The sequence below is a fragment of the Taudactylus pleione genome, unplaced genomic scaffold (genome assembly GCF_031769625.1).
Source record: "Taudactylus pleione unplaced genomic scaffold, aTauple2 ptg000925l, whole genome shotgun sequence".
Taxonomy (NCBI): Eukaryota; Metazoa; Chordata; class Amphibia; order Anura; family Myobatrachidae; genus Taudactylus; species Taudactylus pleione.
Window position 1 is genome coordinate 370,724 of NW_028285326.1, and position 72,089 is coordinate 442,812.

Consider the following 72,089-nt stretch of genomic DNA (forward strand, 5'->3'; position numbering starts at 1 on the left):
ATCGAATATTAGTAAATTTGTCAAAATCACTGGAAGTGCTAACTCACTCCTCAAATCGACCTGAAATCGACCAATAGTAAATTTACTCCCATGTAACTGAAATTGGTAATAAATAACAACTACCTTTCTATGCATGTTTAGTTTTGTGACACACTTTTGTGAATTCCCCCAGTGAGAATCAGGGAAAAGCCGCCATTTCTGTATCCGTTATCAGTAGACCTCACACATTCCCACCTGAGATTCTGTAACCTATGTTGTGCTCCAGTCCTTCCCAGTGATTCACTGGTGTGTCAGATCTCACAATACAGGAAACAAGGCTGGGATCCAGGAATGAACAGTTGGTGGTAATGGATATGGGCTCAGTACCTCCTCCTAAAATCAATTTGCTTTACATCTGTTGCAGTGAGAGCCAGCATGATGCCTGAGGTTATGCACATAGCAGTAAGGGTCAGTGTTGGTGGGGGCTATCTCTCTGCTGAACTCTGACCCCCCCCCTCCCAGTCTCGCAACTCGCACATATTACAAGAGCAACTTCACAAGCCCAGCACAGGAACTTGCAATCTGTGCGACACAGAGCTTGCCTGAGATTGACGCAGGTCATGTGACTGATATCCCCGGCACTTGGCAGAGTTCTGAGTGATTGATGTACAAACCCGCACCCATTATATCATATACCCTCACCCATTATATCATATACCTGCGCAATAATTTCAAATAACTTCAAGGGACACTTTTGACAGGTTGAGTAAATGCATTGCTGCATGTCTCACAGAACAGTGTCTCAACACACAACGGGGCACTATAAATCCCATCATGCCATGTCACGCAGAACAGTGTCTCAACACACAATGGAGAACTACAAATCCCATCATGCCATGTCACACAGAACAGTGTCTCAACACACAAAGGAGTACTACAAATCTCATCATGCCATGTCACGCAGAACAGTGTCTAAACACACAATGGAGAACTACAAATCCCATCATGCCATGTCACACAGAACAGTGCCTCAAAACACAATGGAGAACTACAAATCCCATCATGCCATGTCACGCAGAAGTGTCTCAACACACAATGGAGTACTACAATTCCCATCATGCCATGTCTACAGATATTGATTGCAATGTTCTTTATGAATTTTATGCATTCTTCTACAGTTAGTGTAAAATTCTAAAGCCTAGAGTCTGAGATTAGAGCGTAAATTATGATGGTACTACGGCACAGTGTTTAGTATTGCTGCTTCACAGAATTTAGAGGTGTACAATTCCACACCATTCACTTAAGTAGTGCCATGCACCGGCATCCCCAATATACATATATATATATATATATATATATATATATATACAGTATATGTCAGTGGCGTAACTAGGGTATTTGGAGCCCAGGGCAAAATGAAAACTGAAGCCCCCCCCAAAACACTATTTGTGCGCGGTGAAGGTGCACGGCAAAAAATGGGCCTGTGGGTGTGGCTACTAGAAAATGGGCGTGTCAACATGACACTCCTCCATTTCTCCTCACTCTGGGAACATTCCTTTCCATTCCATATGCACCTTATCTATGTGGTGGTTTCTCATAATGCGGAACTTCTGAAGAAATGTTTCCTCCCTGGGCAGTCGGCGTCTTCAGTCAGTATTCACTATTTATGTAGGATATCATGGTCCAGAAGATGCCTGTTTATGTAGGAATATTATCAAGGTCATCATCATACAACAGCGGTTCAACTAGACTTGTGCCCCCTTTGCCACTTCCTGCCCCCTGCATCATCTCTCAGCCACACCATCATGTCCACCCTGCATCCTCTTAGTCAGGGTAGACAGGGGAGGCAGAGCCTCCCCTGTCCTACTCCCTCCTCTATCATACTCTGTGTCATGCTCCAGAGTTTTGATATAAAAACTGTTTTTTCATGCATGTGTGCCTCCTCAGCCATTGACCTCACCGCACATCACTGCTCTTAGAACACCATCATCTCCTCCATGCATCATCTCTGAGCACACCATCATGTCCTCCCTGCATCATCTCTCAGTGCACCATCATCTCACCCTGCATCATCTCTCAGCACACCATCATCTCCTCCCTGCATCATCTCTCAGCATACCATCATCTCCTCCATGCATCATCTCTGAGCACACCATCATCTCCTCCTGCATCATCTCTCAGCGCACTATAATCTCCTCCCTGCATCATCTCTCAGCACACCATCATCTCCTCCCTGCATCATCTCTCATCACACTATCATCTCCTCCCTGCATCATCTCTCAGCACACCATCATCTCTCAGCACACCATCATCTCCTCCCTGCATCATCTCTCAGCGCACTATAATCTCCTCCCTGCATCATCTCTCAGCACACCATCATCTCCTCCCTGCATCATCTCTCAGCACACCATCATCTCCTCCCTGCATCATCTCTCATCACACTATCATCTCCTCCCTGCATCATCTCTCAGCACACCATCATCTCTGAGCACACCATCATCTCCTCCCTGCATCATCTCTCAGCACACCATCATCTCACCCTGCATCATCTCTCAGCACACCATCATCTCCTCCCTGCATCATCTCTCAGCGCACCATCATTTCACCCTGCATCATCTCTCAGCACACTATCATCTCCTCCCTGCATCATCTCTCAGCATACCATCATCTCCTCCCTGCATCATTTCTGAGCACACCATCATCTCTTCCCTGCATCATCTCTGAGCACACCATCATCTCCTCCCTGCATCATCTCTCAGCACACCATCATCTCACCTTCCATCATCTCTCAGTGCACTATAATCTCCCTGCATCATCTCTCAGCACACCATCATCTCCTCCCTGCATCATCTCTCAGCACACCATCATCTCCTCACTGCATCATCTCTCATCACACTATCATCTCGTCCCTGCATCATCTCTCAGCACACCATCATCTCTGAGCACACCATAATCTCCTCCCTGCATCATCTCTCAGCACACCATCATCTCACCCTGCATCATCTCTCAGCACACCATCATCTCACTGCATCATCTCACAGCGCACCATCATCTCACTGCATCATCTCTCAGCGCACCATCATTTCACCCTGCATCATCTCTCAGCACACTATCATCTCCTCCCTGCATCATCTCTCAGCATACCATCATCTCCTCCCTGCATCATTTCTGAGCACACCATCATCTCCTCCCTGCATCATCTCTGAGCACACCATCATCTCCTCCCTGCATCATCTCTCAGCACACTATCATCTCCTCCCTGCATCATCTCTCAGCACACCATCATCTCCTCCCTGCATCATCTCTCAGCACACTATCATCTCCTCCCTGCATCATCTCTCAGCACACCATCATCTCACCCTGCATCTCTCACCATCCCCCATGTATATATATTATACCTTTATACCATAAAAGTGCTTAATTCAATAATAGAACATGATTTAAATTTTTTTTATTTTCAGGGACTTTTTCGTTGGTAGGGCAAAATGCAAAAAACTCTGAATGATCCTTGTTTTCCAGCTTTTACCCTTTGATATATCTTCACTTAGGGGTCTATTCATCAACACTTCATTTATACAAAAGTATGTGACAATGAACACTTTCCCATACTTTTGTATAAATTAAGTGTCAGGGTTATTCATCAAGTTCTGAAAAAACTTTTTTTCGGAACTTGGTGTTACTATTCGCCATCCTCAGATAGTGTACAGCCCCCGGTAATGTTCACAGGCTGCTGTTTTACACAGCAGCATGTGAAGCTTTACATGTCAGACACTAGATCCCTCCCTGCTGTAACTGCACTGCAGAGCCCCAGCAGCTGAGAGCTTCGGGGCACTGCAATAGTGTCTGTGCAGCCCACACTGTCTTCTGCTTCTACTCACTGGCAGAGACAGAAGGCTCAGGTCCAAGCTCCTGTCAGCGGCAGCAAGTCTGCAAGCTTGTGGCGGCTGCAGCGGTTGTGCAGACTCCCGGCGACAGCATGTGACAGCGGTGGCAGGTGAGAGGGATCGGCGGGGGACATTGATCCAGTGCAGGCTCCCGGCGGCAGTAGCTGAGAGGGAGGGAAGGAGGGGGGAGAGAATGCTTCCGACGGCAGCGGTGGCAGGTGAAAGGGAGTGGGTGGAGATGGCTCCCGGCAGCGCAGGCAGGTGAGAGAGTGCAGGGAGAGAGAGGATGTGGGGGAGGGGGGCCAGGGGTAAGTGAGACAGCATCAGCGGTAGGAGAGAGGACACTGGGGGAGACATAGCAGTGTGGTTGGGGGGAGTGGCTGTGAAGAAATCCATAGGACATGGCAGGTGTAGGGGGGGAAAGTATCGCTTTTCCGAAAAGCTGACTCGGAAATGATACTTTTGTTAGTGAGGCATGATGAATGAGGCATGATGAATGAGGCATGATGAATGCCCCCAAAACATTTTTTAAACTCGCAGCGAGTTTAAAACATAATTATCACTAGTGATAATGATGTATGAATAGGCCCCTTAGACTGTAAGGTGTAATGAGACAGATGTTAATGCTTAAACCCTCTGTAAAGCATATTTGCCTACTTTTGATATAGCATTTCCGGGAGATTGTGAAAACAACACCTATGAGGGCGCGTTAAAGTGGGCGTGTACCGCTACTTCTGAGGGGCGTGTCCTAAAATGTATAAATATCCAAATGTAAACGAGACCCAAAGCAGTTAGTAAGATCTATTTGTTGATGAAAACACACTGATACTTTTCAGAAAATGCCTATAGCCATAGGGATCATTGTGCCTTATACCCAATGCAGGGAAATGATACTAATACATGTAGCCATAGGGATCATTGTGCCTTATACCCAATGCAGGGAATGATACTAATACATGTAGCCATAGGGATCATTGTGCCTTATACCCAATGCAGGGAAATGATACTAATGCATGTAGCCATAGGGATCATTGTGCCTTATACCCAATGCAGGGAAATGATACTAATGCATGTAGCCATAGGGATCATTGTGCCTTATACCCAATGCAGGGAAATGATACTAATACATGTAGCCATAGGGATCATTGTGCCTTATACCCAATGCAGGGAAATGATACTAATACATGTAGCCATAGGGATCATTGTGCCTTATACCCAATGCAGGGAAATTATACTAATACATGTAGCCATAGGGATCATTGTGCCTTATATCCAATGCAGGGAATGATACTAATACATGTAGCCATAGGGATCACTGTGCCTTATACCCAATGCAGGGAAATGATACTAATACATGTAGCCATAGGGATCATTGTGCCTTATACCCAATGCAGGGAAATGATACTAATACATGTAGCCATAGGGATCATTGTGCCTTATACCCAATGCAGGGAAATTATACTAATACATGTAGCCATAGGGATCATTGTGCCTTATACCCAATGCAGGGAAATTATACTAATACATGTAGCCATAGGGATCATTGTGCCTTATAGCCAATGCAGGGAAATTATACTAATACATGTAGCCATAGGGATCATTGTGCCTTATAGCCAATGCAGGGAAATGATACTAATACATGTAGCCATAGGGATCATTGTGCCTTATACCCAATGCAGGGAAATGATACTAATACATGTAGCCATAGGGATCATTGTGCCTTATACCCAATGCAGGGAAATGATACTAATACATGTAACCATAGGGATCACTGTGCCTTATACCCAATGCAGGGAAATGATACTAATACATGTAGCCATAGGGATCACTGTGCCTTATACCTAATGCAGGGAAATGATACTAATAATCCCATTTGAATGTATTAATCTCTTGTGGGGGGGGGGGGGTTATACCAGCTACATAATGGGGGTAGGGTGCAATCAGGGAGACAGGAAGATTGTTACTATTTCAGGGAGTCTCCCTGACAATGAGGGGGATTTGGCAAGTACTGTATGCTGTTAAGCGATGTGTATTATGTTCACTCCACATTTAGGGGCCAATCCAATTAGCCATGAGGGGTACAAGTTGCCTTTGCAACGGAGTTCAAACGCCGGTGCAACTGCACCTCTTCTCGCACCCCTCGAGGCCCTCTCTCAGTCCAAATCCGCACAAAGTTGTTCGTAGTCCTGAGGGGCTGCGAGCAGTTTTGTGCTAATTCAGGCTGCCGCCGTGTGGCTACCGTAAAGTTCTGCTGATGCCGCGATGACTCACACCCAAGAATACATTGTGGCTAATTGGATTGACCCCATAGGTTAATAATAATAATAATAATAAAAATAATTATAATTTATTTTATTATGCTATACTGAAAAATAAGATAAATCTTTACAATTTGTGACTGTCCCTGAAAATGACTGTTATCAGCTATGTTCCTGTACTGAACATTTTTTTTCCAATCTTCCAGCTTCAGTGCATCAGTGAAAATTATATTTCAGAAACAGTGAAATATTTTGCCAGGGGGCAGTGACCTTAAATGCTAGACTGGCCCAAAATCTCCTGGTTACACCTCTGGGTGCAGTTACTCATTCTTTTGTAAACTCTTGAATATAACCTGGCAAATTATCACCCAACTGAAACTGAAATAGAACGTGATCTTAGTCAGTGTTGCAAAGAGTAGTTGAAATCTCCCCTCTCCTTTGTGATAACGCTCGCTGTATTGTCCCTGTATTGTCCCTGTATTGTCCCTGTATTGTTCCACTTGCCGTTACACTAAATTTTATGAGAATCAATCACATTTTCTGAGAAATTGGCTCTGTAACTGTTCCTGAAACTGCATTTTTATTACAGACTTGCTTTCAAATCAGTTCCTTGTAACCATTGATTGGTTTTATGTTCTCCTATGTTAGTTTGATCCCTTAAAGAAAGGGGAACAAGAAAACAGAACATTTATCATATTTATTTTAATTGTGTGTATTTATAGTTTTAAAGTTTACACCCACAATAAGCAGAATAATCGGGAGACATGGTCAGTGCACAATGACAAAAATAGATGGGATTTTAAAACATATGAAGCAAATCAGAATAGAGGAAGAACAAAATACAAAATGAACAACTCAGTGAGAAACAATATTTCAAAACAGGATAAATTGAAGATGAGGGGAGAAAGAGACAAGGACAACAATGTCACAAAGAAATAAAAAAATCTGCTGGTAGCAACTCATCCAATAAAGAAAACATACAAATATTACACCTAAACAGTAAAAAACCAAGCAGAAAAACAAATAATAATAATATGACAGATCACATCCCAGAGGTGAATAAGCACGATTGGGGGTAAAAAAAAAAAGGAATTGTCGTTTTTTTTAATAAAGTATTTTTAGCATAAAGACCAACAAAGCAGATATACAAGAACAAAGGGCATCACAGGACCCGGAACATTCAAGTAAAAGAAACATAAAATCTCAACAGTGCAGATCAATATTCATTAGATTATACAGAATTGATGAGCATCAGTACAAAATACAATTAGCCTCATATATACATTAAGATGGTCAAAAACAATAACAACAGGTCCTGAAGCAGTGAAACCCAGTATAAATAGCAAATGCACTGCTGGTACATTACAGAAACAAAAAACTATTTACATATTATATAAAAAGGAAAACAATACTAAACAAAACAGAAAAATAAAATAAAACATAGTATACAATAGAATTATGGAATAAATAAATAAATAAGTAAATGAGGGCCCCACAGAGAATACCTCCTGACTACAGACATAAAAACAAGGAAAAACAACACACAACTATACATAGTGTGTTATATAGATGGGGTGAGGACGCATAAGTGGTCTCCAACCATCTGTTCCATATACGGTCAAATTAAGAAATTGTTTTGCGAACTAAATACATATAGTGCTCGTGCTCCACTGTAATATTTACTAATGCAATTCGCGCTGTGAAGTCCGGGCCAGGGGAAGCCATCCAAGAACAGGCCAGACAGACTTTAGTCAGTGCACATAAATTAGTAGCATATTGAACGCTGTATCGGTCCAATTCATCATCCTCCCTCGCTCCTAGAGTACAGAATTTTAGTATAAGAACTGTGAGGGGAACACCAGTATTAGACATCGCAGATTTCACCTGAGACCAGAATAACTTAACCACCGAACACTCCCAAAGTAAATGCCAAAAAGTCCCTTGGATAGTACCACACTTGGGACAAAGGTCATTTTGTCGGCCTCCAAAGTGCGCCAGGTGAATGGGAGTCAAAGGAAAATGGAGTTTACTAGGTATAACAGTTACAAACATTGAAGCAGGATTTAAAAGCATAATTTACACAGCAGTGACATAAAAGATTAAGGAAAAACAAATGGTAACGATACATGATCAAATACTCAAGTAAAACAGGACCGAAAGACATAAATAAATACCCACAGAACATTAATTCAAGGAGGGTCATTCCACCCTGAGGCCTATGAGCCAACCCATGTCAGAGCCCCCTGAGTATCAGCAGAAGAGTACTTGAAGACCCCCCCCCTGAACTCCAAACCCCAACAGTTCTTTAATCCTGCAAAAGCAAAGAACAATATCAGGATTCACAGCATAGGGAACGGTTCCATAAATTGGTCCCACAGGGTCCAATACAGGGTCCAATACAGTGGGTTCGTCCAGTAGCAAACTGAGGAGATGAGTCTGTAACAAGCAGCGGCGTCACTAACATTGGTGACACCCGATGCGATTGTGGTATGAATCTGTGCACGTGCAAGGGGGCGTAGCCACACCCCTTATGTGTGCAAAACTTGGGGGCGTGAACGCATGTCATGCCCCCTGTTCTCAGCACTCAGTGGGCTTACAGCTTCTCCTTGCCTGTGTGGCTGCTCTGCTATATTGGTGTCACCCCCTCGGATGGTGTCACCCAGCTCACTCCCCGCACCCCCCTACTGACTCCACTGGTAACAAAACATCTGTCGGTGGCAGCAAGGTGTTGTAAGTATGCCACCTTCCGAGATTCCATGGGAATCAGCCAGGCAACGACAAGAGCACAACAACTCAGCATGTAGTTCCAGAAGTCACTTCTCCTTCCGGAGACTTTCCATGGTGTGTATAAAAGGAACTGCGCTTATTCATTTCAATATACCACCCAAAGCGTCGATTTTTCAGAAAGTAATGAACAAAAGAAGCTAGTTTGTGATGAATAAATATTTATTTTGGCAAATTAACGTGTTTTGTTCTCCTATACATTGTTTACAAATAATCTGAGTTTTGATTTCCTTAAATTTTTCTCTTATGAAAGTATTCACCCTAATGCCGCGTATCCACTATGCGACATTACTGAGCGATTGCACGATTACGACATCATAATCATGCAATCGCTCAGTAATCGGGCACAAATCGCACACATTAATGTCGGAAATGACCAGCGATGCAACATTTGACATCAGTCATCGCCGAACATGCCAGTCAATCTGCTGATGTTCGGGGATGATTGATGTGCCTACACTGAACGACTGAACATTCAGTGTAGGCACAGCACAGACTATGAAATGACGGCACGATTACAATATCTGCTAGTGGAAACGCACTTTTAGAGGCAATCAAAGCAGACCAAACGCTGGGCATTCTGCCGGTCAACTGAACGTCTAAGGATCACACAGGCGATTATAACAGGGAGCTCCCAATCACACAGCAACTACAGTCTACCACCTAAGGATTCACAGGACAAGTATGAACATTGGGCCTGATTCAGAGCCGCTCGTAAGCGGCTGCTCGTTCACTCCGAGCGATGTTTGCCCAACTGCGCATGCGTACGGATCGTTATACGCATGGGCGAATCAGTCAGTGCGGTCGAAATTCATGTGCTCGCAAAATAGCGAATGCTAGATAATTTGAGTGACAGAAAGAGGCGTATGTGGATGGTAACGGGGGAAGGTGCTTGAAAACGGGGAGTGGAGATCCGAACGCAGGCGTGCTTAAAGGTCAAAACGGGCGTTTTATGGGTGTGCATAATTAAAACTGCAGCGTCATTGACCACGTCACTGGGTTATTTTATAGTCAGAACTGCTCGCAAGATTGTGGTAGGAAAAACCAACCCCAAGAATAGCGAGCAGTTCATACCCTGGTCGATGTACTCGATTAATCTAATAAATAGCGGACATGACGTAGGATGCGAGCGGCCAGGGGGCGTATTTTTTCAAAAAACGGCCGCAAGTTTGGTTCGCTCGTTCAGACCTAGAGGCGTGAACAGACCGCAAAGAGCAAACGGTTGATTTGAATAGCCACCCCTATTTTCTGGACGAGCGAGCGCTAATTGTGTCCGGCTCTGAATCAGGCCCATTGAACGGTCACTAAACAGAGGAGACCAGACCAACTAATTACCCCATACATTTCCAGTAATACCAGGACATTTCTTCCCACCCAACTGCATCTCTCCCAACTCCTTTTACCCTCGCTACGATTCACAACTGTCCTTGTCTTCACTCATCCAAACACACACTCCCAACCTCTGTTCTGTATATTTGGCACATTATTCCTGTCCTGTTATGCGGTGATTCACATAAACAACTAAAAGCCGGCTGGTAATAGGGAGCACGCACTATAATACAGTAAACCTACAATTACTGCAAGGTTCAATATATTTAAAAAAAACGTATATATTAAAATTTTAATAAAGTGCACTATTATATGTCGAAAATATTGATCACATAAAATTATTTTAAAGGGAGCTGCAAATCATCGGTTGAGCGCTGTGGTACGACAACATTTCTAAACAATATATATAATATGGAACCCCCCATAAAAATCCTGCATTTGCCCCTACTGCACACCACCAATAGAAACCTTCTCCAGGCGAGCGATTTCACACACACTGTGCCCTGCATTTCTTAAAGCCACTATGGCAGATCGCTTTTCCATTAGTATCTCCTTCCAGGGAGCCTTTACACCTTTTCACAAATGCTCACAGTATCACAATACAAGGTGAACACTGGAATTCTTCCACTGTATAGGTGTTGACGAATTGGCTTCAAAACAGCATTGGGCATTTATCTGCTATCATAAGAAGCACCTCGTGCCCTTGCAGGCGTAATTAGTTTATTTTCAGGGATCAGACATTTTCCAGCTGTTAGCATACCTCCTGACTTTTTTACCTCAGGATGAGGGACCTTTATGCACGGCAGGGCCATGCGCCTGAAATTGGAAGGAGTGGCCCAACACTTAGGGGGCATGGCCTCGCAGATTGGGGGAGTGGCTTTGCGGGGAATGCCACACTCGCGAGTCACAGCAGGTTGCCTCTTTTCTGTGAAAAACACGTTTCAAGTTCATCCTTTACAAAGAAATTGACGAATTTGGGGATATATTGAAATGAAAGAGCTGTAGTGTAAGCATCAGCATGCGAATAAAAATTCCAGAGGGTAGCACTGAACAGGAGACCAACAAGCAGCAATGTAACAGTTGAAACAGGATCCTGTGCTGGAGCGTCAGCAAAACAACAGCAGACAGAAATCAGCAGTAAACTTCCATTGGGTAGCCCTGAACAGAAGAGCAAAGACAACGGAATAGCAGGCAATGAGAAACCTTGATCACAGGAAGCATGGAATAGTACAGGAGATCCACCACCTCAGTAGCAGCCAGGAGAAGTTTCAGTCTCAACTGTAAAGACAGCCACAGGGAGTAGGCAGAGATGAACACCAGCACAGAAAACAGAGGAGACAGGAGACCACCGCAATACCACGGACTGCAGTGCCAGGGAGCAACTTCAGCAGCAGAAACTGGAGCGACACAGGGACCAGCAGAAGGTTTCCAAGATGGCGGTGAACTGGGGAGCACAACAGAGGGTCAGCACTGCAGGGCCAGTCAACAGAAGTGAGTGATCAGGAACCAGGAGCTGCCAGGTACCAGTAAAAGCACCACAAAACAGAGGGACAGCAGAAAAGAGAGTAGCGTAATGGCAGTCCGGTGGCCCCAATGCAGTATGGAGGGACAAAGGAGTACACAGAGGTCAGAGCTTGAAAAAAAAACACCCCAGGGCAGCAGGAGGACATCTGACGTTGGATACAGGTAAGTAGGAGCTTCAGGGTTGTGTCAGGCTGAATAGTCAGGATTATTAGGCTGGAGAGCTGCAGGACTTGCATCCTACACCATGCCCTTCCACGCCACGTCCCGACTCATTATCGTATATAAAGGCACTGGAAGTATATAAAACTGCCTGGACAGTCACAATTACCTGAAGGTGGAGTTCCTTTTCACTCTTTTTTATTAACTTGTTGAGCATACAGTTTGGTCATGTGTAACCCCCCTTTTACCTCTAAGGGGACCCTAGGTTACCAACTATAGTGGTTGTGAGGAAATGAGATGTGTGATAAAATTTTATTTGCAGCATCTCAGTCCTTGCAGCGATTAATTAACTTTTTAGCCCTTTGTCTTCCCCTACCCGTCACCTAGTGTATGTGTGTTCATTCATAGGACTTACACATTTCCATTAGCAATTATATTATTTACTGTAATAATGTCAGGAAATGTAATGTTAGTACTGTCTAGCCCTTGATGTTTAGCCTTTGTTTAGCCCTTGTCCATATGCCTGTTTTATTCATAACCAGTAGAGCAATGTAACACCTCACAGAACAAAAGATCTCCTGAATTAATTCCCACCTCCGCAGGGGACGCTCAGATTTACACCTCCTTCCATTTGCCTGCTTTTGTGCCTCACTGGAGCCTGGCAGACTACATGGAGCCAACCCAGCAGGTGTTAGTCAGGGAAGTAATATCTTGGGGAGGTAGGAGATAAGGGATGCGCACCAATCAAGAAACAGTGCAACTACCCTGGGTGGTCACAAAATTGTGAGAAATTTGAAGGTTTCAAAAGAGGTCACCGAAGGCAGCTCTTCATGTTAGTCACTAACCTTGGCTAAGAGGTAATCTCTGCCAAGGTGCTTAGTGGAACACATCGCCAGTTCTGTGTGGATTTATACTTCGGAAATTCTGTGGGAATAAATACTCTATCACTGCTGTGTGAGCTGTGATAGTTTCTACTGTGTGGGACCTTGGAAATGCTTGAGGGGACTTATACACTATTCACTGCTGTGTGATCTGTGTTAGTCTCTCCTGTAGGACTGTGCATCTCTAGCTACTTCGTGGAATTGTTCTGGGACTCTATACACTGCTGATACTGGCCCTATCTGGACTGCTACCTGCAAATTGTCTGTTCACTGCATTTACCGCTTGTCCATACATATTATCTGTTGCTATGTGCTGTGGAAAAATAACCCATCACTTTGGTTTCATCTGCTCGGTGTCTGGGTGATTGAGAGAACCCCGTATCCTCACAGTGGTGTTTAAAATGTACCCACCCTTAACTTCCTATTAAGTGGGGAACCTTTTTATATGCAAATGTAACCCCTTTTTACCTCTAAAAGGGACCAATACCCCTATTTTCCTTAAGTTTATAGTACAATGCCTCCACCCATGCTATAATAGTATGAATATAGGTAGTGTGGCAGTATCACCAAAGGGGGCATGTGAGCAGCAGATTCTGTGTGGGGCAGGGGAGATCCACCCACACAGACTAGAAAAGCATTATGGGAAGATGCCTAATTGCTGCCTTGTGGATAGAGGTCAGGTGTGGGCTGATGTGAAGGCAGACCAGTCAGGCTGCCGTGGGAGACAGTCTATATGGGATTGTGGCATCCAGAGAGCCCAGTGAAGCTGAGCAAGCCATTGGGGCAAGGAGGCCTGGGCCTGTACCTGCAGGAGGCAGGGGGGACCACAAAACTCTCAGACTGTGTGACATTAAAGCAGTGAAGCTGCAGGCTGAGGAAGCCAGGGCCTATATCTGTATGATACAGGGAAGACCACCAGGACTGTGTTTGTGTAACTGTGGCAGGCAAGCCAAGCCAGGCAGGAGCCGGTGATAGACCTGCAAGAAGCAGGCAGAGACTTTGTTGGCATACTAGCTGCCCCACGATAGAGAGGGCTCAAGAAGTGAGTTGGACACCCTAAACAGGGGCTAGGTTGTTTATTGTTTTCTGTTCCTTTGTGTTGTACCTGTTTTCCCTGCTGGAAGTAAAGCACCATCTCATTTGTTTTACTTGAAAGCTGTGTGTGGACTCTCATTAAGCACCTAAACACTGCACCAATCCATCCTCTGCCAAGCTAATTACCTCCAAGAAATCACAGTAGCAATATGGCTTGCTTGGGTAAGCCTAATATTCATATTGTATTGTCGAAGCTGGATATTTGGCTGAACCAAGATCAGCTTAGAATTAGATCGACACGACACCATCTTGCGAATGGCTGCAAGACACCATCTTGAAAATGAGATCTGCGAGACACCACTTTGCGAATGGCCGCTCAGCGCCATTTTAGCTAAACTCACACTTAAGTACATATGGCGATGCTATTATTACCATCATGCGATCGCATATTTTACCATACCCCATACACACATTAATACACACAGTTGCGCTGTTAACATGTCGCACATTAGCGAATGCATAATATCCCGCATGCGAACGCTGTTTATTAGCTTTGTGCGTACACATCTGCCCCAATTTAACTAGCATATTTTCCCAAACCCCTAATACTTACACAATGCACACTCACATAAAAGGTTCCATAGCTTCAACGTATAAGATTCAAGTTTTATTCATTTAGCACTATTGCTGTGAAATAGAGACTATTTGGTATCTAAGGTTTAATACATGATAAGTAAGCCGTGTTTGGTGTTGTACTGATCTGCACTTTCTCAACAGCTTCCCGGTATCATCGGTGTGAAGATCGCAAAATGCATTCTCAACTTATGGACCGTAGAAAGTTAAAGCACCAAAATGTACTTTGTAAAATTAACAGCTTAGGTTTGCATGAGGCGGGAAAACTGAGACAATAGGCTGTCGGAGGCTGGTCTTTGTCCATTTGAATCGCCCTGTTAAATGTCCTGTAACAGAAGCGCCGTGATGGAGAACCAATGGGATCGCAACAAACCTCTTTATTATATAGTCTATTTCTGTAAGGGTATAAATATGTGGGTTCTGACCTCAGTCTTCAGTCTTCATGCTGATGCTGTTGATGGAGGTTTCTTGTTGATGCCGGAATCTGGTCCCAGAGTGCATGCGTATGTATAACTGTACCTTGGGTCTGTATAATTTCTTTGCGCTAAATTGTATTTAGATCACAGCGTGTAACTATCTGTACTTTGCTTGAATAATACCTTGTGCACTGGAAACACATTTTCTCAAAGTCTGAGGGTATTTATTTACTGTATGACTGCGTACGCAAATAGCGTCAATTTCAGAAGGTATAGGCAGATTTTAGAAGGTATAGGCAGGAGCATATAGAGTTTTAAATTCAGTATCCTTAGTATTGTATAATGTAGTGTGCTGAATAAAAGATCTAACGAAACACCATTTAATATAGATATAACATTCCTTTTATATATGCACAAATTCAGATAAACAAATATATATATTTATATTTACCACATTACTGTGTCCGTACAGAAATGTATACATACAGTACAGATGCATTTAATTTCATCTGAACATGGGAACAATACCATACATCAGTTACAATAATATAAATCATATTTATTGACTTTTTAAATCTCCTCTCCGGGAGAAGACGTAGCTGGCCACTTTGAGGGGCAGGGCCGGGCTTCTATGTCATTAGGCCTCACCCTCATTACGGGAAACTGCCGCTAATCGCGGGACCGCGAGGAGGGTGTATGGATAAATTATGTGTTTTTGAGTCCATTAGCCCCGCCCCCTCTACACGGAGCCACAATTCTCTGCAATTATCTCCCCATCCTGCCCACTTTACTAGGATGCGGAAAATCCAGACACTTTTCTGGAGGTTCGGGGGGGGTTACTAGAAAATAGGTAAGTATGATATATGCCCGGGGGCATGGCCTAAGAGCGCATGGAATAGCACGTAGGTTGAAGTGCTTTCCAGGTCTTATCTGTCCGGACGCAAAATCCTGCTTTCCCCTGGGACCCAAACACTAACCGGCTGGTTGTGGAAGGTGAGGGGATCCTCCTGGGTGACAGCTGAGCCGCTGCGCCTTGCTACTGGTGCTGCTGGAGCTCTCGTTACCTGTGGCCTGCTGCCGGGTCTGGCCGCGTGACACGCCGGCGGCATATCCATCGGGCTGCTCTCTTCACACCACAACTGCGCTGCACGCTGTCCTGGGCGCTGACGAGGTGAGATCTGCCGCGAGCAGTGGGGATGATGAGCGGTGCAGAGGCTAATGGTGCCCACACACATAGCGACATTTTACACGATTTGGCCGATTTTGACGAATCGTGACGACGAATCAGGTAAAAAAAAGTACAAATCGTGAGTTTATACTCACGAGCACGATGCTGATGCGAGTCCCCGCTCGTCGTATATCGCATCTTCTGATCTGCCGTGCTGTAGGGCAGATTAGCCAATCTGGGATACAATGCATTGGCTGCACGATAGATCTTTAGTCAGATTGGATATTTTTAACTCCAAATCGTGATCACGTCAGCAAGGGAAAGGAAATTGGCCATAAAATCGTATCGTGAGGACATCGGTATGTGTGTGGGCACCTTAAGACTGAGGCGCCTTCACAATGCGGGTCTGCTAGGCTGATCAAATGACAAGCCAGCGCCATCTTCCTCCAAGAGAGGGAACTGGGATGAGCCCTCTGCCCGCTCTGAGGTGAGAGAGGTGTCGGGTGAGCCCTTCCGGAGGTGCTCATTCTTGTGCTCCCATCCCCTTTGAGCCTGAGTATCCCATATTGCCCTGCAAACAGGCTGTGTGACATTAAGCTTGATCCTATTAATATAACCCAGCATCTGTTACTGCAGGAGAGACTTCTCGCTATAGACTTTCATGTGCTTTATATAAAGAAACCATCTCAAACAACCTGTGCCCTGTCTGTGCATATGTGCCTACCTGTGCCCTGTCTGTGCATATGTGCATACCTGTGCCTTGTCGGTGCATAAGTGCATACCTGTGCCCTGTCTGTGCATATGTGCATACCTGTGCCCTGTCTGTGCATATGTGCATACCTGTGCCCTGTCTGTGCATATGTGCAAACCTGTGCCCTGTCTGTGCATAAGTGCATACCTGTGCCCTGTCTGTGCATAAGTGCATACCTGTGCCCTGTCTGTGCATAAGTGCATACCTGTGCCCTGTCTGTGCATACGTGCATACCTGTGCCCTGTCTGTGCATAAGTGCATACCTGTGCCCTGTCTGTGCATACGTGCATACCTGTACCCTGTCTGTGCATAAGTGCATACCTGTGCCCTCTGTGCATACCTGTGCCCTGTCTGTGCATAAGTGCATACCTGTGCCCTCTGTGCATACGTGCATACCTGTGCCCTGTCTGTGCATACGTGCATATCTGTGCCCTGTCTGTGCATACGTGCATACCTGTGCCCTGTCTGTGCATAAGTGCATACCTGTGCCCTGTCTGTGCACACGTGCATACCTGTGCCCTGTCTGTGCATACGTGCATACCTGTGCCCTGTCTGTGCACACGTGCATACCTGTGCCCTGTCTGTGCATACGTGCATATCTGTGCCCTGTCTGTGCATACGTGCATACCTGTGCCCTGTCTGTTCATAAGTGCATACCTGTGCCCTGTATGTGCATAATTGTATCCCTGTGCCCTGTCTGTACATAAGTGCATACCTGTGCCCTGTCTGTCCATAAGTGCATACCTGTGCCCTGTCTGTGCATACGTGCATACCTGTGCCCTGTCTGTGCATAAGTGCATACCTGTGCCCTGTCTGTGCATACGTGCATACCTGTGCCCTGTCTGTGCATAAGTGCATACCTGTACCCTGTCTGTGCATAAGTGCATACCTGTGCCCTCTGTGCATACCTGTGCCCTGTCTGTGCATATGTGCATTCCGGTGCCCTGTCTGTGAATAAGTGCATACCTGTGCCCTGTCTGTGCATATGTGCATACCTGTGCCCTGTCTGTTCATTAGTGCATACCTGTGCCCTGTATGTGCATAATTGCATCCCTGTGCCCTGTCTGTACATAAGTGCATACCTGTGCCCTGTCTGTCCATAAGTGCATACCTGTGCCCTGTCTGTGCATACGTGCATACCTGTGCCCTGTCTGTGCATAAGTGCATACCTGTGCCCTGTCTGTGCATACGTGCATACCTGTGCCCTGTCTGTGCATAAGTGCATACCTGTACCCTGTCTGTGCATAAGTGCATACCTGTGCCCTCTGTGCATACCTGTGCCCTGTCTGTGCATATGTGCATTCCGGTGCCCTGTCTGTGAATAAGTGCATACCTGTGCCCTGTCTGTGCATATGTGCATACCTGTGCCCTGTCTGTTCATTAGTGCATACCTGTGCCCTGTATGTGCATAATTGCATCCCTGTGCCCTGTCTGTACATAAGTGCATACCTGTGCCCTGTCTGTCCATAAGTGCATACCTGTGCCCTGTCTGTGCATACGTGCATACCTGTGCCCTGTCTGTGCATAAGTGCATACCTGTGCCCTGTCTGTGCATAAGTGCATACCTGTGCCCTGTCTGTGCATATGTGCATTCCTTTGCCCTGTCTGTGAATAAGTGCATACCTGTGACCTGTTTGTGCATAAGTGCATACCTGTGCCCTCTGTGCATACCTGTGCCCTGTCTGTGCAAATGTGCATACCTGTGCCCTGTCTGTGCATATGTGCATACCTGTACCCTGTCTGTGCATAAGTGCATACCTGTGCCCTCTGTGCATAAGTGCATACCTGTGCCCTCTGTGCATACCTGTGCCCTGTCTGTGCATACGTGCATACCTGTGCCCTGTCTGTGCATAAGTGCATACCTGTGCCCTCTGTGAATAAGTGCATACCTGTGCCCTCTGTGCATAAGTGCATACCTGTGCACTGTCTGTGCATACGTGCATACCTCTGCCCTGTCTGTGCATAAGTGCATACCTGTGCCCTCTGTGCATAAGTGCATACCTATGCCCTCTGTGCATAAGTGCATACCTGTGCCCTCTGTGTATACCTGTGCCCTCTGTGCATAATTGCATACCTGTGCCCTGTCTGTGCATAAGTGCATACCTGTGCCCTGTCTGTGCATATGTGCATACCTGTGCCCTCTGTGCATAAGTGCATACCTGTGCCCTCTGTGCATACCTGTGCCCTGTCTGTGCATATGTGCATACCTGTGCCCTGTATGTGCATAAGTGCATACCTGTGCCCTGTCTGTGCATATGTGCATACCTCTGCCCTGTCTGTGCATAAGTGCATACCTGTGCCCTCTGTGCATAAGTGCATACCTATGCCCTCTGTGCATAAGTGCATACCTGTGCCCTCTGTGTATACCTGTGCCCTCTGTGCATAAGTGCATACCTATGCTCTCTGTGCATAAGTGCATACCTGTGCCCTCTGTGTATACCTGTGCCCTGTCTGTGCATAAGTGCATACCTGTGCCCTGTCTGTGCATAAGTGCATACCTGTGCCCTCTGTGCATAAGTGCATACCTGTGCCCTCTGTGTATACCTGTGCCCTGTCTGTGCATATATGCATACCTGTGCTCTGTCTGTGCATAAGTGCATACCTGTACCCTGTCTGTGCATAAGTGCATACCTGTGCCCTGTCTGTGCATAAGTGCATACCTGTGCCCTGTCTGTGCATGTGTGCATACCTGTGCCCTCTGTGCATAAGTGCATACCTGTGCCCTCTGTGCATACCTGTGCACTGTCTCTGCATACCTGTGCCCTGTCTGTGCATAAGTGCAGACCTGTGCCCTCTGTGCATACGTGCATACCTTTGCCCTGCCTGTGCATAAGTGCATACCTGTGCCCTGTCTGTGCATACGTGCATATCTGTGCCCTGTCTGTGCATGCGTGCATACCTGTGCCCTGTCTGTGCATAAGTGCATACCTGTGCCCTGTCTGTGCACAATTGCATACCTGTGCCCTGTCTGTGCACAACTGCATACCTGTGCCCTGTCTGTTCATAAGTGCATACCTGTGCCCTGTATGTGCATAATTGGATCCCTGTGCCCTGTCTGTACATAAGTGCATACCTGTGCCCTGTCTGTCCATAAGTGCATACCTGTGCCCTGTCTGTGCATAAGTGCATACCTGTGCCCTGTCTGTGCATACGTGCATACCTCTGCCCTTTCTGTGCATAAGTGCATACCAGTGCCCTGTCTGTGCATACGTGCATACCTGTGCCCTGTCTGTGCATAAGTGCATACCTGTACCCTGTCTGTGCATAAGTGCATACCTGTGCCCTCTGTGCATACCTGTGCCCTCTGTGCATACCTGTGCCCTGTCTGTGCATAAGTGCATACCTGTGCCCTGTCTGTGCATAAGTGCATACCTGTGACCTGTCTGTGCATAAGTGCATACCTGTGCCCTCTGTGCATACCTGTGCCCTGTCTGTGCATATGTGCATTCCTGTGCCCTGTCTGTGCATATGTGCATACCTGTGCCCTGTCTGTGCATAAGTGCATACCTGTGACCTGTCTGTGCATACGTGCATACCTGTACTCTGTCTGTGCATAAGTGCATACCTGTGCCATGTCTGTGCATACATGCATACCTGTACTCTGTCTGTGCATAATTGCATACCTGTGCCCTGTCTGTGCATACCTGTACCCTGTCTGTGCATAATTGCATACCTGTGCCCTCTGTGCATAAGTGCATACCTGTGCCCTCTGTGCATAAGTGCATACCGTTGCCCTCTGTGCATAAGTGCATACCTGTGCCCTCTGTGCATACCTGTGTCCTGTCTGTGCATACATGCATACCTGTGCTCTGTCTGTGCATATGTGCATACCTGTGCCCTCTGTGTATACCTGTGCCCTGTCTGTGCATAAGTGCATACCTGTGCCCTGTCTGTGCATAAGTGCATACCTGTGCCCTGTCTGTGCATAAGTTCATACCTGTACCCTGTCTGAGCATAAGTGCATACATGTGCCCTGTCTGTGCATATGTGCATACCTGTGCCCTCTGTGCATATGTGCATACCTGTGCCCTTTGTGCATAAGTGCTTACCTGTTCCCTCTGTGCATACCTGTGCCCTGTCTGTGCATACGTGCATACCTGTGCCCTGTCTGTGCATATGTGCATACCTGTGCCCTCTGTGCATACCTGTGCCCTGTTTGTGCATACCTGTGCCCTGTCTGTGCATAAGTTTGTACCTGTGCCCTGTCTGTGCATATGTGCATACCTGTGCCCTCTGTGCATACCTGTGCCCTGTTTGTGCATACCTGTGCCTTGTCTGTGCATATGTGCATACCTGTGCCCTGTCTGTGCATATGTGCATACCTGTGCCCTGTCTGTGCATACGTGCATACATGTGCCCTGTCTGTGCATAAGTGCATACCTGTGCCCTGTCTGTGCATATGTGCATACCTGTGCCCTGTCTGTGCTTATGTGCATATCTGTGCCCTGTCTGTGCATAAGTGCATACCCGTGCCCTGTCTGTGGATATGTAAATATCTGTGCCATGTCTGTGCATAAGTGCATACCTGTGCCCTGTCTGAGCATAAGTGCATACCTGTGCCCTGTCTGTGCATATGTGCATACCTATGCCCTGTCTGTGCATAACTGCATCCTGTGCCCTGTCTGTGCATACATGCATACCTGTGCCCTGTCTGTGCATAAGTGCATACCTGTGCCCTCTGTGCATACCTGTGCCCTGTCTGTGCATAAGTGCATACCTGTGCCCTGTCTGTGCATGAGTGCATATCTGTGCCCTATCTGTGAATAAGTGCATACCTGTGCCCTGTCTGTGCATAAGTGCATACCAGTGCCCTGTCTGTGCATAAGTGCATACTTGTGCCCTCTGTACATACGTGCACACCTGTGCCCTGTCTGTGCATAAGTGCACACCTGTGCCCTGTCTGTACATATGTGCACACCTGTGCCCCGTCTGTGCATAAGTGCATACTTGTGCCCTGTCTGTGCATATGTGCATACCTGTGCCCTGTCTGTGCATATGTGCATACCTGTGCCCTGTCTGTGCCCTCTGTGCATACCTGTGCCCTGTCTGTGCACATGTGCATACCTGTGCCCTCTGTGCATACCTATGGCCTGTCTGTGCATAAGTGCATACCTGTGCCCTGTCTGTGCATACGTGCATTCCTGTGCCCTGTCTGTGCATACGTGCATACCTGTGCCCTGTCTGTGCATTTGTGGATCCCTGTGCCCTGTCTGTGCATACCTGTGCCCTGTCTGTGCATAAGTGCATACCTGTGCCCTGTCTGTGCATATGTGCATACCTGTGCCGTCTGTGCATAAGTGCATACCTGTGCCCTGTCTGTGCATATGTGCATACCTGTGCCCTGTCTGTGCATAAGTGCATACCTGTGCCCTGTCTGTGCATATGTGCATACCTGTGCCCTGTCTGTGCATAAGTGCATACCTGTGCCCTGTCTGTGCATAAGTGCATACCTGTGCCCTGTCTGTGCATATGTGCATACCTGCGCCCTGTCTGTGCATAAGTGCATACCTGCGCCCTGTCTGTACATAAGTGCATACCTGCGCCCTTTCTGTGTATATGTGTATACCTGTGCCCTGTCTGTGCATAAGTGCATACCTGTGCCCTGTCTGTGCATAAGTGAATACCTGTGCCCTGTCTGTGCATAAGTTCATGCCTGTGCCCTCTGTGCATACCTGTGCCCTGTCTGTGCATAAGTGCATACCTGTGCCCTGTCTGTGCATAAGTGCATACCTGTGCCCTGTCTGTGCATAAGTGCATACCTGTGCCCTGTCTGTGCATAAGTGCATACCTGTGCCCTGTCTGTGCATAAGTGCATACCTGTGCCCTGTCTGTGCATAAGTGCATACCTTTGCCCTGTCTGTGCATAAGTGCATACCTGTGCCCTGTCTGTGCATACGTACATACCTGTGCCCTGTCTGTGCATAAGGGCATACCTGTGCCCTGTCTGTGCATACGGGCATACCTGTGCCCTGTCTGTGCATAAGGGCATACCTGTGCCCTGTCTGTGCATAAGTGCATACCTGTGCCCTGTCTGTGCATACGTGCATACCTGTGCCCTGTCTGTGCATATGTGCATACCTGTGCCCTGTCTGTGCATAAGTGCATACCTGTGCCCTGTCTGTGCATAAGTGCATACCTGTGCCCTGTCTGTGCATACGTGCATACCTGTGCCCTGTCTGTGCATACGTGCATACCTGTGCCCTGTCTGTGCATAAGTGCATACCTGTGCCCTGTCTGTGCATAATTGCATCCCTGTGCCCTGTCTGTGCATAAGTGCATGCCTGTGCCCTGTCTGTGCTTATGTGCATGCCTGTGCCCTGTATGTGCATAATTGCATCCCTGTGCCCTGTCTGTGCATAAGTGCCTGCCTGTGCCCTGTCTGTGCTTATGTGCATACCTGTACCCTGTCTGTGCATAAGTGCATACTTGTGCCCTGTCTGTGCATAAGTGCATACCTCTGCCCTGTCTGTGCATAAGTGCATACCTGTGACCTGTCTGTGCATACGTGCATATCTGTACTCTGTCTGTGCATAAGTGCATACCTGTGCCCTGTCTGTGCATACGTGCATACCTGTACTCTGTCTGTGCATAAGTGCATGCCTGTGCCCTGTCTGTGCTTATGTGCATACCTGCACCCTGTCTGTGCATAAGTGCATACCTGCACCCTGTCTGTGCATAAGTGCATACCTGCGCCCTGTCTGTGCAAAAGTGCATACCTGCGACCTGTCTGTGCATACGTGCATACCTGCACCCTGTCTGTGCATAAGTGCATACCTGCGACCTGTCTGTGCATACGTGCATACCTGCACCCTGTCTGTGCATATGTGCATACCTGCGCCCTGTCTGTGCATAAGTGCATACCAGCGCCCTGTCTGTGTATATGTGTATACCTGTGCCCTGTCTGTGCATAAGTGCATACCTGTGCCCTGTCTGTGCTTAAGTGCATACCTGCGACCTGTCTGTGCATACGTGCATACCTGCACCCTGTCTGTGCATAAGTGCATACCTGCGACCTGTCTGTGCATACGTGCATACCTGCACCCTGTCTGTGCATATGTGCATACCTGCGCCCTGTCTGTGCATAAGTGCATACCAGCGCCCTGTCTGTGTATATGTGTATACCTGTGCCCTGTCTGTGCATAAGTGCATGCCTGTGCCCTGTCTGTGCTTATGTGCATGCCTGTGCCCTGTATGTGCATAATTGCATCCCTGTGCCCTGTCTGTGCATAAGTGCCTGCCTGTGCCCTGTCTGTGCTTATGTGCATACCTGTACCCTGTCTGTGCATAAGTGCATACTTGTGCCCTGTCTGTGCATAAGTGCATACCTCTGCCCTGTCTGTGCATAAGTGCATACCTGTGACCTGTCTGTGCATACGTGCATATCTGTACTCTGTCTGTGCATAAGTGCATACCTGTGCCCTGTCTGTGCATACGTGCATACCTGTACTCTGTCTGTGCATAAGTGCATGCCTGTGCCCTGTCTGTGCTTATGTGCATACCTGCACCCTGTCTGTGCATAAGTGCATACCTGCGCCCTGTCTGTGCATAAGTGCATACCTGCGCCCTGTCTGTGCAAAAGTGCATACCTGCGACCTGTCTGTGCATACGTGCATACCTGCACCCTGTCTGTGCATAAGTGCATACCTGCGACCTGTCTGTGCATACGTGCATACCTGCACCCTGTCTGTGCATATGTGCATACCTGCGCCCTGTCTGTGCATAAGTGCATACCAGCGCCCTGTCTGTGTATATGTGTATACCTGTGCCCTGTCTGTGCATAAGTGCATACCTGTGCCCTGTCTGTGCATAAGTGCATACCAGCGCCCTGTCTGTGTATATGTGTATACCTGTGCCCTGTCTGTGCATAAGTGCATACCTGTGCCCTGTCTGTGCATAAGTGCATACCTGTGCCCTGTCTGTGCATAAGTGCATACCTGGCCCTCTGTGCATACCTGTGCCCTGTCTGTGCATAAGTGCATACCTGTGCCCTGTCTGTGCATAAGTGCATACCTGTGCCCTGTCTGTGAATAAGTGCATACCTGTGCCCTGTCTGTGAATAAGTGCATACCTGTGCCCTGTCTGTGCATAAGTGCATACCTGTGCCCTGTCTGTGAATAAGTGCATACCTGTGCCCTGTCTGTGCATAAGTGCATACCTGTGCCCTGTCTGTGCATAAGAGCATACCTGTGCCCTGTCTGTGCATAAGTGCATACCAGTGCCCTGTCTGTGCATAAGTGCATACCTTTGCCCTGTCTGTGCATAAGTGCATACCTGTGCCCTGTCTGTGCATACGTACATACCTGTGCCCTGTCTGTGCATAAGGGCATACCTGTGCCCTGTCTGTGCATACGGGCATACCTGTGCCCTGTCTGTGCATAAGGGCATACCTGTGCCCTGTCTGTGCATAAGTGCATACCTGTGCCCTCTGTGCATACGTGCATACCTGTGCCCTGTCTGTGCATACGTGCATACCTGTGCCCTGTCTGTGCGTATGTGCATACCTGTGCCCTGTCTGTGCATAAGTGCATACCTGTGCCCTGTCTGTGCATACGTGCATACCTGTGCCCTGTCTGTGCATACGTGCATACCTGTGCCCTGTCTGTGCATAAGTGCATACCTGTGCCCTGTCTGTGCATAATTGCATCCCTGTGCCCTGTCTGTGCATAAGTGCATGCCTGTGCCCTGTCTGTGCTTATGTGCATGCCTGTGCCCTGTATGTGCATAATTGCATCCCTGTGCCCTGTCTGTGCATAAGTGCATGCCTGTGCCCTGTCTGTGCTTATGTGCATACCTGTACCCTGTCTGTGCATAAGTGCATACCTGTGCCCTGTCTGTGCATAAGTGCATACCTGTGCCCTGTCTGTGCATATGTGCATACCTGTCCCCTGTCTGTGCATATGTGCATACCTGTGCCCTGTCTGTGCATAAGTGCATACCTGTGCCCTGTCTGTGCATATGTGCATACCTTTGCCCTGTCTGTGCTTATGTGCATACCTGTGCCCTGTCTGTGCATAAGTGTATATCTGTACCCTCTATGCATAAGTGCATACCTGTGCCCTGTCTGTGCATAAGTGCATACCTGTGCCCTATCTGTGAATATGTGCACACCTGTGCCCTGTCTGTGCATAAGTGCATACCTGTGCCCTGTCTGTGCATACAAGCATACCTGTGCCCTGTCTATGCATAAATGCATACCTGTACCCTGTCTGTGCATAAGTGCATACCTGTGCCCTCTGTGCATACCTGTGCCCTGTCTGTGCATAAGTGCATACCTGTGACCTGTCTGTGCATAGGTGAATACCTGTGTCCTTTCTGTGCATAAGTGCATATCTGTGCCCTGTCTGTGCATATGTGCATATCTGTGCCCTCTGTGCACAAGTGCATACCTGTGCCCTCTGTGCATAAGTGCTTAAATGTGTCCTCTGTGCATACCTGTGCCCTGTCTGTGCATACGTGCATACCTTTACCCTGTCTGTGCATAAGTGCATACCTGTGCCCTGTCTGTGCATAAGTGCATGCCTGTGCCCTGTCTGTGCTTATGTGCATACCTGTACCCTGTCTGTGCATAAGTGCATACCTGTGCCCTGTCTGTGCATAAGTGCATACCTGTGCCCTGTCTGTGCATATGTGCATACCTGTCCCCTGTCTGTGCATATGTGCATACCTGTGCCCTGTCTGTGCATAAGTGCATACCTGTGCCCTGTCTGTGCATATGTGCATACCTGTGCCCTGTCTGTGCTTATGTGCATACCTGTGCCCTGTCTGTGCATAAGTGTATACCTGTACCCTCTATGCATAAGTGCATACCTGTGCCCTGTCTGTGCATAAGTGCATACCTGTGCCCTGTCTGTGAATATGTGCACACCTGTGCCCTGTCTGTGCATAAGTGCATACCTGTGCCCTGTCTGTGCATACGAGCATACCTGTGCCCTGTCTGTGCATAAGTGCATACCTGTACCCTGTCTGTGCATAAGTGCATACCTGTGCCCTCTGTGCATACCTGTGCCCTGTCTGTGCATAAGTGCATACCTGTGACCTGTCTGTGCATAAGTGCATACCTGTGCCCTTTCTGTGCATATTTGCATACCTGTGCCCTGTCTGTGCATATGTGCATATCTGTGCCCCCTGTGCACAAGTGCATACCTGTGCCCTCTGTGCATAAGTGCTTAAATGTGTCCTCTGTGCATACCTGTGCCCTGTCTGTGCATACGTGCATACCTTTACCCTGTCTGTGCATAAGTGCATCCCTGTGCCCTGTCTGTGCATAAGTGCCTGCCTGTGCCCTGTCTGTGCTTATGTGCATACCTGTACCCTGTCTGTGCATAAGTGCATACCTGTGCCCTGTCTGTGCATGTGTGCATACCTGTGCCCTCTGTGCATAAGTGCATACCTGTGCCCTCTGTGCATACCTGTGCACTGTCTCTGCATACCTGTGCCCTGTCTGTGCATAAGTGCAGACCTGTGCCCTCTGTGCATACGTGCATACCTTTGCCCTGCCTGTGCATAAGTGCATACCTGTGCCCTGTCTGTGCATACGTGCATATCTGTGCCCTGTCTGTGCATGCGTGCATACCTGTGCCCTGTCTGTGCATAAGTGCATACCTGTGCCCTGTCTGTGCACAATTGCATACCTGTGCCCTGTCTGTGCACAAGTGCATACCTGTGCCCTGTCTGTTCATAAGTGCATACCTGTGCCCTGTATGTGCATAATTGGATCCCTGTGCCCTGTCTGTACATAAGTGCATACCTGTGCCCTGTCTGTCCATAAGTGCATACCTGTGCCCTGTCTGTGCATAAGTGCATACCTGTGCCCTGTCTGTGCATACGTGCATACCTCTGCCCTTTCTGTGCATAAGTGCATACCAGTGCCCTGTCTGTGCATACGTGCATACCTGTGCCCTGTCTGTGCATAAGTGCATACCTGTACCCTGTCTGTGCATAAGTGCATACCTGTGCCCTCTGTGCATACCTGTGCCCTCTGTGCATACCTGTGCCCTGTCTGTGCATAAGTGCATACCTGTGCCCTGTCTGTGCATAAGTGCATACCTGTGACCTGTCTGTGCATAAGTGCATACCTGTGCCCTCTGTGCATACCTGTGCCCTGTCTGTGCATATGTGCATTCCTGTGCCCTGTCTGTGCATATGTGCATACCTGTGCCCTGTCTGTGCATAAGTGCATACCTGTGACCTGTCTGTGCATACGTGCATACCTGTACTCTGTCTGTGCATAAGTGCATACCTGTGCCATGTCTGTGCATACATGCATACCTGTACTCTGTCTGTGCATAATTGCATACCTGTGCCCTGTCTGTGCATACCTGTACCCTGTCTGTGCATAATTGCATACCTGTGCCCTCTGTGCATAAGTGCATACCTGTGCCCTCTGTGCATAAGTGCATACCGTTGCCCTCTGTGCATAAGTGCATACCTGTGCCCTCTGTGCATACCTGTGTCCTGTCTGTGCATACATGCATACCTGTGCTCTGTCTGTGCATATGTGCATACCTGTGCCCTCTGTGTATACCTGTGCCCTGTCTGTGCATAAGTGCATACCTGTGCCCTGTCTGTGCATAAGTGCATACCTGTGCCCTGTCTGTGCATAAGTTCATACCTGTACCCTGTCTGAGCATAAGTGCATACATGTGCCCTGTCTCTGCATATGTGCATACCTGTGCCCTCTGTGCATATGTGCATACCTGTGCCCTTTGTGCATAAGTGCTTACCTGTTCCCTCTGTGCATACCTGTGCCCTGTCTGTGCATACGTGCATACCTGTGCCCTGTCTGTGCATATGTGCATACCTGTGCCCTCTGTGCATACCTGTGCCCTGTTTGTGCATACCTGTGCCCTGTCTGTGCATAAGTTTGTACCTGTGCCCTGTCTGTGCATATGTGCATACCTGTGCCCTCTGTGCATACCTGTGCCCTGTTTGTGCATACCTGTGCCTTGTCTGTGCATATGTGCATACCTGTGCCCTGTCTGTGCATATGTGCATACCTGTGCCCTGTCTGTGCATACGTGCATACATGTGCCCTGTCTGTGCATAAGTGCATACCTGTGCCCTGTCTGTGCATATGTGCATACCTGTGCCCTGTCTGTGCTTATGTGCATATCTGTGCCCTGTCTGTGCATAAGTGCATACCCGTGCCCTGTCTGTGGATATGTAAATATCTGTGCCATGTCTGTGCATAAGTGCATACCTGTGCCCTGTCTGAGCATAAGTGCATACCTGTGCCCTGTCTGTGCATATGTGCATACCTGTGCCCTGTCTGTGCATAACTGCATCCTGTGCCCTGTCTGTGCATACATGCATACCTGTGCCCTGTCTGTGCATAAGTGCATACCTGTGCCCTCTGTGCATACCTGTGCCCTGTCTGTGCATAAGTGCATACCTGTGCCCTGTCTGTGCATGAGTGCATATCTGTGCCCTATCTGTGAATAAGTGCATACCTGTGCCCTGTCTGTGCATAAGTGCATACCAGTGCCCTGTCTGTGCATAAGTGCATACTTGTGCCCTCTGTACATACGTGCACACCTGTGCCCTGTCTGTGCATAAGTGCACACCTGTGCCCTGTCTGTACATATGTGCACACCTGTGCCCCGTCTGTGCATAAGTGCATACTTGTGCCCTGTCTGTGCATATGTGCATACCTGTGCCCTGTCTGTGCATATGTGCATACCTGTGCCCTGTCTGTGCCCTCTGTGCATACCTGTGCCCTGTCTGTGCACATGTGCATACCTGTGCCCTCTGTGCATACCTATGGCCTGTCTGTGCATAAGTGCATACCTGTGCCCTGTCTGTGCATACGTGCATTCCTGTGCCCTGTCTGTGCATACGTGCATACCTGTGCCCTGTCTGTGCATTTGTGGATCCCTGTGCCCTGTCTGTGCATACCTGTGCCCTGTCTGTGCATAAGTGCATACCTGTGCCCTGTCTGTGCATATGTGCATACCTGTGCCGTCTGTGCATAAGTGCATACCTGTGCCCTGTCTGTGCATATGTGCATACCTGTGCCCTGTCTGTGCATAAGTGCATACCTGTGCCCTGTCTGTGCATATGTGCATACCTGTGCCCTGTCTGTGCATAAGTGCATACCTGTGCCCTGTCTGTGCATAAGTGCATACCTGTGCCCTGTCTGTGCATATGTGCATACCTGCGCCCTGTCTGTGCATAAGTGCATACCTGCGCCCTGTCTGTACATAAGTGCATACCTGCGCCCTTTCTGTGTATATGTGTATACCTGTGCCCTGTCTGTGCATAAGTGCATACCTGTGCCCTGTCTGTGCATAAGTGAATACCTGTGCCCTGTCTGTGCATAAGTTCATGCCTGTGCCCTCTGTGCATACCTGTGCCCTGTCTGTGCATAAGTGCATACCTGTGCCCTGTCTGTGCATAAGTGCATACCTGTGCCCTGTCTGTGCATAAGTGCATACCTGTGCCCTGTCTGTGCATAAGTGCATACCTGTGCCCTGTCTGTGCATAAGTGCATACCTGTGCCCTGTCTGTGCATAAGTGCATACCTTTGCCCTGTCTGTGCATAAGTGCATACCTGTGCCCTGTCTGTGCATACGTACATACCTGTGCCCTGTCTGTGCATAAGGGCATACCTGTGCCCTGTCTGTGCATACGGGCATACCTGTGCCCTGTCTGTGCATAAGGGCATACCTGTGCCCTGTCTGTGCATAAGTGCATACCTGTGCCCTGTCTGTGCATACGTGCATACCTGTGCCCTGTCTGTGCATATGTGCATACCTGTGCCCTGTCTGTGCATAAGTGCATACCTGTGCCCTGTCTGTGCATAAGTGCATACCTGTGCCCTGTCTGTGCATACGTGCATACCTGTGCCCTGTCTGTGCATACGTGCATACCTGTGCCCTGTCTGTGCATAAGTGCATACCTGTGCCCTGTCTGTGCATAATTGCATCCCTGTGCCCTGTCTGTGCATAAGTGCATGCCTGTGCCCTGTCTGTGCTTATGTGCATGCCTGTGCCCTGTATGTGCATAATTGCATCCCTGTGCCCTGTCTGTGCATAAGTGCCTGCCTGTGCCCTGTCTGTGCTTATGTGCATACCTGTACCCTGTCTGTGCATAAGTGCATACTTGTGCCCTGTCTGTGCATAAGTGCATACCTCTGCCCTGTCTGTGCATAAGTGCATACCTGTGACCTGTCTGTGCATACGTGCATATCTGTACTCTGTCTGTGCATAAGTGCATACCTGTGCCCTGTCTGTGCATACGTGCATACCTGTACTCTGTCTGTGCATAAGTGCATGCCTGTGCCCTGTCTGTGCTTATGTGCATACCTGCACCCTGTCTGTGCATAAGTGCATACCTGCGCCCTGTCTGTGCATAAGTGCATACCTGCGCCCTGTCTGTGCAAAAGTGCATACCTGCGACCTGTCTGTGCATACGTGCATACCTGCACCCTGTCTGTGCATAAGTGCATACCTGCGACCTGTCTGTGCATACGTGCATACCTGCACCCTGTCTGTGCATATGTGCATACCTGCGCCCTGTCTGTGCATAAGTGCATACCAGCGCCCTGTCTGTGTATATGTGTATACCTGTGCCCTGTCTGTGCATAAGTGCATACCTGTGCCCTGTCTGTGCATACGTGCATACCTGCACCCTGTCTGTGCATAAGTGCATACCTGCGACCTGTCTGTGCATACGTGCATACCTGCACCCTGTCTGTGCATATGTGCATACCTGTGCCCTGTCTGTGCATAAGTGCATACCAGCGCCCTGTCTGTGTATATGTGTATACCTGTGCCCTGTCTGTGCATAAGTGCATACCTGTGCCCTGTCTGTGCATAAGTGCATACCAGCGCCCTGTCTGTGTATATGTGTATACCTGTGCCCTGTCTGTGCATAAGTGCATACCTGTGCCCTGTCTGTGCATAAGTGCATACCTGTGCCCTGTCTGTGCATAAGTGCATACCTGGCCCTCTGTGCATACCTGTGCCCTGTCTGTGCATAAGTGCATACCTGTGCCCTGTCTGTGCATAAGTGCATACCTGGGCCCTGTCTGTGAATAAGTGCATACCTGTGCCCTGTCTGTGAATAAGTGCATACCTGTGCCCTGTCTGTGCATAAGTGCATACCTGTGCCCTGTCTGTGAATAAGTGCATACCTGTGCCCTGTCTGTGCATAAGTGCATACCTGTGCCCTGTCTGTGCATAAGAGCATACCTGTGCCCTGTCTGTGCATAAGTGCATACCAGTGCCCTGTCTGTGCATAAGTGCATACCTTTGCCCTGTCTGTGCATAAGTGCATACCTGTGCCCTGTCTGTGCATACGTACATACCTGTGCCCTGTCTGTGCATAAGGGCATACCTGTGCCCTGTCTGTGCATACGGGCATACCTGTGCCCTGTCTGTGCATAAGGGCATACCTGTGCCCTGTCTGTGCATAAGTGCATACCTGTGCCCTCTGTGCATACGTGCATACCTGTGCCCTGTCTGTGCATACGTGCATACCTGTGCCCTGTCTGTGCGTATGTGCATACCTGTGCCCTGTCTGTGCATAAGTGCATACCTGTGCCCTGTCTGTGCATACGTGCATACCTGTGCCCTGTCTGTGCATACGTGCATACCTGTGCCCTGTCTGTGCATAAGTGCATACCTGTGCCCTGTCTGTGCATAATTGCATCCCTGTGCCCTGTCTGTGCATAAGTGCATGCCTGTGCCCTGTCTGTGCTTATGTGCATGCCTGTGCCCTGTATGTGCATAATTGCATCCCTGTGCCCTGTCTGTGCATAAGTGCATGCCTGTGCCCTGTCTGTGCTTATGTGCATACCTGTACCCTGTCTGTGCATAAGTGCATACCTGTGCCCTGTCTGTGCATAAGTGCATACCTGTGCCCTGTCTGTGCATATGTGCATACCTGTCCCCTGTCTGTGCATATGTGCATACCTGTGCCCTGTCTGTGCATAAGTGCATACCTGTGCCCTGTCTGTGCATATGTGCATACCTTTGCCCTGTCTGTGCTTATGTGCATACCTGTGCCCTGTCTGTGCATAAGTGTATATCTGTACCCTCTATGCATAAGTGCATACCTGTGCCCTGTCTGTGCATAAGTGCATACCTGTGCCCTGTCTGTGAATATGTGCACACCTGTGCCCTGTCTGTGCATAAGTGCATACCTGTGCCCTGTCTGTGCATACAAGCATACCTGTGCCCTGTCTATGCATAAATGCATACCTGTACCCTGTCTGTGCATAAGTGCATACCTGTGCCCTCTGTGCATACCTGTGCCCTGTCTGTGCATAAGTGCATACCTGTGACCTGTCTGTGCATAGGTGAATACCTGTGTCCTTTCTGTGCATAAGTGCATACCTGTGCCCTGTCTGTGCATATGTGCATATCTGTGCCCTCTGTGCACAAGTGCATACCTGTGCCCTCTGTGCATAAGTGCTTAAATGTGTCCTCTGTGCATACCTGTGCCCTGTCTGTGCATACGTGCATACCTTTACCCTGTCTGTGCATAAGTGCATACCTGTGCCCTGTCTGTGCATAAGTGCATGCCTGTGCCCTGTCTGTGCTTATGTGCATACCTGTACCCTGTCTGTGCATAAGTGCATACCTGTGCCCTGTCTGTGCATAAGTGCATACCTGTGCCCTGTCTGTGCATATGTGCATACCTGTCCCCTGTCTGTGCATATGTGCATACCTGTGCCCTGTCTGTGCATAAGTGCATACCTGTGCCCTGTCTGTGCATATGTGCATACCTGTGCCCTGTCTGTGCTTATGTGCATACCTGTGCCCTGTCTGTGCATAAGTGTATACCTGTACCCTCTATGCATAAGTGCATACCTGTGCCCTGTCTGTGCATAAGTGCATACCTGTGCCCTGTCTGTGAATATGTGCACACCTGTGCCCTGTCTGTGCATAAGTGCATACCTGTGCCCTGTCTGTGCATACGAGCATACCTGTGCCCTGTCTGTGCATAAGTGCATACCTGTACCCTGTCTGTGCATAAGTGCATACCTGTGCCCTCTGTGCATACCTGTGCCCTGTCTGTGCATAAGTGCATACCTGTGACCTGTCTGTGCATAAGTGCATACCTGTGCCCTTTCTGTGCATATTTGCATACCTGTGCCCTGTCTGTGCATATGTGCATATCTGTGCCCCCTGTGCACAAGTGCATACCTGTGCCCTCTGTGCATAAGTGCTTAAATGTGTCCTCTGTGCATACCTGTGCCCTGTCTGTGCATACGTGCATACCTTTACCCTGTCTGTGCATAAGTGCATCCCTGTGCCCTGTCTGTGCATAAGTGCCTGCCTGTGCCCTGTCTGTGCTTATGTGCATACCTGTACCCTGTCTGTGCATAAGTGCATACCTGTGCCCTGTCTGTGCATAAGTGCATACCTGTGCCCTGTCTGTGCATAAGTGCATACCTGTGACCTGTCTGTGCATACGTGCATACCTGTACTCTGTCTGTGCATAAGTGCATACCTGTGCCCTGTCTGTGCATACGTGCATACCTGTACTCTGTCTGTGCATAAGTGCATGCCTGTGCCCTGTCTGTGCTTATGTGCATACCTGCACCCTGTCTGTGCATAAGTGCATACCTGCGCCCTGTCTGTGCATAAGTGCATACCTGCGCCCTGTCTGTGCATAAGTGCATACCTGCGACCTGTCTGTGCATATGTGCATACCTGCACCCTGTCTGTGCATAAGTGCATACCTGCGACCTGTCTGTGCATACGTGCATACCTGCACCCTGTCTGTGCATATGTGCATACCTGCGCCCTGTCTGTGCATAAGTGCATACCAGCGCCCTGTCTGTGTATATGTGTATACCTGTGCCCTGTCTGTGCATAAGTGCATACCTGTGCCCTGTCTGTGCTTAAGTGCATACCTGCGACCTGTCTGTGCATACGTGCATACCTGCACCCTGTCTGTGCATAAGTGCATACCTGCGACCTGTCTGTGCATACGTGCATACCTGCACCCTGTCTGTGCATATGTGCATACCAGCGCCCTGTCTGTGTATATGTGTATACCTGTGCCCTGTCTGTGTATAAGTGCATACCTGTGCCCTGTCTGTGCATAAGTGCATACCTGTGCCCTGTCTGTGCATAAGTGCATACCTGTGCCCTGTCTGTGCATAAGTGCATACCTGGCCCTCTGTGCATACCTGTGCCCTGTCTGTGCATAAGTGCATACCTGTGCCCTGTTTGTGCATAAGTGCATACCTGTGCCCTGTCTGTGAATAAGTGCATACCTGTGCCCTGTCTGTGCATAAGTGCATACCTGTGCCCTGTCTGTGCATAAGAGCATACCTGTGCCCTGTCTGTGCATAAGTGCATACCAGTGCCCTGTCTGTGCATAAGTGCATACCTTTGCCCTGTCTGTGCATAAGTGCATACCTGTGCCCTGTCTGTGCATACGTACATACCTGTGCCCTGTCTGTGCATAAGGGCATACCTGTGCCCTGTCTGTGCATACGGGCATACCTGTGCCCTGTCTGTGCCATACCTGTGCCCTGTCTGTGCATAAGAGCATACCTGTGCCCTGTCTGTGCATAAGTGCATACCTGTGCCCTCTGTGCATACGTGCATACCTGTGCCCTGTCTGTGCATACGTGCATACATGTGCCCTGTCTGTGCGTATGTGCATACCTGTGCCCTGTCTGTGCATAAGTGCATACCTGTGCCCTGTCTGTGCATAAGTGCATACCTGTGCCCTGTCTGTGCATACGTGCATACCTGTGCCCTGTCTGTGCATAAGTGCATACCTGTGCCCTGTCTGTGCATAATTGCATCCCTGTGCCCTGTCTGTGCATAAGTGCATGCCTGTGCCCTGTCTGTGCTTATGTGCATGCCTGTGCCCTGTATGTGCATAATTGCATCCCTGTGCTCTGTCTGTGCATAAGTGCATGCCTGTGCCCTGTCTGTGCTTATGTGCATACCTGTACCCTGTCTGTGCATAAGTGCATACCTGTGCCCTGTCTGTGCATAAGTGCATACCTGTGCCCTGTCTGTGCATATGTGCATACCTGTCCCGTCTGTGCATAAGTGCATACCTGCGACCTGTCTGTGCATACGTGCATACCTGCACCCTGTCTGTGCATATGTGCATACCTGCGCCCTGTCTGTGCATAAGTGCATACCAGCGCCCTGTCTGTGTATATGTGTATACCTGTGCCCTGTCTGTGCATAAGTGCATACCTGTTCCCTGTCTGTGCATAAGTGCATACCAGCGCCCTGTCTGTGTATATGTGTATACCTGTGCCCTGTCTGTGCATAAGTGCATACCTGTGCCCTGTCTGTGCATAAGTGCATACCTGTGCCCTGTCTGTGCATAAGTGCATACCTGGCCCTCTGTGCATACCTGTGCCCTGTCTGTGCATAAGTGCATACCTGTGCCCTGTCTGTGCATAAGTGCATACCTGTGCCCTGTCTGTGAATAAGTGCATACCTGTGCCCTGTCTGTGCATAAGTGCATACCTGTGCCCTGTCTGTGCATAAGAGCATACCTGTGCCCTGTCTGTGCATAAGTGCATACCAGTGCCCTGTCTGTGCATAAGTGCATACCTTTGCCCTGTCTGTGCATAAGTGCATACCTGTGCCCTGTCTGTGCATACGTACATACCTGTGCCCTGTCTGTGCATAAGGGCATACCTGTGCCCTGTCTGTGCATACGGGCATACCTGTGCCCTGTCTGTGCATAAGGGCATACCTGTGCCCTGTCTGTGCATAAGGGCATACCTGTGCCCTGTCTGTGCATAAGTGCATACCTGTGCCCTCTGTGCATACGTGCATACCTGTGCCCTGTCTGTGCATACGTGCATACCTGTGCCCTGTCTGTGCGTATGTGCATACCTGTGCCCTGTCTGTGCATAAGTGCATACCTGTGCCCTGTCTGTGCATAAGTGCATACCTGTGCCCTGTCTGTGCATAAGTGCATACCTGTGCCCTCTGTGCATACCTGTGCCCTGTCTGTGCATAAGTGCATACCTGTGACCTGTCTGTGCGTAGGTGAATACCTGTGCCCTTTCTGTGCATAAGTGCATACCTGTGCCCTGTCTGTGCATATGTGCATATCTGTGCCCTCTGTGCACAAGTGCATACCTGTGCCCTCTGTGCATAAGTGCTTAAATGTGTCCTCTGTGCATACCTGTGCCCTGTCTGTGCATACGTGCATACCTTTACCCTGTCTGTGCATAAGTGCATACCTGTGCCCTGTCTGTGCATAAGTGCATGCCTGTGCCCTGTCTGTGCTTATGTGCATACCTGTACCCTGTCTGTGCATAAGTGCATACCTGTGCCCTGTCTGTGCATAAGTGCATACCTGTGCCCTGTCTGTGCATATGTGCATACCTGTCCCCTGTCTGTGCATATGTGCATACCTGTGCCCTGTCTGTGCATAAGTGCATACCTGTGCCCTGTCTGTGCATATGTGCATACCTGTGCCCTGTCTGTGCTTATGTGCATACCTGTGCCCTGTCTGTGCATAAGTGTATACCTGTACCCTCTATGCATAAGTGCATACCTGTGCCCTGTCTGTGCATAAGTGCATACCTGTGCCCTGTCTGTGAATATGTGCACACCTGTGCCCTGTCTGTGCATAAGTGCATACCTGTGCCCTGTCTGTGCATACGAGCATACCTGTGCCCTGTCTGTGCATAAGTGCATACCTGTACCCTGTCTGTGCATAAGTGCATACCTGTGCCCTCTGTGCATACCTGTGCCCTGTCTGTGCATAAGTGCATACCTGTGACCTGTCTGTGCATAAGTGCATACCTGTGCCCTTTCTGTGCATAAGTGCATACCTGTGCCCTGTCTGTGCATATGTGCATATCTGTGCCCCCTGTGCACAAGTGCATACCTGTGCCCTCTGTGCATAAGTGCTTAAATGTGTCCTCTGTGCATACCTGTGCCCTGTCTGTGCATACGTGCATACCTTTACCCTGTCTGTGCATAAGTGCATACCTGTGCCCTGTCTGTGCATAAGTGCATTCCTGTGCCCTGTCTGTGCATATGTGCATACCTGTGCCCTCTGTGCATAAGTGCATACCTGTGCCCTCTGTGCATAAGTGCTTAAGTGTCCTCTGTGCATACCTGTGCCCTGTCTGTGCATATGTGCATACCTGTGCCCTCTGTGCCCAAGTGCATACCTGTGCCCTCTGTGCATAAGTGCTTAAATGTGTCCTCTGTGCATACCTGTGCCCTGTCTGTGCATACGTGCATACCTGTACCCTGTCTGTGCATAAGTGCATACCTGTGCCCTGTCTGTGCATAAGTGCATACCTGTGCCCTGTCTGTGCATACGTGCATACCTGTGCCCTGTCTGTGCATATGTGCATACCTGTGCCCTCTGTGTATACCTGTGCCCTGTCTGTGCATAAGTGCATACCTGTGCCCTGTCTGTGCATAAGTGCATACCTGTGCCCTGTCTGTGCATATGTGCATACCTGTGCCCTGTCTGTGCATAAGTGCATACCTGTGCCCTGTCTGTGCATAAGTGCATACCTGTGCCCTGTCTGTGCATAAGTGCATACCTGTGCCCTGTCTGTGCATAAGTGCATACCTGTGCGTACTGTACTATCTGCATATAAATATGGTGAAGCATCAGTATCATCCAGCTGTGGCTGCAGAATTAGTACAATGCGCCAGAGGCTGGTGCTCAATCTAAAACTGCTGCTGATGGCAGTTAATCTCCTCCTGTTTCGCCCGCTGAGTCTGCAGACTCAACTACAGATATTGCGATGCAACCGGTTATTGATGCAGTTACGGCAGGTGAAACCAGACTCTCTGATAAAATTGGCACAGTCCAATCGGACCTATCATTGATACATCACGATTTGCAGTGTGTCAGAGAACGAGTGGGTGAGCTTGAAACCTGCACGTCTACCTTAGAAGATGAAATAACACCCCTAGGTGTCAGAGTCGGATCCCTAGATGCACAGATGTCAGCGGTCCAGAAAAAGCTATCAGACATGGAGGGTCGGTTGAGAAGAAACAATGTGAGGTTCGTGGGACTGCCGGAGAAGGAAGAGGGCAATAGTCCAGAACAATTTATTGAAAAATGGCTGATCGATGCTTATGGTAAAGATTCCTTTTCACCATACTTTACAGTGGAAACCACCCACCGTATTCCTTTTAGGCCTTTGCCTCCTGGGGCCCCACTTCGCACCCTCCATGCAAAGCTCCTTCACTACAGAGATCGGGATGTTATCCTCCATTTGGCCCATACAATGGCCCCCTGCAGTGGAATGGATACCGGATTTCCGTGTTTCCAGACTTTGCCATAGAGATTCAGAAAGAGAGAGCTCAGTTCTCAACTATTAAAAGGTGTCTGAGGGATCTCAACATATCGTATGCCATGATTGAGGGTGGTTGCTGATGGAGAAACAAAATTCTTTGCATGCCCACGAGACGCGGCGCTATGGCTAGACCGGCGTAGGCCGGCGAGACTCCCGTTAGCTCAAGACTGAGCCTTACATATCTCCTTTATGTTTGCAAGATCTTATGAGTCTACACAATTATCAAAAGCTCGTACGTATACTGAGATTTGACAAGTATTTATTATTTATTTATTACCAGTTATTTATATAGCGCACACATATTCCGCAGCGCTTTACAGAGAATAGTTGGCCATTCACATCAGTCTCTGCACCAGTGGAGCTTACAATCTATATTCCCCATCACGTACACACACATACACACTACGGGTCACATCAGTCCCTGCACCAGTGGAGCACCCGGAGGAAACCCACACAAGCACAGGGAGAATATACAAACTCCACACAGTTAGGGCCATGGTGGGAATTGAACCCATGACCTCAGTGCTGTGAGGCAGTAACGCTAACCACTACACCGTCTGTGCTGCCCATACAGATGGTGCGGGCTGAGTCTAATGACTCTAATGTTATATGAATCTAAATGAGTGTAATGTTGTATGTATTGCCAAAACACATAACATGCTAATTCCAGTTTTTTGTATGTTATTATATAATGTGGATTAAGATGTGTGCATATAAACCAATGCTACAGAGAATAATTTCTAGTGCAGAGTTCATTTTCCTGCAGTCCCGGGTTACACACCTATAGACCTGGGGACCTCACTTGTGTTATGCCTTAGAGCCATTACATATTTCGCCTTTATTACATTGTATAGTTAGTGAGGTAGAGGTATAAGTTACCTTAGTTAATTAATATAAGGCGTAGGGAGTGAGGGGAGGGTTTCTTGCTTTGGGATGAGGGATGTCACAGTTCGGGTTGGTATTCAGGGTGGGGGGTGGATGAAGATTGCATATTGTTGGGAGGTTTTTGTGCTGTTTTGGTTTTGTATCCTTCAGAAATGGCAAAGTTTGTATCACTTGAGGGCTGGACGCGAGGTCTCTTCAATACAAAAATACTATAATACTTTAAAATGGCATCACTAAATGTTAATTTTTTAGTTTGGAATGTTAGAGGGTTAAATGACAAAATCAAGCGATCACTGGTCATTAGACAGATTAAACAATACGCATCATATATTATTTGCCTACTAGAGACGCATTTAGTTGGTGGACGATTGATGTCATTAAAAAAAACCTTGGGTGGGCTGGGCGTATCACACAACGCACACATCAATGTCTTGGGGGGTTTCGATATTAGTTCGTAAGTCAGTTCCCTTTGTGTTAGACCAGCTACAAACTGATTCAGGGGGCAGATATGTTTTTCTAAAATGCAGAATACATTCTCAATCATTATTGCTCCTGGCGGTGTATGTCCCTCCCCAGTATTTGCATGAAGTTCTTAAAAAGGCGACTGAGTTTATGCTTATGTTCCCAGGATTACCAATAATATGTGCCGGTGATTTCAATAGCGTATTGAATTTGTCATTAGGCAGACATGTTGGCACGGGTCAGGCTGGTAGAGACCGGGGGACTGGGTTTGCAAGCATGGTGAGTGAGATGGGCTTATTAGATGCATGGAGACTTAGACACCCACATGAAATTCAATACTCATACTTCTCCTCTACTCACAGATCATTTTCTAGAGTTGGCCTGGCCTTGGTAACACCAAACATTATGTCCTGTATACAGAGGATCCACTACCAAACTATGGGCATTTCTGACCTGTATGGTGAACAAGCCCTTTGTGGTGAGACACGTGTCCAGTCAGTCACTCCCCACTGCAGGAGGGAGCAGCAGGGTGTCAGGCACAATCCTTCGGTCATTTTAACTCAGACATAGAAGCACCTTTGATAAAGCTGGGGGTTACCCAGCGAAACGCGTCAGTAGACTCAACACCCCATCCTTTAAGAAGATACATTTTGGATTCCATTTATTGCTGTCAGTCATCACTTTGGAATATACTTTGTGGACCATAAAAGTCTCTTGTTTGGGTAATTATCAAGCGTCGGACGGACCTTACAGCTGTTCCCAAAGAAACCTTTCTGGATATTCTTCTGTTTCACCACTCCAAGGGACATTATATTGACACAATGATGTCTTGGAAATATCTGGATCCCTATTTATCGTGAGTTGGTGGAGACTAATCCATATTGGGAAGTTAAAGTACTTTGCCACATTTGTTCCTGAAAGGAGTCTCAGAGCTCCAAGTTACTGACATTATATCCAATAACAGTATCTCATATATACAGGGGTAGTTGTACCACAGATTGGCCTGCATGTTTTTATATGTACGCAGTTTTATATTTATATTCATTTAATTTTTATTATTATAATTCATTTAAAATTATTAAGTGATTTTTTCATATTAATTACACTTCATCTGGTTAATTATACTTATCAACAGACCCACTACAATTAGCGCTGTATCTCTATCTATTTGTATTTCTGACCACTCCCCTATCTCACTGACCATTGATTTAGAAGGCCATAGAGGACAATCTTTCTGGAAACTCAATCCATTTTGGCTAACACGAATGGGTGCTGGTCTTGAATTGGAAGCTGCATGGTCTGAGTTTTTTTATTTAAATAGTGAACCACTTTTCAACCCAACTTGTGGGATACTTTTAAGGCTTTCCTTAGAGGTACACTGATACAGAGAGTAGCCAGCCTTAAATCATTCTATAAAAAACAGGAGCTTGAATTTTAGACAATGTGCAGAACGCTGGAGCTGGCCTACCTTTCTGATAACTCCGAATCTAACAAACAGGTTTGGGTAGATGCGCAAAAGGCATGGAAAAACTGCTTGGAGGATAAAGCAAACTTTAAACTGCTATTTTCTTCCCACCTCCAACATGCCTCAGGGGATAGACCTGGATCATATTTGGCCAATCTAGCTAGAGGCGTGAGACCATCCATAAATGTAGCCCAAATTATTGACTCCGATGGAGTGGTATATAATAAAGTACCAGATATTGCAGAAGAATTCGCTAAATACTACCGTCAGTTGTACAGTTCTCATTTAGATGAAGGGGAACAGGATATTCTAAACTATTTGGCTGATATATCTCTCCCACGATTTATCAAGAAGACCGTGACTTCTTAGACTCCCCCATAACCATAGAGGAGATTGAGTTTCCCAACAGAAAGGCCCCAGGGGTGGAGAGATCCCCCTCAAGCTGTATAAGAAACATAAAACCTTTTATTTGCTTTGCCTGCTTAATCTTTTCAATCAAATATATAGGAATATAACAAGCTTCCGGGTTCTATGTCAGAGGCTTTAATAATTGTTCTACCCAAGCCTGGTAAAGATGCCTCAAGAACCGACTCGTACAGGCCCATATCGCTATTACCCACTGATGTAAAGATAATTGCAAAAATTCTAACTACCAGAATTAACCAAGTTACAATACAACTGGTTCACCCAGATCAAACGGGCATTATGCCAGGCAAGTCAACTGCCATTAGTCTCAGACACCTGTTTACCCACTTACAAATGCCCCGTGATGATGACTTAACATCTGTCATTGTGTCTCTTGACGCCGCTAAGGCATTTGATTCAGTGGAGTGGGAATATTTGTAGCAAACATTGGATAGATTTGGGATTGGTCTGAGATATATGAAATGGGTAAATTATTGTACTCAGCTCCAGTGGCAAGAGTTGCGGTAAATGGATTTGTCTCCTCCCAGTTTCCACTGTTCCGGGGTACCAGGCAAGGCTGTCCCCTCTCACCTATCTTATTCGCCCTTGCCATTGAACCACTGGCGTGTAAAATCAGAGCATGCTCAAATATACTAGGACTTACCATGGGAAATGAGGTGGACAAGATTGCGTTATACGCAGATGACATTTTATTGTTTACCTCAAAATATACAGTTTCCATGCCGCATGTTTTAAGGATTAAAGACACATTCGATAGATACTCCGGTTTACAAATAAATTGGGATAAATCCTACGTACTTCCATTGGTAGATCCTGGCCCCACTGATCCACTTTTACAATTCTCATTGCGATGGGTAAACTCTTTCATATACCTTGGGATTTGGATTTCCAAAGATCCCTTGCAATATTTACCCCTTAATATCATCCCCCAGCTGGAGTTTATTAAACCTCAAATCTCTGTTTGGAGCAAATTACCACTCACTATAACAGGCCGGGTTAACACAGTTAAAATGGTTCTGTAACTGAAACTATTGTATGTTCTACACCATTCCCCAATATATATCCCGAAGCGAATATTTAAGCAGATTGATGGCCTGCTTTCCTCCTTTATTTGGTCTAGCGGAGGAGTTCGAATCAAAACTGATACACTGACTAGACATAGAGATTCAGGTGGTCTGGCACTGCCCTCATTTAAATCATATTATTATGTCACGCTACTGGCACAATTGTGGGAATGGTTCCAAGAATTACAGGCAGATTTAATGCCTAATTCTATTATGGCTGGGAGTGGCATGGGTTTGTCTCCAGTTCAACTACTTCTTAGTGATAGTTTGGTCATGGTCAGAATCCCCCTGTTTAAACAAGCTGTAATGATTTGGAGATTGGCATCACAGGTTCTAGGGGGGGGGGATTAGACCCAGATACTCTGTTAGTTTTTGCAAAGGCGCTTACTGAGATCTCTGAGTTATAAGTTGGGGAGGTGTGGGGAAAGTAGGGTGTGACATATATTGGGCAATTATACCGAGAAGGGTATCTGAAATCATTTCAAAAACTTCAAGATGAGTTTAAACTAGTCCCTGGGGAATACTTCTATAGATTCCTTAAACTCAGACATGCACTTAACGCTCAATTTGGTGGGGCTCCTCTGCTTCTATGAGACTCACCGCTTAAAATAATGATGTCATTAATTGGTTCACGTCATCTGATCTCTACATCGGCTCTTCCCTGCCACCGCGGCTCAGGAGGACGGCTGAGCTAAGATGAGCACTGCAGCCAGGGAGCAGGAAGTAACCGCCGCCCCCCGGGTGCAAACAATTATAGCACAGATACCAAAGGCACCACCTCTCCTTCTACAGACACCCTACTTGGATGGCAGTCCCACCCAGGAGTCAGAGTGACTGAACAGACTGTGCTGTTGCAAGTAAGTTTATTTTTACTTTAATATTGCATTGGAAGTATGTGTATATGTATGTATGATGTATATATATACTGTGGCAGTATCACCAGAGATGGTGCTGGTGAGCAGAAGATTCTGTGTGTGGCAGGAGAGATCCGCCCACACAGAGTACAAAAGCATTGTGGGAAGATGTTTAATGGCTGCCATAGGACCAGAGCCCAGGTGAGGCTGCTGGTGGACACAGTCAGACAGTCCAGGTGGGGCTGCAGTGTGAGTAAAGCAGACCAGGTGGTCAGGATCATACCTGCAAGGAGGCAGGGAGATCCCTATACCTCTGACACTGTCCTTGTGAGAGAGGCGGCAGCCAACAAGCTAAGGAAGCTATACCAAGCCAGGAGGCCAGTGTCCAGTCCTGCATGTGGCAGGAAGGACCACAAATCTCAGAGACTGTGAGAGACTTTCATGCAGATTAGCTGCTTCTGTAGAGAGGGTTCAAGAAGTGAGCTAGTGTCCTAAGAAAGGGCTAGGTCGTTTATTATTTTATTTCTGTTTACTGGTTTATTTATTTTTACTAGAACGCAATGTGTGGCCTCTAATTCTGCACCTAATCACTGCACCACTGACCCTAATCTACCGAGCTAATTACCCCACAACATCACAATACACACACACACACACACACACACACACACACACCTGCTTATACAGATTAACAACCACTCTGCTTATATGCATCTCTAGTCTATATAGTTTATACTTGGAAGTAGCAGCAGCAACAACACAGCATATTTATTTGGGATTATTTATCATATATATATATATATATATATATATTATATATACGAGGTATGTCTATTAAATAACGAGACTGATTAAATAACTCATCTTTATTTATTGGTATTACAAATTTAATGTTTGTCCCCTTCAATATACTCCCCATTTGCACTAATACATCGCTGTAGTCGCTGTTTTGCACTGGTGGACGCCATGGATGGAGCAAATCAATTTCTGTTACTTGTTTCAACATATCTGCCGTTTTCTTCTTTACATCATCAACTGATTCAGAATGTGCCCCTTTAAGCACTGATTTAACTTTTGGGAAAAGATAAAAGTCGCAAGGTGCTAAATCGGGCGAATATGGAGGATGTTGAAGTGTAGTAATGTGATTGTCGGTCACAGAAGGTGCTGTGTGAGCGGGCGCATTGTCCTGGTGAAGAATGAAATCATTTTTCCACAGTTGCGGCCGTTTCTTTCTGACTCTCTCTCAGCTTTTTCACAACTTCCTTATAATAATGCTGGTTACTGTTGTGCCTTCTGGAACCCATTCTTGCAAATTTACACCCTTGATATAGAAAAAAACAATGAGCCTTGCTTTGAATTTTGACTTGCTGTGACGAGCTTCTTTCATTCTTGGTGATGACGGTGCTTTCCAGTGCATTGTCTGTCTTTTGGTTTCAGGATCATACTGGAAGATCCAGGTCTCATCACAAGTGATTACTTTATGAAACAGGTTTGGATCTGCGTCAAGTTGCTGCAGAATGTCAACACAACATTCCTTGTGACGTTCCTTTTGCTCTGGTATGAGAACCCTTGGGACCATCTTTGCACAAACTTTCGTCATGTTAAGATCCTCACGCAAAATTTTCCATGCGGTGTCTTTGTCAATGTTCACAGATTCAGCACTGAGTCGGCGGTCTTTTCCAACAATCTGACCGATTTTTTCCACATTTTCTTCGGTACTTAAAGTGCAAGGTCGTCCAGGGCGTTCATCATCTTCGACATTCTCACGTCGCTCGCTGAATCTTTTGAGCCACTCAAACTCATTCCCATAGGCCGTAATAAGCATTTGAAAACATTCTGTTGGTGTTTTGTGCAATTTTACAAAAAATGTCAAATTGACGCGTTGTTCAACTTTTAAACTTAGCATTTGTTCAGGACTCTACAGAAAACAACCAAATGAAATGGCGACTTACAATCAGCTGAACGTCATAGAGTTGCTTCTTGTCCTGCAGGTTCAGACAAGTCCAAGGTTACTACGTACGCAGGTTGAACCGGTTCTGACTGTTTTGTTTACTAGCTGGAATCACAGTCTCATTATCTTATAGACATAACTCGTATATATTTACATATATATATATCCTCCCAACTTCTAAAAATCAGGTAGAGTGACATCTGGCGCCACAAGTGCGCGTTCAAAATTAGGGGGTGTGGCCTACCGGCAAAGTGCGTGACCTCGCTGGAAATGTGAGCCATGCCCTGTTTTCGCCATGCTGGGGGCTTGCCCAGCAACCCTGGAGCTACTGTACAGCTCCCCAGCCTCTTCAAGAGCCAGCCCTGTATGTATGGATGATGTGCGCATCTGCGTGTCATCCGTTCACCGCTGCTCAGCTATGCAGAGCAGCGGTGTTAGCGTGTGCTCCCCAACTTCCCCCTGCCTGCGTGACATTGCGGCCTGTGGGTGGGACAGAAGGACAGTGCCTCTAAAATGGGACTGTCCTGCTGAAATTCGGACAGTTAAGAGGTACGTACTGTATATGTGTGTGTGTATTTTTTTTCCACCCTCTGGAGTGGGGTTGAGGGGGGCCCCAGAGATATCAGTGTACCGGGCCCCAAGATTTCTGTTGCCGGCCCTGCTGTCAAGCACAAGGTACATATGTTTCCATTTATCAACAATACATTGACTTACATTTACATCACATTTATCCCTACAGTATATTTAACGTTTACCTCATAAATGGCATTTTGGTGTAAATACCTGAATTATATTATATTTGGATAAATAAATGACCAAATATATCTTACCAGGGGGGTCTTAAGAGAGGAGGGGGCCCGTGTGCACTCCCAGTGCGGGGCCCTCTCCTCTCTTCCCGGTGGCTGGCAGCCGACTGACGCGGTTAGCCAGCCACCGGAGCCTTAGTAGACTCCGGGCACTAGAATGTGCCCGGAGTCTACTGTGCATGCGCAGAACACCGGAAATATGGCCGCAGTGGCCATTTTCCGGTGTTCTGAGCAGCGCAGACACCCGACGTGGGACCACGGACAGGTAAGTCTAAAATAATATGGGTGCAGTGTGTGCGGTGCGGGGCCCCCCTGGACACGGGGGCCCATGTGCCCCACACACACTGCGCCCATTATAGATACGTCACTGTATCTTACCTCAGGAGAGTGTACAATTATGAATTATAAAGCTGTCGTTTTTATATTCAGTCAACACATATGATACATGAACTTGATATACATTTTTCTGTTATAACGATTAATGTAGGTTATAACTCTCGTTTCCGCATACAGTACTATATATGCGTATAGGGCCTGATTGAGCAGAGGACGCTAATGCGATCACAGCTGTGATATTGTACAGAACGCAGCTGCGTAAAAATGCGAATAGTTGATAAGCTTACCTGGGCATAGGGACGCCCACAGCTGCCTTCTCATCTGCGTCCGACCTCACATTCCTGTATAAACATCGGTAACATTGATGTAGATCGGGCGGCCATGCAGCTCTCCTTGCACGCAGAGAGATATTATGCTGCAAAAGCAATCGCAATGGCAGATTTATACACGCCCATGGATAGCCGTTTAAATGGTCAGACGCGCCTGCGTTCACCTAACCACACACCCGTTAGCTCCCCCAATTGCTGACCACATGACATTCACTTTGCAAATGATTGTTATGTGTGTATGTAATCGCAAAGCGATCGTGATGCGTGCACAGTACGACTTATATGCATGCGCAATGGCAAATAATCGCCCGATCTTCATAAATTGCAGAATTGCATCCGCTGCTGAATCAGTTTTTAGTAACCCATTCTCAGAGTTATAATTTGTCCTTTATACCTCACTTTAACCCTTACCCCAGGGTTACGCATGGCTGCTAGCAGTGGCGGGCTGGGCCGGGGGGCAGGGTGCCATGTGCCCCCCGGGCTGCAGCGTCATGCGGGCCGTGGGCCGGTGCAGTCTGCACCGCAAGTGTAGCGCTGACCGGACAGAGTTCGGTCAGCGCTACACAAGTGACAAACACACAGCCGCCGGCTCCGGCAGCTGTGTGTTTGTTGTAAGCAGCAGCCAATGAGAGTCTGTCAGACTCTCATTAGCTGCTGCTGCTGCGCCCACTGCGGGAGCCGCTCCATCTTCCGGCTCCCGCAGTGGGCAATGGGAGAGACGTCATGACATCATATGATGTCTCTCCCATAATGCAGTGCGGCCCGGCCGGGAGGACAGACGGAGGAGCAGATGGTGGCGGCGGGAGTGGGGATTCAGGTAAGTGGGTTTTTTTATTTTGTTTTTTATATTACGTGTGTCTACTGGGGGGTGGTCTAGCACTACTGGGGGCACTACAAAGGGGGGACTACTACTACTGGGGGCATTACAAGGGGGGTGGGGGACTACAACTACTGGGGGCACTACAAGGGGGGGGACTACTACTACTGGGGGCACTACAAGGGGGAGGGGACTACTACTACTGGGGACTGCTACTACTGGGGGCACTATAAGGGGACTACTACTACTGGGGGCACTACAAGGGGGGGACTACTACTACTGGGGGCACTACAAGGGGGAGGGGACTACTACTACTGGGGACTACTACTACTGGGGGCACTATAAGGGGACTACTACTACTGGGGACTACTACTACTGGGAGCACTACAAGGGGGGTGGGGGACTACTACTACTGGGGACACCTACTACTGGGGACACTACAAGGGGGGGACTACTACTACTGGGGACACTACAAGGGGGGGACTACTACTACTGGGGGCACTACAAGGGGGGGACTACTACTAATGGGGGCACTACAAAGGGGGGGACTACTACTACTGGGGGCACTGCAAATGGGGGGACTACTACTACTGGGGGCACTACAAAGGGGGGGACTACTACTACTGGGGGCATTACAAGGGGGGTGGGGGATTACAACTACTGGGGGCACTACAAGGGGGGGACTACTACTACTGGGGGCACTACAAGGGGGAGGGGACAACTACTACTGGGGACTGCTACTACTGGGGGCACTATAAGGGGGCTACTACTACTGGGGGCACTACAAGGGGGGGACTACTACTACTGGGGGCACTACAAGGGGGAGGGGACTACTACTACTGGGGACTACTACTACTGGGGGCACTATAAGGGGACTACTACTACTGGGGGCACTACAAGGGGGGGACTACTACTACTGGGGGCACTACAAGGGGGAGGGGACTACTACTACTGGGGACTACTACTACTGGGGGCACTACAAGGGGGGTGGGGGACTACTACTACTGGGGACTACTACTACTGGGGACACTACAAGGGGGGGGACTACTACTACTGGGGACACTACAAGGGGGGGACTACTACTACTGGGGGCACTACAAGGGGGGACTACTACTAATGGGGGCACTACAAAGGGGGGGACTACTACTACTGGGGGCACTGCAAATGGGGGGACTACTACTACTGGGGGCACTACAAAGGGGGGGACTACTACTACTGGGGGCACTACAAGGGGGGACTACTACTGGGGGCACTACTGGAGGCCTGCATAAGGGTGTTCTCTCCTGCGGCACACGGGGGAACTGCATATGGGCACTACGACAGGGGGCTGCCCTAATCTTTATTTTTACCTTACATTAATCCCATATGGACCCGCCTCCTCCCTGGAACACTGGAGGGGGGGCGCCGTAGCACGCATATTCTTCGGGGACACACGCTACTCCTCTGCCCGGGCCGCCTGCATGCATTTGCCCCCCAGGCTAAAAGTTGCCAGCCAGCCCCTGGCTGCTAGATGAATTTATCTAATATACACTGTAATTGCAGGTTGTAGTGGGAATTGCTGACAGAATAAGGGACTCAGAGCTTCTTCAATATGACTATTTCCAGATGGTGTCGTAGCACTGACTTCATCTGATTGCGTCATCCCCCAGACTAATGCGGAGAATAAAACCGCTGGTGCTCTGTAGCTTTTGATCTGCAAACAGCAAATTGCTAATTAGATGTCAAGTGAGAAAACCCTTTAATAACTGCATTTATTATTAACTAATGTTAATAATAAATATTGTGCCTAAAAGTGTCTATCCCAAAAAGTCACCAAAGCAAGGCACTGAAATATCTGGTTATAGAGTCACAATAATAATCCGTACATCAATCAGATCTAGTTATAAATCCACTTATTGATTAGATTTTTTTACACTGAAATTCTCCCTGGTCTCTTAATCAGCTGAGTGACTTTGTGTCCAGGTTTAATATATGTGTGATAGCAGAGCTGACACAGAGATTGGACTGTGAGTGTACTTATAAATATACCTTTGCATGCGCAGCCTTGCTTTACACGCGTGATCTATGTGTATGTGTATCTATGGCTTAATGCACATCTAACCATGGGCTCATTATGCTGAAATCCTACCTTGGTGCCACAAGTCCCTGTTCCCGTACTGAGCATAGTCAGATGTGCACTTACCATAATGCGGGAATGTTCATCCATAAAAACTAAGGTGTATCTTCTCTTATCATTTCCATTTCTACACTTATCTTTACATGTGTGCAAGAGCTGTGAATTCTCACAAGTTGTACATGTAATAAACAGATTCTGCCTTTTCCCCTATAGGACAGTTGTCAGCACTAACAGAACCCATTATACACAATAAGCACACAGTAAACAACAAGGGACTGCGCCTTCTTCTCAACTTCAGTGTGATATAATACGGTGAGGACTTAGGACCTCATTCAGAGCCACTCCCAAAATGCGTCTGAATGAGGGCGGCCGCTTTTGATTTGAAAGGCGGTCTCCTGGCCGCTCGCTAAGCTGTGGGTTACCACCCTTGCGGTAGGGTCTCGTCTACCGCAAGCCCCAGGTTGCTTCCTGCTCTAACAGAACATGAAGCACCCCACTAACATCACTGGTGATGTCAGTAGGGCCGCCTACAAATGGCAGGCGTTCCTTCAGGAACGCCTCCGTTTGTACACCCTGCCTACAAAACGTGGCGAGCTGTCGATCAACATTGACAGCCGCCCCTTTTGTAGTGAGCCCCGGAGCGGGTGCATTTGTCACTCGCTCCAGGGTTTGCGAATGCGCAGTGTGAGCGCTGCGCGTGCGCAGGCCCTCACCATTGACCCGCTTGCGAGCGCATAGCGCTTGCGAGCGGGTTTGAATGAGGTCCTTAGTCTCATTCAATAGTGTATCATACACAAATCTAAACTGGTTAATTGTCTTTTAGACCTGACCTGTAGGTGGATATTATTATTTAATGGAGCATACACACAGTCAGATAATGGTGCACACACACGGTCAGATAATGGTGCATACACACGGTCAGATAATGGTGCATACACACGGTCAGATAATGGTGCACACACACACGGTCAGATAATAGTGCATACACACGGTCAGATAATGGTGCATACACACGGTCAGATAATGGAGCACACACACGGTCAGATAATGGTGCACACACACGGTCAGATAATGGTGCACACACACGGTCAGATAATGGTGCACACACGGTCAGATAATGGTGCACACACACGGTCAGATAATGGTGCACACACACGGTCAGATAATGGTGCACACACACACAGTCAGATAATGGTGCACACACACGGTCAGATAATGGTGCATACACACACAGTCAGATAATGGTGCATACACACACGGTCAGATAATGGTGCATACACACGGTCAGATAATGGTACAAACACACGGTCAGATAATGGTGCACACACACGGTCAGATAATGGTGCACACACACGGTCAGATAATGGTGCACACACACGGTCAGATAATGGAGCACACACATGGTCATATAATTGTGCACACACACGGTCAGATAATGGTGCACACAAGGGCCCTCATTAAGAGCCGTACGCTCTGAGCAAAGCGCACGCTCTGAATGAGGGCCGGGCTCCATGAAAATGGAGCGTCCTCCTGGACGCTCGTATAGCTGTGGGTCACCACCCACAGGCTATACGAGCGTGCATTGTGATGGCCGCGATGGTCGTGACCATCGCGACCATCGAAATTGCGAGCCGGAGCCTGCGGTTGAGGTTTTCAACCGCAAGCTCCGGAGTGATTTTGGCTCTATCAGAGCCAAAATCACTCCCACTGACATCACTAGTGATGTCAGTGGGCCGGCTTTTGACGGGAGGCGTTCCCGTGGGAACGCCCCCGTCAGGGAGGCACGCCCCCGGCATGCCCACCAAAGGGGGCGTGCTGTCAATCAACATTGACAACACGTCCCCTTTGATCGGACACAACGAGCGAAGGACTTTCCTTCACTCGTCGCGTCTGGCGCATGCGCACGACGGAACTCCCTCCGTCGTGCGCATGCTCAGTCCATAACATCGACCCACTTGCGAGCGGACAGCCGCTCGCGAGTGGGTCTGAATCAGGCCCATGGTCAGATAATGGTGCATACACACGGTCAGATAATGGTGCATACACACGGTCAGATAATGGTGCATACACACGGTCAGATTTTTCTTCAGTTCTGAACGATAACGATTTAAAAAATCGTTGAATAGTTCATATCTGAAGGAAAATCTGACATATCCGACATATCTGAACGATGAACGATGAACAATGCGCGTTCCCGATGGTCAGATAACGATATCTGACATCTGGTGTGTTTGCAGTCAGATTTGGACGATTCCATTCATTTTAATGCAGTCAAAAATCGTTCATAGTTCAAATCATTCAATCGTTCATCTGACACATCTGACCGTGTGTATGCTCCATAAGATGCATACACACAACGATTTTTTGAACGATTATCGATAACAATATCGTTTATAGTTCTATCATTGAAAAAATCGTTCACTTTCTGAGTTAAAACGATGAACGATTATCATTCATGCGCGTTCACGTTTGTAGTTTGTAGTTCAGTCAGACTGGTCAACTCAACGATTCTCAGTACGGGAATGTGCAAAAGTCGTTTGCAGTTCAAAAAAATTGTTCATTACATTTAGTAAATTAACGATTTTAGTAAACAATTTTCGTTCATTTTTCCCTTGAAAAAATGAACGAATGTCGTTTACTAAAATCGTTCATTTACTAAATCGTTGTGTGTGTGTGTGTGTGTGTGTGTGTGTGTGTGTGTGTGTGTGTGTGCAGCTTCAGTGTTAATTAGGTTCAAAAAGAGAGGGTAAAAAACAACCGTTCTTACTCTTCCAGAGGTGAATTTCCGGGGTGCCTGCAGCTCCGTGCAGTCTCGCTATGGAAGTTCCTGTATTCCTATGTCTTTAGAAGGTGAGGTACGATTAGGACTCTTAGCAAAGAGTCACTTGGTAAAATGAACCAGTGTATTCTTGTATAGGATTGCTCCAGGATCTGTATCAGGGTTCCTCTGACACATTTCTCTGTGCGCTACAGCTTCATCAGAGGCTTAATGTCCCTGTATCCACTAAGGGGGGTATTCAATTAAGCTGCAAAAAGTCAGATGATGTCATTTTCGCCTATTTCAACTATCCCCATATTCAATTTCGCAGGTTCGAAAAATCTTTGAAAAAACATGAGTTTGGGGTTTAGGGGTGCAGGCTTAAAAAAAACAGCCTGCACCCCTGGGAATAGCCAATAAAAACTGACTGTGTAAAAAAAAAGTGAAAAAAAAATAGGGACACCCCCAAAAAATTTACATTTTGGGTTAAAAAAAAAAATTGGGGGAACAGTGTTTAAAAATAGCCCAATAGGTTCAGGGGTATTCTGTAAGTATGCGGTAGGTGTTTTCTAGAATAGGATATTAGTGGCAGGTGCATTTTTTACTTAAAATTATGCTAGTACCCATTTTCATGTACCCCAAATTTGATGGGACCACTTAAAAAAACGAAAAAAAAAATAACCTAAGTGCTCTTCTGCATCACTTGTTCTAATGTCGGGAAAAAACACCTGCCACGGCTAGTTAAAAATGCAGAACATATTCTGCAGGGCTAAACGGGGGTACCCAGAGTGTATAGGATTGGTGAGAGCCACAGGCAGGGCTGCCATCAGAAATTGTGGGGCCCGGGACTGACAAAATAGACAGGGCCCCCCTGTGTTTCTTTCTCTCCAGCCCCGGCAGTCCCCACACTTACCTGGTTATTGTTGTTCTGAGACCTACTCCCCATGCGACGCGGTTTTTCTCTTTCAGGGGAGCAGTGACGGACGGGGATCTTGGCGGGCGGGCAGTGGGATTGCAGGGGCAAATGCAGGTTTTGCAATATATATTATATATATCTGCTAGTAATACCATCTCACCACCAAAAATTACAAAATCCTGCTCTGGTGCCTTCCTCAATATACAAATATCAGTACAGTATTGGCGAGATGGCGACACTCACAGGTACAGTACTATCATGTAAGACTTCAAATGACAAACAGTGTTCACCGTTTCAGTCCATCCGGACTTTTATTAAGAACATTAACATTGCTAAAAGTCCAGATGGACTTAAACTTTGGACAATGACACTGTTTGTCGTTTGAATTCTTGCATTTAAGTACCCATAAGTGACGCAGTTTCTCCAATACTGTATATATACATATATGTACACACTATATATATATATATATATATATATATACACACATGCATATGCATTTGCATATCACCGCTGATATTGGTGTGGCTTGCGCATTAGCAATATAGTGATCCATAGTGAATCAGGCCCTTTGTCTTTTACAGGGGAATTAGAGGTCCCAGCAAGCCTTCCCCGCATGCAGGTAATTGGAGAACCACAAGTACCAGCATGCAGGTACTTTTTAAATTAACACAAGATACACACACCATGAAAATAGAACTTTATTACACTCACACATACTCACCTACAATCCCTGTGCACATCCTCTTCTCCATATAGGCATCCACGTCTTCCTAAAATAAAAAATTCAAAGTCCCGACCCCCGGACATAAGTACCATTCCCTAAGGAGGGTACTTCCTGAATGTCAGCTAAGCCGTGGCATGTATTTAGAAGGCAAGTCTCTGCCTCTCTCAGCCAATGAATGGTTCCCACCATTGATTTTAATGATGAGAAATGCAAGGTAACCTTTAGTAACCTAGTGGTACCAGCGGTCCCTTAATGCCCCGAATGCTGGTACTTGTGGTTCTCCAAGTACCAAAATGGGGGGAGACTTGCTGGGACCTCTAGTTCTCCTGTAAAAGACAATGCTATTTAATCTATTTTTATACACAATAAACCCTGCACCCACCGGCCAGGGGTACCGGGGATAGCCCAGGGCTATCAGCCCAGGCCTGGGGTGCCCTGGAGAGAGAGAACCTCTTTATTGGGAGGGTCCCCATCTACCCAGGGATCCTAGCCGTCAGGTATAATGTTTTGGCCGGGGGACCCGATGAAAGAGTACCCTGGCTGTGGTATTACACCCCATCTAGAAAGAGAATCTGGTGCTGGTTTTGGAAAATACGGGTGACCCCTATATCTTTTGTTCCCCATATTTCCAAAACCAGAACCGACTCAGAAAAGCCTGGTGCTGGTTGTGCTTTCAGGGGGGGCTCCACATCATTATTTTTTTTATTTAAACACTTTACAACCTTTTTATACACAGAAGCATGCACGGATCTCACTGATCTGTGTAATTCACATCTGCTCACGCTAAAAAATCCAGCATGAAGCAGGTCTATTATTTTGGAGATTTGAAGTTCAATTTGGTGTTCGATTTGGACATGGGCATGCAAAATCGAACAAGAAATCACTATTCAAAATCGAACCAAATCGAATTTTAGTAAATGTGGGATTTTGACAGGGATTTCCACATTCGATTTTATTCTTTGATACATATACCTCTTAGTAACTAACTTTGGGGAACAATTTTCTCAATTTAAAACAACCCGGGCAACAAAAAAATGCACCACCGAAAAAATAAGCGCTGAACTTTATTGAGGACATAAGGCCTGATTCAGACCCGCTCGCGAGCACTGAGCGCTTGCAAGCGGTTCGATGTTGCCCTAGTGCGCATGGGTCTCGCACCAAAGGGGGCGTGCTGTCGATGTTGAATGACAGCACGCCCCCTTTGGTGGGCGTGCCGGGGGCGTTGCTGCCCAGACGGAGGCGTTCCCATGGGAACGCCTACTGTCTGGGGCCGGCCCCACTGACATCACTAGTGATGTCAGTGGGAGTGCTTTTGGCTCTGATAGAGCCAAAAGCACTCCAGGGCTTGCGGCAGCGAGACCCTACCACAGGGTCTCGTCGCAAGCCCGATGGTCTTGACCATCGCGACCATTTTTTTGGCCGCTCGCATAAGCTGTGAGTAGTCACCCACAGCTATGCGAGTGGCCACTCCAATAATAGGTAGGACGGCCCTGATTCAGAGCGAGCGCTCTTGTCAGAGCGTCCGGCTCTGAATCAGGCCCATAATTCACATGTATAAAGTAATTATATATAAATAGAAAACTGAGCAAAGGATTTACTTAAAGTGTAAATTGTACTGTGGATTTCTGTTATATTGTTGCTTTATTCCTGTTTACAGTATATTAACAATTTGACGAGTAAAATTATTCTTAATGTGAACCGTTGTTTATCATCCTGATAAATAGGTATGTTTATTGAAATAACCATTAATTTCCATAGGATTCCTAGTTTGCCTTGTGCTTAGATGCAAGTGATGCAGTAATCCAGTGTTTTAGTGCAATAAGATATACATTTTGTTGGATGTGTAATTCACTTGTTAACGTAAAATTGGTAGTATTACACATTGTTGTATGTTGTCAAATCTGTATTACTCTTCTGTAATAAAGAGTAACTTTAACATGAAACTCGAAGTGGTAGCTTCCTAATGCTGGCCATACACCTGCACGATTTCGGGTCGATTGCCCGATTTTCGACAAGTCTTATGATGAATCGTGTAGAAATCGTGTATTTTTGGAGTAGGAAATGATCCGATGCGCGATCCTGCAGCTCCTATGATCAGATGTGCAGCCCATATTTTCCATCGTATCGTGTGCAGATTGTACCATTTATATTGTGCATGCGATGCATCGTGCGTCCATTACCTGTGAGCACGTGAGGCACACAAAAAAAATCCACAATGGAGATACCACTGAAATCTTTCAGCTGACAGAAGAATTTCTAGCATTGAAGAATTCTTCTGATTTGGCCGCCAAGGTTCATATTCAATGTGTGAGATGTCCATTTGGTTCTGTGAACATACCCTCTCACCAAAGAAATCACCCAACAATGCAGCCAATGGCCAAATATTAGTACATCCGAATAATGTTATTCTTGATTAAATGTTAAAAATTAGCATAAAAAGCAATTGCTTACATGAAATATATAAAAAGAGGCGTAATTGATAACGCCAGGATGAAGGTATAGAGATAGCCTGGTGATTATCCCTTTGATTTTTGGAATCCAAGGTTGAGCATAAACATGGACGTTATAAGCGGCACCCCGACCCTACGTGTTTCGTCCTTCTCATGGACTTCATCAGGGGTACAAATCCAGGAAAAAATGGTAGCAATACTTAGAGATGGTGTAGGCAACCAGAATCGGCTGTGAGCACGTTGAATCCCACAATATCTCGGGGAAGCCACATGTGTAATGATATGGGCGAAACCTTCATACATAGGGGTCTCAGATGTGGTGTTTCACACTTGGGCCAGACAAACTAAAAACTTCTTTAGATGTGGACCAAGAGCAGCAGAATGTGGCAGCCAGCTAGCAGAGTTACTCAATGCCTTGTGCACTATTCTGTGTCAGATTATTCTGCTATAGGATAAATTAATAAATACAGTGATCTATTATTCATATGTGTTTCTCACTTAAATAAATAGCATATTGCGACACTGTAGCATAAATTATGTAATAAGTGAGAGTTCAGGCATACTCTACATGTGTAAATATTAAATTATGATGCGTGATTATTGCAAATATATTCATTATAAACTTGTTCCATTACTAACTTTGTTTCCAATTGTAAATCTCTGAGGATTATGCTGGTGTTGTATAAATATTAATACAAATAATAGTTTTGGAAATGTCCATTGATGTTGTGAATGCATACAGGACTGACCACAGCAGGATTACAAGCCCGTGAGAACTGGTTTCTTCACCCTTCCGGCCTCTATTCGTGTAAGAAATAAAAAACAGGCTGTAATAATGTCATCCAGTCGCTCATTTCAGAGAGTTACGCCAATCAGCTATCTGAGTAGCTCTATGGTCATGCTGACTGGCCACCTGGTTCAGCTATCTGAGTAGCTCTATGGTCATGCTGACTGGCCGCCTGGTTCAGCTATCTGAGTAGCTCTATGGTCATACTGACTGGCCGCCTGATTCAGCTATCTGAGTAGCTCTATGGTCATGCTGACTGGCCATCTGGTTCAACTATCTGAGTACCTCTATGGTCATGCTGACTGGCCGCCTGGTTCAGCTATCTGAGTAGCTCTATGGTCATGCTGACTGGCCATCTGGTTCAGCTATCTGAGTAGCTCTATGGTCATACTGACTGGCCGCCTGGTTCAGCTATCTGAGTAGCTCTATGGTCATACTGACTGGCCGCCAGGTTCAGCTATCTGAGTAGCTCTATGGTCATGCTGACTGGCCGCCTGGTTTAGCTATGTGAGTAGCTCTATTGTCATGCCGAATGGCCACCTGGTTCAGCTATATGAGTAGCTCTATGGCCATGCTGACTAGTCGCCTGGTTCAGCTATATGAGTAGCTCTATGGCCATGCTGACTAGTCGCCTGGTTCAGCTATCTGAGTAGCTCTATGGTCATGCCGACTGGCCGCCTGGTTCAGCTTTCTGAGTAGCTCTATGGTCATGCTGACTGACCGCCTGGTTCAGCTATCTTAGTAGCTCTATGGTCATGCTGACTGACCGCCTGGTTCAGCTATCTTAGTAGCTCTATGGTCATGCTGAGTGGCCACCTGGTTCAACTATCTGAGTACCTCTATGGTCATGCTGACTGGCCGCCTGGTTCAGCTATGTGAGTAGCTATATGGTCATGCTGACTGGCCGCCTGGTTCAGCTATGTGAGTAGCTCTATGGTCATGCTGACTGGCCACCTGGTTCAGCTATCTGAGTAGCTCTGGTCATGCTGACTGGCCAACCTGGTTCAGCTATGTGAGTAGCTCTATAGTCATGCTGACTGGCCGCCTGGTTCAGCTATCTGAGCAGCTCTATGGTCATGCTGAATGGCCGCCTGGTTCAGCTATCTGAGTAGCTCTATGGCCATGCTGACTAGCCGCCTGGTTCAGCTATCTTAGCAGCTCTATGGTCATGCCGACTGGCCGCCTGGTTCAGCTATCTGAGTAGCTATATGGTCATGCTGACTGGCCACCTGGTTCAGCTATCTGAGTAGCTATATGGTCATGCTGACTGGCCACCTGGTTCAGCTATCTGAGTAGCTCTGGTCATGCTGACTGGCCGCATGGTTCAGATATGTGAGTAGCTCTATAGTCATGCTGACTGGCCGCCTGGTTCAGCTATGTGAGTAACTCTATGGTCATGCTGACCGGCCGCCTGGTTCAGCTATCTGAATAGCTCTATGGTCATGCTGACTGGCCGCCTGGCTCAGCTATCTGAGTAGCTCTATGGTCATGCTGACTGGCCGCCTGGTTAAGCTATCTGAGTAGCTCCATGGTCATGCTGACTGGCCGCCTGGTTCAGCTATATGAGTAGCTCTATGGTCATGCTGACTGGCCGCCTGGTTCAGCTATATGAGTAGCTCTATGGTCATGCTGACTGGCCGCCTGAAATGAGCCATCGGAACCACTGTAACTGTGTTTTTTTCGCCACTCCCCATTACCTCCCCCAAACAGTCCCTGACTATCAATCACTTTGTGAAGGCGACCTCACTGTGAGCGTCTACAGAAAGGTACCTTTGTGCAAATATGGCGCAAGTACCTGCGTAAATATCGGAAAAGCGTACTTCTCTGAGTCAGTCCCAGACTACAGTTCCAACATGGATCACAGATAACAGGACATAAAATAGTCTCTGAGTGTAAAACATTCAGCCAGTGTGGCCATTCCCAGGCAAGTAGAGCTAATATGATGTTATGTGTTGTCACCAGCAACAGCCTGAACAGATCCCATCATTCATCAGACATAGAAATTGTGGCTATCATTATTTGGTAATTTGGCAACAGTTTTTGCCATGTGTGGCACAGTGGAATGACAGCCTTTACTCTATAAGCTCTGACGAGCAGGGCCCTCTTCCCTCACTTATATCGTCATTTCCTCCCCACTGCCTACAATGGCACCAAACCCTTGGGTTCTACCACCCGCAGCTTATCTGGGCATTATAACTGCTGATATGTAGTGTGTATGTAGTGTATGCAGTAGGTATGTAGTAATGTTTATGTCCGTGTCCTGCAGTGTTCTGTACTGTAAATGGCCATACATCTAGCTGTTATCACAGCAATTCCGCGTTCTGCTAATATTGGGGTTGGGGAATCAGGGTTATTGAATTTGTTAAAAAATCTCAATTTCCCGATCCCAGCCCTAAAATTTTTTACATGTTGATTATGTAATACTTACCTCTCCTAGGTCCTGCGTCAGGTGTCTCAGCCCTGCACAAAATGTCGGAAAGTGGCCTTGGCCCCACCATTTCCGCGAGAACCTGTACATGCACAGTAGACTCTGGGCACACTCTAGTGTCAGTCTGCTGCCAGCCACCGAGGAGAGAGGAGGGAGCCCCGGAAGGGGAATGAACACGGGCCCCCTCCTCTCTTAATATGCCCCTCACTTTTGTCTTGTTTTATTTATACTGTTTCTGTTTATTTACTCTGTAAGGCGCTGAGGAACCATTTTGGCGCCATTTGAAGGATAATAATACTGTACATAAAATACTACTGTGGTGAGACACTTTTAGGTGCGCAGTGCCTTTTATTTTTATCAACTTCTGCCTTCTTTGGCAGGTTTTAAAGTGTCTCATGTACACAGCAGGGGATGGGGTGGAATTTGCCTCCTGGCCTCCCCTGATAACAGGAATTTAGAACAAAGCAGTGGCTTTTCTTTTCAAAGTAAAGGACAGTTGTTCCTGGCCAAGTTGATTGGAAACCCCCCTCTCAACTAAAATCAATCAGCACCCCCCTCAGGAAATGTATAATCATCATCTCTCACATCCTGTTTACTTATAATAATCAGAAATAGCAGTCACACATCAAAGCTAAGGGGTCTATTTACTAAGCAGTGTTAGGAGACAGAGTGAAAAGTGATAAGGTACCAGCCAATCAGCTCCCAACTGTCATTTTTCAAACACAGCCTGTGAGATGACAGTTGGGAGCTGATTGGCTGGCACCTTATCACTTTTCACTCTGTCTTCTAACACTGCTTAGTAAATAGACCCCTAAGTATCTGTGGCGCTGTCTATCTGCCATCTCAATCTAAGGTAACTATTGCGTCGTTGTGACACTGGGGAGATAAATCAATCATTTCAGTTTAAGGTGTAGAAATAAATGATTGTGGAGTCATTTTATTTTATTTCTTTATTTTTTGTTTTATTATTCTTTCATTATTTCTGTAAATTTTATTTTTTACTAACTAGACAACATTGGAAGAGCAAAACAGGCCGCACACCGCACCCTAATGACATATTTCATCGCTTCTTAGATGCCCCTTCTTGCACAAGGGGTAGGGGTACTTTAGTGGGTGCAGGGTGTGTGGCCATGAGGGTGACGTCCCCATTCTGCTGGTGGATATTGGCAGGGGCCTGCGGAGTCCTGTTTCTGATTTCAATTCCAGAATTGGAAAATAAAGTAGGGACATATATTGACAGACCCCTACCTTTGAAATGTTTCTATGGGGCACAGTTATTGTTTGTTATGCTCTTGTCCAGTGAGGTATACACCATACAACCATCTTGATGTATGCCAACACGATGGTAAGGGGCATCCTGATATGCTTGCTATCGTACATAGAATTGTATCTATTGTACATTATAGGTCATAGGCTGCTTGTTATCCTACAGATAGTCTGAGGACTGAATGGCAGAACCGGTGACTGGCCAACTCCTCCAGCAATGACCTCACTATGCCTCATGTTCTTACACTGCCCTGGTCGTCTGGCTCCTGGTATGTGTCACTATGCCTCATGTTCTTACACTGCCCTGGTCGTCTGGCTCCTGGTATGTGTCACTATGCCTCATGTTCTTACACTGCCCTGGTCGTCTGGCTCCTGGTATGTGTCACTTTGCCTCATGTTCTTACACTGCCCTGGTCATCTGGCTCCTGGTATGTGTCACTATGCCTCATGTTCTTACACTGCCCTGGTCGTCTGGCTCCTGGTATGTGTCACTATGCCTCATGTTCTTACACTGCCCTGGTCATCTGGCTCCTGGTATGTGTCACTATGCCTCATGTTCTTACACTGCCCTGGTCATCTGGCTCCTGGTATGTGTCACTATACCTCATGTTCTTACACTGCCCTGGTCATCTGGCTCCTGGTATGTGTCACTATACCTCATGTTCTTACACTGCCCTGGTCATCTGGCTCCTGGTATGTGTCACTATGCCTCATGTTCTTACACTGCCCTGGTCATCTGGCTCCTGGTATGTGTCACTATGCCTCATGTTCTTACACTTCCCTGGTCATCTGGCTCCTGGTATGTGTCACTATGCCTCATGTTCTTACACTGCCCTGGTCATCTGGCGCCAAGTATGTGTCACTATGCCTCATGTTCTTACACTGCCCTGGTCGTCTGGCTCCTGGTATGTGTCACTATGCCTCATGTTCTTACACTGCCCTGGTCGTCTGGCTCCTGGTATGTGTCACTATGCCTCATGTTCTTACACTGCCCTGGTCGTCTGGCTCCTGGTAGGTGTCACTATGCCTCATGCTCTTACACTGCCCTGGTCGTCTGGCTCCTGGTATGTGTCACTATGCCTCATGCTCTTACACTGCCCTGGTCGTCTGGCTCCTGGTATGTGTCACTTTGCCTCATGTTCTTACACTGCCCTGGTCGTCTGGCTCCTGGTATGTGTCACTATGCCTCATGTTCTTACACTGCCCTGGTCGTCTGGCTCCTGGTATGTGTCACTATGCCTCATGTTCTTACACTGCCCTGGTCGTCTGGCTCCTGGTATGTGTCACTATGCCTCATGTTCTTACACTGCCCTGGTCGTCTGGCTCCTGGTATGTGTCACTATGCCTCATGTTCTTACACTGCCCTGGTCGTCTGGCTCCTGGTATGTGTCACTATGCCTCATGCTCTTACACTGCCCTGGTCGTCTGGCTCCTGGTATGTGTCACTTTGCCTCATGCTCTTACACTGCCCTGGTCGTCTGGCTCCTGGTATGTGTCACTTTGCCTCATGCTCTTACACTGCCCTGGTCGTCTGGCTCCTGGTATGTGTCACTTTGCCTCATGTTCTTACACTGCCCTGGTCGTCTGGCTCCTGGTATGTGTCACTATGCCTCATGTTCTTACACTGCCCTGGTCGTCTGGCTCCTGGTATGTGTCACTATGCCTCATGTTCTTACACTGCCCTGGTCATCTGGCTCCTGGTATGTGTCACTATACCTCATGTTCTTACACTGCCCTGGTCATCTGGCTCCTGGTATGTGTCACTATACCTCATGTTCTCACACTGCCCTGGTCATCTGGCTCCTGGTATGTGTCACTATACCTCATGTTCTTACACTGTCCTGGTCGTCTGGCTCCTGGTATGTGTCACTATGCCTCATGTTCTTACACTGCCCTGGTCGTCTGGCTCCTGGTATGTGTCACTATACCTCATGTTCTTACACTGCCCTGGTCGTCTGGCTCCTGGTATGTGTCACTATACCTCATGTTCTTACACTGCCCTGGTCGTCTGGCTCCTGGTATGTGTCACTATACCTCATGTTCTTACACTGCCCTGGTCGTCTGGCTCCTGGTATGTGTCACTATGCCTCATGTTCTTACACTGCCCTGGTCATCTGGCTCCTGATATGTGTCACTATGCCTCATGTTCTTACACTGTCCTGGTCGTCTGGCTCCTGGTATGTGTCACTATACCTCATGTTCTTACACTGTCCTGGTCGTCTGGCTCCTGGTATGTGTCACTATACCTCATGTTCTTACACTGCCCTGGTCGTCTGGCTCCTGATATGTGTCACTATACCTCATGTTCTTACACTGTCCTGGTCGTCTGACTCCTGGTATGTGTCACTATGCCTCATGTTCTTACACTGCCCTGGTCGTCTGACTCCTGGTATGTGTCACTATACCTCATGTTCTTACACTGTCCTGGTCATCTGGCTCCTGGTATGTGTCACTATGCCTCATGTTCTTACACTGCCCTGGTCATCTGGCTCCTGGTATGTGTCACTATACCTCATGTTCTTACACTGTCCTGGTCGTCTGACTCCTGGTATGTGTCACTATACCTCATGTTCTTACACTGCCCTGGTCGTCTGGCTCCTGGTATGTGTCACTATGCCTCATGTTCTTACACTGTCCTGGTCGTCTGGCTCCTGATATGTGTCACTATGCCTCATGTTCTTACACTGTCCTGGTCGTCTGGCTCCTGGTATGTGTCACTATGCCTCATGTTCTTACACTGTCCTGGTCGTCTGGCTCCTGGTATGTGTCACTATACCTCATGTTCTTACACTGCCCTGGTCGTCTGGCTCCTGGTATGTGTCACTATACCTCATGTTCTTACACTGTCCTGGTCGTCTGGCTCCTGGTATGTGTCACTATACCTCATGTTCTTACACTGTCCTGGTCGTCTGGCTCCTGGTATGTGTCACTATACCTCATGTTCTTACACTGCCCTGGTCGTCTGGCTCCTGATATGTGTCACTATACCTCATGTTCTTACACTGCCCTGGTCGTCTGGCTCCTGATATGTGTCACTATACCTCATGTTCTTACACTGTCCTGGTCGTCTGGCTCCTGGTATGTGTCACTATACCTCATGTTCTTACACTGCCCTGGTCGTCTGGCTCCTGATATGTGTCACTATACCTCATGTTCTTACACTGTCCTGGTCGTCTGGCTCCTGGTATGTGTCACTATACCTCATGTTCTTACACTGTCCTGGTCGTCTGGCTCCTGGTATGTGTCACTATACCTCATGTTCTTACACTGCCCTGGTCGTCTGGCTCCTGGTATGTGTCACTATGCCTCATGTTCTTACACTGTCCTGGTCGTCTGGCTCCTGGTATGTGTCACTATACCTCATGTTCTTACACTGTCCTGGTCGTCTGGCTCCTGGTATGTGTCACTATACCTCATGTTCTTACACTGTCCTGGTCGTCTGGCTCCTGGTATGTGTCACTATACCTCATGTTCTTACACTGTCCTGGTCGTCTGGCTCCTGGTATGTGTCACTATACCTCATGTTCTTACACTGCCCTGGTCGTCTGGCTCCTGGTATGTGTCACTATACCTCATGTTCTTACACTGCCCTGGTCGTCTGACTCCTGGTATGTGTCACTATGCCTCATGTTCTTACACTGCCCTGGTCGTCTGGCTCCTGGTATGTGTCACTATACCTCATGTTCTTACACTGTCCTGGTCGTCTGGCTCCTGGTATGTGTCACTATACCTCATGTTCTTACACTGCCCTGGTCGTCTGACTCCTGGTATGTGTCACTTTGCCTTCTCCTCTGTTATATGTTCCTTAAAGCACCAATAACTTTGCAGCAAAGTGCAGAAATCTACAGAGTGAGCAGATGTACTGACATCATACTACATCCAGTTACTGTGTCGCTTATACTGGACATCAGTAGACTCTAATGCAGAGGTTCACAAACTTTTTTGAATCACGGTGCCTTAGAGTATCAACATTGTTTTCATGGCACCCCTAAGCCAAAAGTTTGGTATTGAGAAATTCAGGGAAAAAGATTATTAAGTAAATTGGTGTTTACCTGTCATCCTTAAATTCAGTTATGTGGTGATGGATAGGTTTGCACTTATGTTTGTCCACATATTTGACTATAAATAATTTGACTTGGTGCCAGACCACCAACCTGAGGCACCCCTGCAAGTGTCCTAAGGCACCCCAGGGTGCCACAGCATACAGTTTTGGAAACACTGCTCTAATGATAAAATAAGCTCTATTTATCTATCTTTATCTATTTTCTGTCACACTTTTACTGTGTGCCTTATGTAATAGTCATACTAATATAATAGTATACAGAAATTCTGCCCTAGAATAGTTTGCTGGGAACATTGCCCTATAAAGACATGATTTGACTATGAGGGTGGGTACATACCTGGACGATATCAGCAGAGCTGTAACTAGACATTTTGGTGCCCTGTGCCAGAAAGAGCATTGGCGACCCCTCATTTTTCAAAGGGACATAATGCACCCAAAAAAGGGCCATGGCTTTATGGTGAAGGGCCAGGGAAGAGATAGGAGACGCCAGGAGATGCTGTGGATAAATAGGGACATAATATAGTGCACCTGAGAGGGGGCCATGGACTCATGGGGAATGGCCAGGGAAGAGATAGGGGAGGCCAGGAGATGCTGGGGATAAATAGGGACATAATATAGTGCACCTGAGAGAGGGCTATGGCCTCATGGGGAAGAGACAGGGAAGAGATAGGGGAGGCCAGGAGATGCTGTGGATAAATAGGGACATAATATAGTGCACCTGAGAGAGGGCCATGGCCTGGGGAAAGGCCAGGGAAGAGATAGGGGAGGCCAGGAGATGCTGTGGATAAATAGGGACATAATATAGAGCACCTGAGAGGGGGCCATGGCCTCATGGGGAACGGCTAGGGAAGAGATAAGGGAGGCCAGGAGATGCTGGGGATAAATAGGGACATAATATAGTGCACCTGAGAGAGGGCCATAGCTTCATGGGGAAGGGCCAGGGAAGAGATAGGGGAGGCCAGGAGATGCTGGGGATGAATAGGGACATAATATAGTGCACCTGAGAGAGGGCCATGGCCTCATGGGGAAGGGTCAGGGAAGAGATAGGAGAGGCCAGGAGATGCTGTGGATAAATAGGGACATAATATAGTGCACCTGAGAGAGGGCCATGGCCTCATGGGGAAGGGCCAGGGAAGAGATAAGGGAGGCCAGGAGATGCTGGGGAAAATAGGGACATAATATAGTGCACCTGAGAGAGGACCATGGCCTCATGGGAAAGGTCAAGGGAAGAGATAGGGGAGGTCAGGAGATGCTGGGGATAAATAGGGACATAATATAGTGCACCTGAGAGAGGGCCATGGCCTCATGGGGAAGGGTCGGGGAAGAGACAGGGGAGGCCTGGAGATGCTGGGGATAAATAGGGACATAATATAGTGCACCTGAGAGAGGGCCATGGCCTCATGGGGAAGGGCCAGGGAATAGATATGGGAGGCCAGGAGATGCTGGGGATACATAGGGACATAATATAGTGCACCTGAGAGAGGGCCATAGCCTCATGGGGAAGGGCCAGGGAAGAGATAGGGGAGGCCAGGAGATGCTGTGGATAAATAGGGACATAATATAGTGCACCTGAGAGAGGGCCATGGCCTGGGGAAAGGCTAGGGAAGAGATAGGGGAGGACAGGAGATGCTGGGGATAAATAGGGACATAATATAGTGCACCTGAGAGAGGGCTATGGCCTCACGGGGAAGGGCCAGGGAAGAGATAGGAGAGGCCAGGAGATGCTGGGGATAAATAGGGACATAATATAGTGCACCTGAGAGAGGGCCATGGCCTCATGTGGAAGAGACAGGAGAGGCCAGGAGATTCTGTGGATAAATAGGGACATAATATAGTGCACCTGAGAGAGGGCCATGGCCTGGGGAAAGGCCAGGGAAGAGATAGGGGAGGCCATGGAGATGCTGTGGATAAATAGGGACATAATATAGTGCACCTGAGAGGGGGCCATGGCCTCATGGGGAACGGCTAGGGAAGAGATAGGGGAGGCCAGGAGATGCTGGGGATAAATAGGGACATAATATAGTGCACCTGAGAGAGGGCCATGGCTTCATGGGGAAGGGCCAGGGAAGAGATAGGGGAGGACAGGAGATGCTGGGGATAAATAGGGACATAATATAGTGCACCTGAGAGAGGGCCATGGCCTCATGGGGAAGGGCCAGGGAAGAGATAGGGGAGGCCAGGAGATGCTGGGGATAAATAGGGACATAATATAGTGCACCTGAGAGAGGGCCATGGCCTCATGGGGAAGGGCCAGGGAAGAGATAGGGGAGGCCAAGAGATGCTGGGGATAAATAGGGACATAATATAGTGCACCTGAGAGAGGGCCATGGCCTCACGGGGAAGGGCCAGGGAAGAGATAGGAGAGGCCAGGAGATGCTGGGGATAAAAAGGGACATAATATAGTGCACCTGAGAGAGGGCCATGGCCTGGGGAAAGGCCAGGGAAGAGATAGGGGAGGACAGGAGATGCTGGGGATAAATAGGGACATAATATAGTGCACCTGAGAGAGGGCTATGGCCTCACGGGGAAGGGCCAGGGAAGAGATAGGAGAGGCCAGGAGATGCTGGTGATAAATAGGGACATAATATAGTGCACCTGAGAGAGGGCCATGGCCTCATGGGGAAGAGACAGGGGAGGCCAGGAGATTCTGTGGATAAATAGGGACATAATATAGTGCACCTGAGAGAGGGCCATGGCCTGGGGAAAGGCCAGGGAAGAGATAGGGGAGGCCATGGAGATGCTGTGGATAAATAGGGACATAATATAGTGCACCTGAGAGGGGGCCATGGCCTCATGGGAAACGGCTAGGGAAGAGATAGGGGAGGCCAGGAGATGCTGGGGATAAATAGGGACATAATATAGTGCACCTGAGAGAGGGCCATGGCTTCATGGGGAAGGGCCAGGGAAGAGATAGGGGAGGACAGGAGATGCTGGGGATAAATAGGGACATAATATAGTACACCTGAGAGAGGGCCATGGCCTCATGGGGAAGGGCCAGGGAAGAGATAGGGGAGGCCAGGAGATGCTGGGGATAAATAGGGACATAATATAGTGCACCTGAGAGGGGGCCATGGCCTCATGGGGAACGGCTAGGGAAGAGATAGGGGAGGCCAGGAGATGCTGGGGATAAATAGGGACATAATATAGTGCACCTGAGAGAGGGTCATGGCTTCATGGGGAAGGGCCAGGGAAGAGATAGGGGAGGACAGGAGATGCTTGGGATAAATAGGGACATAATATAGTACACCTGAGAGAGGGCCATGGCCTCATGGGGAAGGGCCAGGGAAGAGATAGGGGAGGCCAGGAGATGCTGGGGATAAATAGGGACATAATATAGTGCACCTGAGAGAGGGCCATGGCCTCATGGGGAAGGGCCAGGGAAGAGATAAGGGAGGCCAGGAGATGCTGGGGATAAATAGGGACACAATACAGTGCACCTGAGAGAGGGCCATGGCCTCATGGGGAAGGGTCGGGGAAAAGACAGGGGAGGCCTGGAGATGCTGTGGATAAATAGGGACATAATATAGTGCACCTGAGAGAGGGCCATGGCCTGGGGAAAGGCCAGGGAAGAGATAGGGGAGGACAGGAGATGCTGGGGATAAATAGGGACATAATATAGTGCACCTGAGAGAGGGCCATGGCCTCACGGGGAAGGACCAGGGAAGAGATAGGAGAGGCCAGGAGATGCTGGGGATAAATAGGGACATAATATAGTGCATCTGAGAGAGGGCCATGGCCTGGGGAAAGGCCAGGGAAGAGATAGGGGAGGCCAGGAGATGCTGTGGATAAATAGGGACATAATATAGTGCACCTGAGAGGGGGCCATGGCCTCATGGGGAACGGCAAGGAAAGAGATAGGGGAGGCCAGGAGATGCTGGGGATAAATAGGGACATAATATAGTGCACCTGAGAGAGGGCCATGGCTTCATGGGGAAGGGCCAGGGAAGAGATAGGGGAGGACAGGAGATGCTGGGGATAAATAGGGACATAATATAGTGCACCTGAGAGAGGGCCATGGCCTCATGGGGAAGGGCCAGGGAAGAGATAGGGGAGGCCAGGAGATGCTGGGGATAAATAGGGACATAATATAGTGCACCTGAGAGAGGGCCATGGCCTCAAGGGAAGGGCCAGGGAAGAGATAGGGGAGGCCAGGAGATGCTGTGGATAAATAGGGACATAATATAGTGCACCTGAGAGAGGGCCATGGCCTCACGGGGAAAGGCCAGGGAAGAGATAGGGGAGGACAGGAGATGCTGGGGATAAATAGGGACATAATATAGTGCACCTGAGAGAGGGCCATGGCCTCACGGGGAATGGCCAGGGAAGAGATAGGAGAGGCCAGGAGATGCTGGGGATAAATAGGGACATAATATAGTGCACCTGAGAGAGGGCCATGGCCTGGGGAAAGGCCAGGGAAGAGATAGGGGAGGACAGGAGATGCTGGGGATAAATAGGGACATAATAGAGTGCACCTGAGAGAGGGCCATGGCCTCACGGGGAAGGGCCAGGGAAGAGATAGGGGAGGCCAGGAGATGCTGGGGATAAATAGGGACATAATATAGTGCACCTGAGAGAGGGCCATGGTCTCATGGGGAAGGGCTAGGGAAGAGATAGGAGAGGCCAGGAGATGCTGGGGATAAATAGGGACATAATATAGTGCACCTGAGAGAGGGCCATGGCCTCATGGGGAAGGGCCAGGGAAGAGATAGGGGAGGCCAGGAGATGCTGGGGATAAATAGGGACATAATATAGTGCACCTGAGAGAGGGCCATGGCCTCATGGGGAAGGGCCAGGGAAGAGATAGGGGAGGCCAGGAGATGCTGGGGATAAATAGGGACATAATATAGCGCACCTGAGAGAGGGCCATGGCCTCATGGGGAAGGGCCAGGGAAGAGATAGGGGAGGCCAGGAGATGCTGGGGATAAATAGGGACATAATATAGCGCACCTGAGAGAGGGCCATGGCCTCATGGGGAAGGGCCAGGGAAGAGATAGGGGAGGCCAGGAGATGCTGGGGATAAATAGGGACATAATATAGTGCACCTGAGAGAGGGCCATGGCCTCATGGAGAAGGGTCAGGGAAGAGTTAGGGGAGGCCAGGAGATGCTGGGGATAAAAGAAGAGGAAGCTACAAGCAAGAATCATAATAAACAGAAATTTGACAGGCCCAAACAGCGCCCCCTGACCTGTGGTGCCCTGTGCGTTGGCACCGGCCGCACTACCCTAGATACGGCCCTGGATATCTGCACAATTTGGCGTATCATCAGGACAAGTTGTGCATATCGGCTAGTGTGTATTCACTATTGCGGTCCAGTCGCCTATGCTGCAAGGTCAATCTGAAAATATTGCGTTCCAATTGTCTGTTGGTTGTTAAATATGAGTAGGAATGATTACAATCGGGAGTTTAAAAAAAAATAAAAAAATTTTAATTTACCAAGCCTCCGTGTTTGTCAGGATTGTGTTTTTCGATGGTGTATATGATCGCTCCTACCTGTGTTTAATCCCCGTGTTTCCTGCCCATGTTTCGCAAGCAAAACAAGCAGCCTGAACATATCAGTGAGATACGTGCAGGCTGCTTGCGTCTTTGAAAGTTATTATAGACTTACAGTTTTTTAAAAAAGGTTTCCGCCCCCCCCCCCCCCCCAAAAAAAAGCATAACCAGCCCCGGGCTTCTGAGCCAGTCCTGGTTCTAACAATATGGGGGAAAAAATCGTGTAGGGTTACCCCGTATTTTAGGAACCAGCACTGAGCTCTTAGAGACAGTCCTGGTTTTACAAATAGGGGAAAAAAATTAAGTGGGGTTCCCTCTATTTTTAAAGCCAGCACCGGACAACCAAGCCGGGGTGTAATGTCACAGTCAGAGGACCCATTTACTGGGTCACCCTGACCAAAGCATTAAGATCCTCAAGCTAGTCAGCCCAGGCCGGTGATCTCAGCGGAGGTGTGAGTGTGTTTTGTATGTAATAAAACTGTACTTTCAATGGTGTGTGAGTGCTGTGATTTTTTTTTACAGTGGGGGTACGGGTACTCCCCACCACCCCTGAGATCAATGGCCTAGGCTGACTAGCTTGGTGTGTTAATGCTTTGTCCAGGGTGATAAGGTAAAAGGG

The 72,089-nt window shown here is 47.8% G+C and overlaps 1 protein-coding gene across 1 annotated transcript; it reads right to left on the minus strand.

Annotated features, from left to right (window-relative positions):
* Positions 1-42,887: 42,887 nt before the first annotated feature.
* LOC148473386 (protein GVQW3-like) lies at positions 42,888-54,289 on the minus strand. Its single transcript, XM_088459663.1, has 3 exons — positions 54,257-54,289; positions 45,822-46,148; positions 42,888-42,911 (listed from the first exon to the last, which is right to left on the minus strand). The coding sequence occupies exons 1-3, from the start codon at positions 54,287-54,289 to the stop codon at positions 42,888-42,890; spliced, it is 384 nt and encodes a 127-aa protein (XP_088315789.1).
* Between the last annotated feature and the right edge of the window lie 17,800 nt (positions 54,290-72,089).

Excerpts from the sequence above, each read along its gene's own strand:
- LOC148473386 (XM_088459663.1), bottom strand. The coding sequence starts at position 54,289 with ATGGGGAGTAGGTCTCAGAACAACAATAACCAG. Across the intron at positions 46,149-54,256 it reads CTCAGAACAACAATAACCAG|AGTCCTGAACAAATGCTAAG; the intron begins GTAAGTGTGGGG and ends TGTTTTCTGTAG. Across the intron at positions 42,912-45,821 it reads AGGATCTTAACATGACGAAA|TGGTTCAATGGCAAGGGCGA; the intron begins GTTTGTGCAAAG and ends TTTACACGCCAG.